This window comes from Musca vetustissima, unplaced genomic scaffold, assembly GCF_032173495.1.
Source record: "Musca vetustissima isolate MV318-11 ecotype Yass unplaced genomic scaffold, APGP_CSIRO_Mvet_v1 utg68095, whole genome shotgun sequence".
NCBI lineage: Eukaryota > Metazoa > Arthropoda > Insecta > Diptera > Muscidae > Musca > Musca vetustissima.
The window spans coordinates 15776-87864 of NW_026873531.1; the positions used below are offsets into that span (position 1 = coordinate 15776).

General features: G+C 32.3%; 1 protein-coding gene across 1 annotated transcript; it reads right to left on the minus strand.

Annotated features, from left to right (window-relative positions):
* Nucleotides 1-2010: 2010 nt before the first annotated feature.
* LOC133326031 (lachesin-like) lies at nucleotides 2011-32808 on the minus strand. Its single transcript, XM_061534710.1, has 4 exons — nucleotides 32681-32808; nucleotides 18854-19062; nucleotides 18257-18501; nucleotides 2011-2112 (listed from the first exon to the last, which is right to left on the minus strand). Exons 1-4 carry the CDS (start codon nucleotides 32806-32808, stop codon nucleotides 2011-2013), a joined length of 684 nt encoding a protein of 227 aa, XP_061390694.1.
* Between the last annotated feature and the right edge of the window lie 39281 nt (nucleotides 32809-72089).

A 72089-nucleotide genomic window follows, 5' to 3' on the forward strand; every position in this document is an offset into this window, starting at 1 on the left:
GTTTCGCCGTTGGTTAAGCGGCTCATCAGGCATATTGGGAATGTAAATGTTTTTTTTATTAATTTCTCTTTCGAGATGAGCTACATGATCGGAGTTGCAATGTTAGGCCGATTTTCTACCTCATGGGAACTAATAATATTAAATTACAGACAATTTGGCAAGAAAAAACCCTATCTAAAATCTTCAAAATATCGAAAATCAGGGGGTTCGATTATATGGGAGCTATACCTAAAAGAGGGTCGATATTTATAATTATTGGTGGGAAGATTTTGAACCTTCTGAGTACTCAAAATATAAAATTTTAACGAAATCGAGTGAAAAATGTGGCCAAGATCCTTAAAATACTGAAAATCGGAAGATACCCTTCTATGGGTTCTACCATGAAACTTGGGCCAATTTTAATAATTTTTGGTAGTAAGATTTTCTACCTTATGAGAACCAAAAATACATAATTGCAGAAAATTCGATTGAAAAACTTGTCCAAAAATCCTCAAATTATTGAGAATCAGAGGTATCGTAGTATGCGGACTAAAGCATAAAGTGGACCGATACTGATAATTTTTGATAGATAGATTTCCTATCCTTTCAAAATCCAGAATATCAAATTATAGCTACTTAGAGAGAGAAAAAAAAACGTGTTAAAAATTCTTAATGTACTGGAAAAATCGGAAATACTCTTACATGGGATCTACCCTGAAACATGGACCAAAATTTAAAAAATTGTATTGGAAAAAGATGCTACTCATATTTTTTTTGCTTTGAGAAATGTTGGCTCATTGAAAATCGAAAGTTCGGGTCCCTATGTATGGGAACTAAACCTAAAATTATACCACCATTAATAACTTCATTTTTTAATTTAGTCAGAAACCAAATTGCAGCCAAAACCTTAAGGTATCCCGAAATTGAGGTTCCGCTATATGGGAATTATATGTAAACGCAGACCGATATAACCCATATTCGATCTTGCATACTTCCAGGCTCAACATAATATAATTTTAAAAAGCCATTATACATTGGCTTGTAGACCCAAAGGCAGCTCTCATAGAACTTTTCTTTGAATCCAAAGGCTGTATTTTTTGAAACCCAATTTTTTGAACAACTTCCATGAAATTATCACCCCTTTTATTACACCCAAATTCCAATTTTTTTATAACCTCCATAAAATTAAAAATCAATTTATCCGCCTTGATTTAATAATTATTCTAAAAAAATTCAAATAAAAATTTGCATATTTTGAAAATCCCCTAAAAGGATAATACGCCCACTTTAGCTGCCATTGAAGCTTGAAAAGCCTGCCCATTATTTGGCTTCGATGAACAATTTACGAAAAAACAGCAACAACAACAAAAATAGGTCAAATAATAAGCGACCGCTAAGTGAAAAATAGCTGACAGGGCGGGGCCCAAACGACAGACAAAAGCAGCAGCAACCTTCGCGACAAGGCATATCAAGCTATTTGCATAATGAAATTTAAATATGTGTTTTCCGTTTTTCAAGTTATGAAACATGACATTAATGGCCAGAACGCACACAAATACACTCGCACACACACACACAGACGCACATCATAACACAGCAGCAAGGGTGGCTGGCAAAGTCAATATTTATGAGTATGACTTTGTAAAATAACAGAAAAACGAACAACAATCACAATAAAAGCCTGAGAATGAACACGAAGGCCAGGATATCAGCATGAAGTCGCGGAAGAAACGACAAATACATTAACAAAATGAAGAAGAAGAAGAAGAAACCTTGTATTGTGTACTTGTATCAAAGGTTGTGAACACACCGAACTTAATTTTTGCTTGACTCGAGGTTAAGCTATGCTCGTTCATTCGTTTGCTTTTCTGTGAGTGATTTTTTTTAGTTTTGTTTTTTTTCTGTCAACCATCCATTAATCCCTTGTAAGAGGAAAATTAAAAGAAAACTCGCAACATTGAAATGAAAAGAGTATTTTTTTGGTTTCTTCCGTTCCGTTTTTCTTTTCATCTTCCAAAAAAATATCGTATATTACAAAGAAAATATGAAATGATACTTACAATTCATGTCGAGTACAAATTTCTTGGTAAGAGCCGCCACCACATGGCCATTACTGGCTTGACAAGTGTAAACCTGTAACGAAAAGAAGAAACAAATTTTAGAAATTTTGAAATTATCTTTTTAATGATGCACAAATTAATTTGAAATTTTTCTAAATACAATTTTTGACGGTGTATATAGAAGGGAGGGGATAGGAATGGGTATAGAGTTGAGTTAATTTTTACTGAAAAGGAGGGAGTATATTTGTACCTTTGGAAAGCAAGGGACATTTTTTTAATTTGTCTCAAATAAGGTAGTAATATTTACGATAAATTCTATTGCATACTTTTAGGGTGATTATTATACCCTTTCGCCACACTGTGGTAGAGCATATTATGTCTTTGTGCATATGTTTGTAACAGGCAAATGTAATCGAGATAGACCCATTGTTCCATTGGAGAATATGCATAGAATCACTTTCTAAGTCGATTAACGCATGTCCGTCCGTCCGTCTGTCTGTCCGCCCGTCCATGTATTTTTGTGAACAAAGTACAGGTCGCATTTATGATCCGATTTGGATGAAATATGGCAGAGTTCACTTATTTGGCCCAAGGACGAACCCTATTGAAATTGAAGAAAATCGGTTCAAATTTAGATATAGCTCTTATGTATGGTTTCGTCCGATTTTATGTGAATGATACATCAAACTCCATATATTTGTCCGATTGGGACGAAATTTTGCACAGAGTACTGAATTAGGTCCAGACCGATGTCTGCGAAGTTTTGGTAAAATCGGTTCAGATTTAGGTAAAGCTCCCATATACAGTTTCATCCGATTTTATGTGAATGATGCACCAAACTCTTAATGTTTGTCCGATTGGGACAAAATTTTGCACAGAGTACTGAATTGGGTCCAGACTGATGTCAGCGAAGTTTTGTTAAAAACGGCCCAGATTAAGATATAGCTTCCGTATATATTATCGTCCGATTTAAGGTAAATGGGGCACTAAAGTCTCTATATACATTTCGATTTAGACGAAATTTGGCATAGAGTACTAAATTAGGTCCAGAATGATGTGTGCTAAGTTTCGTCAAAATCGGATCAGATTTAGATATAGCTCCCATACATAGTTTTGTCCGATTTTATGTAAATGGTCCGTATATATCATTCGATTTGCACGAAATTTGGCATAGGATACTGAAATGAGTCTACAATAATGTGTGCCAAGTTTCGTGAAAATCGGTTGAGATTTAGATATAGCTCCCATATATATTTTCCTCCGATTTTATGTAAATGGTCCATCAATGACCCTATATATCTTTCGATTTGCACGAAATTTGCCACAGCGTACTGAATTAGGTCCAGAATGATGTGTGTTAAATTTCATGAAAATCGGTTCAGATTTAGATATAGCTCCCGTATATATTTTCGTCCGATTTAAGGTAAATGGTGCACCAAAGTACCTATACATCTATCGTTTTGCACGAAATTTGTCATAGGGTACTAAATTAGGTCGAATATGATATGTGCTAAGTTTCCTGAAAATCCGTTCAGATTTAGATATAGCTCCCATATATAATTTCGACCGATTTTATATAAATGGTGCACCAAATTACCTATACATCTTTCGATTTGCACGAAATTTGGCATAGGGTACTAACTTAGGTCGAATATGATATGTGCTAAGTTTCCTGAAAATCCGTTCAAATTTAGATATAGCTCCCATATATAATTTCGACCGATTTTATATAAATGGTGCACCAAATTACCTATACATCTTTCGATTTGCACGAAATTTGGCATAGGGTACTAACTTAGGTCGAATATGATATGTGCTAAGTTTCCTGAAAATCCGTTCAGATTTAGATATAGCTCCGATATATAATTTCGACCGATTTTATATAAATGGTGCACCAAAGTCCCTATATATCTTTCGATTGTCACGAAATTTGGCATAGGGTAGTGAATTATGTACACAATGATGTATACGAAGTTTCGTGAAAATCGGTTGAGATATAGATTTAGCTCGTCCGATTTTATGTAGATGGTGCACCAAAGCCCATAAATGTCTTTCGATTTGCACGAAATTTTGCATAGAATACTGAATTGAGTCTAGGAAGGCGTGTGTCAAGTTCCGAGAAAATCGTGCCAGATTTAGGTATAGCTCCCATATATATTTTCTTCCGATTTAAGGTAAATGGTGCACCAAAGTCCATATATATATTTCGATTTGCAAGAATTTTGGTATAGCGTACTGAATTAAATCGATAATAATGTGTGCTAAGTTTCGTGAAAATTCAGTACAATCTATTGAAGTTACTATAATAATTTCGTGTGTCAAGTTTTCTTAAATTCGGTTCAGATTTACATATATCTGCTATATATACTTTCGTCCGATTTTAAGTAAATGGTGAACTAATAACCCATAGCTAGGCCGATTTGCACAACTTTGTGAAGCTAATATCTAAATCTGAACCTTGATGGCTGTTCAGATATAGATATAGCATAGCTTCAATATATAATTTCGATCTATTCTTGTTTATTGTACGCCAAATAATCAATCATTGATATTAAATTTTAAAAATTAAAGCATACCAAATAGTGAGTATAAAGTTTGCTTTAAATCTATTTACAAAATTTAGAATAGGTTGCAGAATGGCATGTTTTTATGATATTGCTATTATGTATACATACATAAAGATCATATATTTAACTTTGATAAATTTCATGTCAATGTTCCTTCGACGAAAGGCGACGTCTGTTAGGATACATATGTAGAATATACACAAAGTGCTGAAGGGTGTCATATAGTCGGTCCAGTCCGACTTTACTACTTTCTTTACTAGGTTAAAGTTAAAGCCTCTGTGGAATGCTTAAAAATATATATATTTTTTTTTTTCAATCAACTCCTTTATGGGATATCTAAAAAATATATATTTTTGAGAATCCACGCCTCTGTAGGATTAAATACTATTTCACAATTCAATACCACACCCATCGCCCAAACTCTGTTTCAATATGTCGCTGACTCCCACAGCCAAAACTACTTTTGTCTATTTACCATCATTATTAAAGCTTATTGCTATTTATACTTTCTCCCTAAACACACACAGACGTTATTTACACCCTCCCACTACCACAATCGAATCGGAAATGTCTACAAAAGTCAATATTCCTGTTACCAAACATGATGGTGATTATTATTGAAAGTGAATCAATGTTTTCATTTTGTTGACTTCTTTTTCATATTTTTTTCTATGATTTTTGTTTTCAATTTCTTCTCGTTGTTGTTGTCTTCTGACATTTGTCCCTCCATTAACTTTGAATGCTGTTGCTACTTTTGCTTCTACTCCTACTTCCACTTCTTCTGCTACTGTTGTTGTTGTTGCTATTGCCGTGTGTGAAAAGGAAGACCAATAAAAAAAGAGATTGGAATCCTGAAAGGACGTTGCTAGGTGATGGGACCCAATACTGAAACTAACACTTGGTGTTAGTTAAAAATATTTTTTCCAAAACTAAAACTAGGTGTAGATTTTTATAAAATATTTTTTATAATTTTTTTTTATTTTTTTATCTATATAAGCGTGGATATGTTTTAAAGGATCTAAAAAAGGCGTGTATTTTGTAAAAATATTTGTTAAGGACCTTAAAAAAAGCGTGAATTTTTATACCCTTCACCACACTGTGGTACAGGGTATTATGTCTTTGTGCATATGCTTGTAACAGGCAAAAGGAAAAGAGATAGACACATGGTTCCTTTTGAGAAAATGCATAGAATCACTTTCTAAGTCGATTTATGCATGTCCGTCCGTCTGCCCGTCTGTCTGTCTGTACATGTTAAATTGTAAACAAAGTACAGGTCGCATTTATGATTCGAATTGGATGAAATTTGGCATAGGTCACTTATTCGGCCCAAGGACGAACCCTATTGAAATTGGGAAAAATCGGTTCAGATTTAGATATAGCTCCATATATATATTTAACCGATTTAATGCAAACGGTCCCTATATATCTTTCGATTTGCACGAAATTTGGTACAGCCTAATCATTTAGGTCTATAATTATATCTACCAAGTTTCGTGAAAATCGGCCCACATTTTGATATAGCTCACGTATACAGTTTCGTCCGATTTCATGTAACTTGGTGCACCAAAGTTCCTATATATCTTTCGATTTGCACGAAATTTGGCATAACGTACTTAATTGAGCCCAGAATGATGTCTGCCAAGTTTCGAGAAAATCGGTCCAGATTTAGATATAGCTCCCATATATAGTTTCGCCCGATTTCATGTAAATGGTGCCCAACGTACCTATATATATTTCGATTTTCACGAAATTTGGCATAACGTACTTAATTTAGCCTAGAATGATGTCTGCCAAGTTTCGAAAAAATCGGTCCAGATTTAGATATAGCTCACATATATATTTTCGTCCGATTTCAAGTAATCGCCCCTATATATCTTTCGATTTGCACCAAATTTGGCATAACGTATTGAAGTGATGGCTGCCAAGTTTCGAGAAAATCGGTCCAGATTTAGATATAGCTCCCTTTTATTATAGATTGATTTTAAGTAATTGACGCACCAAGGAACCAATAGGCTGATAGGAACAAAACGTTCTGAAATTACTATAACCTAACCTGTGACATGTTTGTTTGAAATCGCTTAATATTTGGATAGAGCTTAAATATATATATATATATATATATATATTCGCCCCGATTTCAAGTAAATAGGGTATTTTTTTAGGTGATTTTTTTGAAAATATTGTTTTTCAGGGTTCAATGAAGGGCGTGGATTTTTTAAAAAAATATTTTTAATTTACCTCCTAAAAGCTACCAATCTTATTACGCCTTAAAGTATGCAACAAAAATATTCATTAAAATAAAATCCCTCTTTATCCCTATTGTGTTCGTCCTTTTCTTTTCTGTCTGCAAAATTAATTTATATTTGTTACCTCATGAATAGCATAGCCTTTATTATTTAGTTTCTCCTGTCTCCCCTGATTTATATCCCCCCTTTTGGCCCCAGGCCGCAAAAGGGCTCAGTTACTAATTTTTGTTTATTATTGAATATTGCAGATTTTTGTTTGTTATAGATTTCCGCCTGCTACTTTACAAATATTGACGATCATCCTCATCATGATAATAATGCTGCTGCTGATGAAGACAACCACAATTCTGACAGGCTGCCTCCCCGTCTGCCAGTCCTTCCCTCCATCTGTCTGTCTATCATTATCAATAGCTCTAAACGTTATGTCAATGTTATTGGCAAATTTACCATTGAACGAAGGGAATGAAGTATCAAATGAAGACTCCATGCCACAGGACTTGAGTATATCTTCCACAAAAGTCTTCCTTCTCAACATAATATATCTATGCAACCAAATACAAAAATATTATTGTAATGCCTTAAGAGGATGTGTACGTTTCCAATGTCTGTATGTACGCATCATCAGCCGATTGTTATTTAAGAAATTTTCTTTATATTTAGCCTTAGAGCTCTCTGTTTACGTATTGGTGGTTTGTCTATACAGTATTGGTGAATTCATTAAAAGAATGTAGGCGTATTTGCCAGTCAGTTGTATAAAAGGTTATCGGGTTGGGGGAAAAGAAATATGAACAAATCAAGCGTAAGGTAAATACAAATAAGGATTAAATGGGTGTTAATAAGATGTGGTAAGGATGCCCGTACCGCCACAAATAGCAGCATCATCGACATCACCACAACGACAAAAACCAAATGTCTTAAGTCTGTTTCTTACAAAAACGGCATCGAATGTAATCTAAAGATTAAATAAAAAGGTGGGATGGAGATTTCAAGGATATCATGTGATATATGTGTATGGCTTAAGTTCTGAGTATTTAATAGAAAATGAGAAAATTATTTTTGCTAGAAAAAATAGGAATATATTAATGTGGTATGGAAAGGCTTGCTTTTTCAGGGCTTCTATAAGCCGTAGATTTTTTAAAGAATATTTTTGAAAGACCTTATTAAAGCGTGGAGGTTTTAAAAAATGTTTTTAGGGACCTAGAATATTTTTTTCAGGGCCTCTAAAATTTTTTAATTTTTTTTTCAGAGCTTCAATAAGGCGTGGATTGTTTAAAGAATATTTTTAAGGACCTAAATAAGGCGTGGATTTTTTAAAGAATATTTTTTCAGGGATTCTATAAGGCGTGGATTTTTTAAAGAATATTTTTTTCAGGGATTCTATAAGGCGTGGATTTTTTAAAGAATATTTTTTCAGGGATTCTATAAGGCGTGGATTTTTTAAAGAATATTTTTTTCAGGGATTCTATAAGGCGTGGATTTTTTAAAGAATATTTTTTCAGGTATTCTTTAAGGCGTGGATTTTTTAAAGAATATTTTTTTCTGGGATTCTATAAGGCGTGGATTTTTTAAAGAATATTTTTTCAGGGATTCTATAAGGCGTGGATATTTTAAAGAATATTTTTTTCGGGGATTCTTTTGTTCTATTAAAAAAATATTTTTTAATCTGTGAAGTGTTGGTTCTTGGAAAAATATGTTTGTCAATAATCTAGCCTCTGTTGCTGCTTTATAAATTAAAAAAATGGTTTCTGCTGTTCAATAGAAAAAATATTTCTTTCAAATTTTATTTCAACTAAAAACTTCATATGTTCATATGTTAATTCATTTTTTTCATAGAAAACTAAAAAAATAACCCTACCTCGTTTTCCAGAACACTTTCTCTTATTATTCCCCCTTAAAAACCATTTCACTTATTATCACGAAATTAGTTCAATTATTAATTGGTCAATATCAATAAAAACTAATATTTTTATTTATTTATTTCCTAAAAAGCCCCCAAACATGTTCCTGCATTTCAATCATTACAAGCCTAAATACCATCCAAAAAGAAATCTAGGTGATTACACTACTATGCCCTTAAAACATGTGTTGGTTTTTGTTGTAATCCGTCGTGTTGTTACAACTTTAATACTTGTTGTTCTGTTGTTTGTTTGTTTTTGTTTTTTTCTTAGACTTTAAGAATTTTGTCTTTAATTTGTTGTAAGACGACGAACAGAATATTAAATAGTTTACGGATACACGTGACAGAAAATCATTTCGAAGACGAAAAAAATTTTTTCAAGTCTGGTTTTGACTTTATTTAAGGCAAAGGTGGAAATATGTTAACCAATTGAATTAGGCCCCAAAAAACTACCTCACACATACACACCGGCTCAACCTGAAGAAAATTCCACTGTTTGTCAATCATAACAACAAAAAAGTCATAATGAAAATTTGTCACATAACATAGCTTAGAGGGGGAAAAACATCTATGTTACATATCTAATAGGAAATTAATCCAGGGCAAAATGACCTCCTCCACCGGTTTGACATTAAGACCTACACAAGAAATCAAACACAAATAATAATACAAATTATGGTCTAAATACATGAACATGGGATGTGAGCATGACCATAATCATAAACATAACAACAACGACATGATTTTTGGGAGAGTTAAAAGATAGACATCAACTGGTCATTTAGAGTGTGGACTTCGGGTGAAATGTTACAAAAAAGGAGGAGACACACAACATGTTGACCACAACAGAAAAAGGTCTTAAATCAGGTGTTTAAATTAATTAAAAAACAAAACGACGGAGGAAATGCTAGACTTAGTGTGACCTACTCTGTATTAGGCATTAACTAGTTCTGTGTTAAGGCGACTCATATTTTGGTATCACCCCATAGTGGAAAGAACAGCTGTTGTGTGTTTGCTTTATTTTTTTCGATATTTCCCTGCTCCAGGGCCATAAAGGAAATCCTAAATTGTTGTTGAGCGAATACACGCACGTAGCTTTCGTAGGAAATAAAATGAAAACTAAAGCGTGACATTTAAACATTTTAATATGTTTTTTTTTTTTTGGATTATAATCGATAAAATAAGACAGATCAGGAGGGGGATGGGGAACTTAATGAAATGTCACCAAACATTTAAAAAGGTGACTTTAAGGTATGAGGAGTTGGAATATTAAATGTGGACTCAAAAATATTTTAAAGAAACCCTAAAAAATATAAAAAAACTCCAAGCCATATAGAAGCCCGGAAAAATATTATTTAAAAATTTAACGGCTTATAGAAGCCCGGAAACATATAAAAAAATCCACGCCTTAAAGAAGCCCAAATAAATATTTTTTAATGATATTTTTAAATAGTCCTCGCTTCGTAGGTATCTTGAAAAAATATTTTAAAAAATCCCCGTTTAAAATATTTTTAAACCAGTAAGGAAAGTAGTAAAGTCGGACAAGGCCGACTATATGATACCTTTCACCACTTCGGGTATATTCTACATATGTATCCTAACAGACGTCGCGCTTTTTGTTATATATCTATATCTGAACCGATTTCAGGGAAACTTAGCACACGTCATTCTCGACTTAATTCATTACGCTATGCCAAATTTCGTGCAAATCAAAGGATGTATAGGTACTTTGTTGCACCATTTACACAAAATCGGAAGGAAATATATAGGGGAGCTATATCTAAATCTGAACCGATTTTTCCCAATTTCAATATTGTTCGTCCCGGGGCCAAATAAGTAACCTGTGCCAAATTTCATCCAATTCGGATCATAAATGCGATTTGTACTTTGTTTATAATTTAACATGGACAGACAGACGGACGGACGGAGATGCATAAATCAACTTAGAAAGTGATTTTATGCATATTGTCAAAAGGAACCATGTGTCTATCTCGTTTCCTATTGCCTGTTACAAACACATGCACAAAGACATAATACCCCGTACCACAGTGTGGTATAATTATAAGGGGTATAATTATAAGCCTGCCTTGGATATAACAAACTAGTTCATTAAGGAAATATTTTTCGAGGTCTATATATGGGCGTGTATTTAAAAAAATATTTTTCGAGCCCTATATATTTGTTGATATTTACATGTAGGCATGGGTTTACAAAAATTGAAGCCCATATTTAGTTCGGGTTAACAAAATAAAAATTCGAAGCCAGAAGCCTTATGTACTGCTTTTGTTGTGAGATCCAAATTATAATCAATTTTCTGTTATTTTCATTTATTCTAAAAGTTCACTGCCTTCCATAAAAAAAAATATTCCACAATTTATGAAGTCAATAACCAATAAAATGAAACCAATCAAAGGGTATCATAATACCCATACACCTATTATGGTAACCCATTTTTATGACAATATTTTCTGTCATTTTTTCCTCTTATTGTTTTTATCTTTAAGCCAATTGATTTTTTGATTTTTTACTTTTTGTTTTGTTTGTTTACAAACTTCAATGGTTAACCCTCGTTAAAAAAAACTAATTTCATTCATGGCTTCCAAAGTGGGGACAAGAAAAAAGGTTGGCTGCTTTCTTTCTTCCAAAAAAGAAAAAAACTTCGACATTTTCCGATAAATTCAATTCTGCGCTGTGAGAACAGTTTTAATCCGCTTTTTGAATTTGGTAATTGGTATAATTCCCAACAACAATAGCAGCAGCATTAGCAACAACTACTACAAACTGCTACCATAATACTACAATGTGGTGCAGTAGCAGCAGCAGCAACAACAACAAATCACAAATGAACGACATTGGTATTACCAAACCATAGTCTCAAGTGGTATTACCAAAAACAATGCCAGCACTCGCACACAAACACACATACACCAACACCCGGAGCAAATGTTTGAAATATGTTTTTTTGGTGGGACAAGAGCATTAAAGAGATTATTGAAGCATGAAAGTTATTTTTTCTGATTTTCCTTTAGAGCTGCAGGGTTTTCAATCTTCTTTTGAAGAGTGGGCATTTAGATTTTGGGGTAAAGCGTTTTTTTTTTTTTTTGTAAAGAAGTTCTTATGTTAACGTAAGTGTCTGGCTGTGTGTGTGTACTTTGGCTTGTTACACTTGAAATTGAATTTCAAGTGCAGATCAATGGTCCAAACTTTATTTGAACTAAAAAAAACACAGCTCAAAGTTTTCAAACAACAACAACAAAAAATTGAAAACAAATCTTTAATGGAAACTTTGAAAACTTAAGAGGAAGTCTTCTTGTTATTGATTGGTGAGATTTTATTTTTCCTTGTTAGGGTCTTTGTTTGTGTGTGTGTGTGTGTTTTTTTGTGTTCGCCTGGGTTAGTGTAAGCTGTTTCCGCTTAATCAGCTTGTAATGGAAAAATGCAGCAAATGAAATTCAGTTTTCTTGGGATGTTTGGTTTTCTGCGGAAAGAAGATTTTAACAATGTTCGGGCAAAAATTAGGAAGAAGAATTAATATTAGGAAAAAATACAATTGAATGAAGAAAACTTACTGAAATGGAAAGGACTTTAAAATTGAATTAGGGTCATTTGATATGTTGAGCTTAAAAATTAAAAAATTGAAAACAAATTACAGAATTTTGAAAAAACAGGTAAAAGGAAACGAGATATTCCCATGGTTCCTTTTGAGAATATGCATAGAATTTGAGTCGATTTATGCATTTCGTCCGTCCGTCTGTCCATGTTAAATTGTAAACAAAGTACAGGTCGCATTTATGATTCGAATTGGATGAAATTTGGCACAGCTCATTTATTTGGCCCAAGGACGAACAATATTGAAATTGGGAAAAATCGCTTCAGATTTAGATATAGCTCCCCTATATATTTTCTTCCGATTTTGTGTAAATGGTGTACCAAAGTCCCTATGTATACTTCGATTTGCACGAAATTTGGCACCGCGTACTGAATTAAGTCTAGAACGATGTGCGTTAAATTCCGTGAAGATCGTTTCAGATTTAGATATAGCTCCCATATATATTTTCGTCCGATTTTATGTAAATAGTGCACGGAAGTCATGATATATCATTCGATTCACATGAAATATGGCACAACGTACAGGATTAAGTTAAGAACGGTGTGTGTTAAATTTCGTGAAAATCGGTTCAGATTTAGATATAGCTCCCATATAAATTTTCGTCCGATTTAAGGTAAATGGGACACCAGGGACTTTGGTATATCCTTCGATTTGGCCGAAATTTGGTATTGAGTACGATATATACCGTTATCGATGTGTGTTGGACTTCGTGAACATAGCTGCCATATATATTTTCTTCCGATTTTAGGTAAATAGTACACCAAATTCCCTATGTATCACTCGATTTGCACGAAATTTGGCATAGCGTACTGAGTTGCGTCTAGAATTATGATTGTAAATGGTACACCTAAGTCCCTACATATCTTTCGATTTGCACGAAATTTAGCATAGCGTAATGGATTAGGTCTAGTATGATGAGTGTTAAGTTTCCTGAAAATCGGTTCAGATTTAGATATAGCTCCCATATATATTTTCCTCTGATTTAAGGTAAATTGTGTACCAAGGTCCCTATATATCCTTCGATTTGCGCGAAATTTGGCATAACGTACTTAATTGAGCCTAGAATGATGTCTGCCAAGTTTCATTAAAATCGGTCCTGATTTAGATATAGCTCCCATATATAGTTTCGGCCGATTTCATGTAAATGGTACACCTAAGTTCCTACATATCTTTCGATTTGCACGAAATTTGACATAGCATAATGGATTAGGTCTAGTATGATGTGTGTTAAGTTTCCTGAAAATCGGTTCAGATTTAGATATAGCTCCCATATATATTTTCCTCTGATTTAATGTAAATGGTGCACCAAAGTCAATATATATCTTTCGATTTGCACGAAATTTGGCACAGCGTAATGAATTAGGTCCAGAATGATGTGAGCTAAGTTTCGTGGAAATCGGTTCAGATTTCGATATAGCTCCCATATATAGTTTCGTCCGATTTGAGGTAAATAGTGCACCAAATTTGGCACAGCATACTGAATTGAGTCTAGAAAGATATGCGCTAAGTTTCGTAAAAATCGGTTAAGATATAGATATATCTTCCATATATATTTTCGTCCGATTTAAACCCTACCCAAAGACCCTATATATCTTTCGATTTGCACGAAACTCTAGAATGATGGGTGTTAAGTTTCGTGAAAATCGGTTCAGATTTGATATAGCTCCCATATATATTTCTGCCCGATTTTACATAGATGGAGCACCAAACTCCTAGTGTTTGCCCCATTAACACGAAATTTTGCACAACGTATCAAATTGAAAATTGAATGGCGTTATTGCGTTTTGTTGAAATTGGTGCAGATGCAGTCATAGCTTCCATATGTATTTCGAACGGGTGTCTGATTGAAATTAAATTCTTAGCAGTACGACGTACCGAATAGCGTGTATCAATTTGCTTTAAATAGTTTTCCATAAATGTGTCCTATGGTACGCAGACGACTCTAAATCTGCCCGAATAAAATTAAATTTATCATAGGTTGCAGAAAGATATGATCATGTTCCTTCTATTGGCATGTAATTGTAAGGATACATATGTAGAATATACCCAAAGTGGTGAAGGGTATCATATAGTCGGCTCAGTCCGACTTTACAACTTTCCTTACTGGTTTGTTTATTATTTAAGCCCACCTTAAAAATGTTTTTTTAACACAAGCCTAAATGAAGACCTCAAAAAATATTTGTTTTAAAAAATCCAAGCCTATCTATAGGATTTAGAAAATTCATTTTCGTAGATCACCAAAAATTTGATTTTTTTTAATTTGTAAAGAAAATCAAAAAGCCTGGATTAAAAAAATATTACTTTCAAGATGTTGGATATTTTTACCAATATTTTTGTTGTTGTTCCTTTAATTCCATGTCAGACCATTACCAGATTTGTCAGCTTAATGTCCTTGGATTTATTTATGCGATATATTCTTTACAATATTTTTTTTCTTTTCCTAAACCACAATATCTCAAAAAATAACAGATTCCTTATGTTCAGTTTACACCCACCCACCCAATCTCTTGCTATCAATATGTTTAAGTCACACACATACACTCACATTAAAATAAGTACCAATTTTTAAATAAGATTTGGCACAAAAACCATTTACAGCAAATAGAACCTTGGGCAAATATTTCATCTTACCTTGATTTTATTGTTCGGTAGCAAAAATATATATATTTTTCATTTTTCATACTCAACACCCATATCGCCTTTCCCTCTTTCAAATCACAATCTTATCCTCCAGATTTTCAAAAAAAAAAAAAAAAAAAAAAATAAGAATAAGAATAATGCTTGAATGAAATTTTCAAACATTAGAAATTTTATGCTTCCTTTACCGCTTAGCATAACTAAATAGCTTTCTACTTCTGCTGTGTGGCATTGTCCTGATATTTACGGAACCACCATCATCAGTGACAGACGGTGTGTGCGAGCGGATGTGTGTGTGCTTATGTCTGTGACAAATGTCACTGCTATTTTTGCTCTACATATTTTTTTTATTTTTTTTCTCGTTTTGATATATCAACGTATTAAGTTTTACGGTTTTGTACCTTTTAAATCGTATTTTGTTCTAGTTCTTCGTATTCCATCTTGCTTCCTCTTACTCTTCCCTTTCAGACATATTTGAAATTGGCTGCAGAAAAGCTTCATTTTTTATACTGCCAATTTATAAATTTCCTATTTGAGATTTTTTTCTCTTTTTTGATGTAGGTTGAGGAAACGAAGAAAAGGAGGAATGAGAGGCAAAGTGGGGATTTATTTAAATGTTGGTCATTTATTTTCATACAAGGACAGTGTTTTGTCTTTGTTGCTTTCCAAAAGGACCCTTAAGTTGGATTTGCAGAATTGTATCAATAAAATGAAAGATATTTAGTAGAGACACCTAGGTATTAGAAGAAGAACACACAAAAATTAAGACAAAAATGTAACTGAGGTCTTCTAGAGATACAAATGCTCTTTAGGCTTTAAATTATATTATTTAACAATTTGGGAGAAGTAGAATTTTTTAGAAGATTGCCTATACGATTGTTATACCTTTCACCACACTATGGTACAGGGTATTATGTCTCTGTGCATATGTTTGCAACAGGCAAAAGGAAACGAGATAGACATATGGTTCCTTTTGACAATATGCATTGAATCATATTCTGAGTCGACTTATGCATGTCCGTTCGTCTGACAGATCACAGTACAGATCGCATTTATAATCCGATTTGGATGAAATTTGGTACAGCTCATTTGTTTGGCTCAAAGACGAACCCTATTGAAATTATTTAGATATAGCTGGCAAACATATTTTCGTCCGCCTTTGTGTGAATTTTGTACAAAAGTCCTCATATCCTTCGATTTGCAAAAAATTGGCACATCGTATGGAATTAAGTCTAGAGTGACGTGTGCAAAGTTTCGTGAAAATCGGTTCAGATTTAGATATAGCTCCCATATGTATTTTCGTCCGATTTCATGTAATTGGTGCACCAAAGTCCGTATATATCTTTCGATTTGCACCAAATTTGACACAGCGTAATGAAATAGGTCTAGAATGATGTGAGTTTAATTTCGTGAAAATCGGTTCAGATTTATATATAGCTCCCATATATAGTTTCATCCGATTTTAGGTAATTGGTGCGCCAAAATCTCTGAAAATCATTCGATTTACACGAAGTTTGCCATAGTGTACTGAATTTAGTCTAGTATGAAGTGTGCTAAGTTTTGTGAAAATCGGTTCAGATTTAGATATAGCTCCCATATATAGTTTCGTCCGATTTTATGTAAATGGTGCACCAAAGTCCCTATATATCTTTCGATTTGCAAGAATTTGGCACAGCGTACGCAATTAAGTATAGAAAGATGTGTGCAAAGTTTCGTGAAATTCGTTTCAGATTTAGATATAACTGCCATATATATTTTCCTTCGATTTTATGTAAAGTGTGCACTAAAGACCCAAAGTTTGTACGAGTGACATATAATTTTGTTGAAATCGGTTCAGATGTGCATATAGCACCCATTTGTATGTTCCTTGGTGTTTAGGTAAATGTTGCTCCGGTTGACACGAAACGTACCATAAAATCGATTTACAAAATTCCACACATAGTACGCAAGCGACTCTAAACCCGCCCGAATGAAATGAAATTTTGTCTGTTAGGAGACATATGTAGAATATACCCAAAGTAGTGAAGGGTATCATATAGTCGGCCCAGTCCGACTTTACTACTTTCCTTACTGGTTTAAATATATAAAAAAATGTTGAGGACGATATATAGGCGTGGCTTCCTAAAAATATTTTTTGAAGTCTATAAATAGGCGTGGAATGTAAGAAAACTTTTTGGATGTGCTTTAAGGGGTTAATTTATAAAATTTTTTTTGGAGTCTTATATACGTGTGTGAATTTATAAAAAAATAAATGGAAACCTCCTTCTTTTGGATATCCAAGTTACTAAAGGTTCTGAAAATAATATTTAAAAATCTAAATTCTTATTACTAATTCTTTGAAAACGGTGCTATTTTAAATATTTGTATTGAAATATTTTTGTTTCTTTTTTGGTCAGATCTTGAGGTACCTAAACTAGATTATTCCGCCTAGATTTTCTATCATGTTAGCGTCTCCATTTAAAATAAGTTTTTTTTATTCCCTTCATGATTACTATGTAATCCGCTTTTCCACTACAACCGAGAGCCATCAATTTTTCTTTTATACAAGTCAATGTCACTAAATATTCCATTCCGACGATGATGCAAAAAATACGGTTCAGCTTAAAAGGAAAAACCACAAATCCACTTAAATAGTTTCTGGATTCCCTTTAAAAAAAGATTCTAACTAAAAAATTCAATATAAGTTAACATAAAAGAAATTTATAAAAAAAATCGCAAGAAATAAAACAGAAATTCAAACCAAAGAATGAATGCAAAGAAAAATGGGAAAAATACCCAAAGTTCAATTGCAAACGAGAAGAAGATAAAAAAAAAGAAAATCCTTAGCTTTGCAGAATAGATGGGAAACATCGGCTACCGTATAAAAAATGGCTATTCATTATTTTTAAGAAATGTAGGTGAACGGCAAAAAACAACAACAACAAAAAAGTTCCCCACGAAAAAAAATAAAACAGTTTGGCCTTTAAGTATGCCTCCGGCAGTGATGATGATGTTGATATTCGTTGTTAGCATGGTTCGTTAAATAAGGATAACCAACAACAACAAAAAAAAACTTAGTGTCTCCCACAGACACGACTTATGGTTGCAGGACACATTACATAGAAGAGACACAGACACAAAACACAAAGCATCCCACAGCAAGTGACTGGGAGATAACTAACAAAAAAGCTAAGCGGATCTCCTCTCTTCCCTCCCTCTCTCGCTTGACCATGGTCGTTTATTTTGCTAAAGGACATCTCGAACTATGTACTACCACTTACCGTTAATAAATCTTTGCGTGAAATATTTTTCAACTGCAATGTATTGCGCACGGTGCCATCTGGCAGGACTTCATATGAATCATCGACCAAAGCATGTTCACGCCACCAGGAGACACGTGGTGGTGGCACACCGCCGCTTGATAAACATGTTATGTTCAGGCTTTCACCTTCCAAATAAGGGCCGGCTTTTTGGTCTCTGATGGCGGCTCCTTCATTATCCAATATTGTTAGATGGGTGGGTGGGACTGGAACACACAGAAAAACAAGAAGGAAAACATAAAATAAAAAACTTCGGCAGGCACTTTAAATTAAATTATGGGAAATTTATTTAAAGTCATTAAACAAAAACGAAAAAATTTCAAGGTATTCTAAAAATAAAATTTTAAATTTTCTCCACATAAAAATGTTTCCTCAATTTCCCCCTGCTGCCCCCTCATTGTTGACATTTTTTTCTTTTTTTTAACGCAACTTTAATTGAAACACCCACTGACTTATTGCCCATAAAATGAAATGTTGATATTAATAAAAAAACCAGAGGCAGCAGACATCACTCTGTGCTCCTCCCCTCCCCCCTCCCCCTCGGCATCATCTACTTACCCAATACGGTTACATTTATCCTCCAATTACGCGTCGGTGATTTATGAAAATCCACCCGACATTTATACAGACCGGCATCACTTGGCTGAATATTTTTAATCCTTAAAGCTGGCGGATTTGAGTCATAATAAAAGTGGGCTTTTTTATTGAAAACATTCTCGTCGGCCCATGGTATGCCTTGGTGTAGTGGTTTGCCACGGGCATCAAATCTATAATGAGAGGAAGAAGAAACATTTTATTAGTTATGGTGTTTAAGGAATGGAAAATGAATTTGTGGGGATAAAAAATTATAAAGTAAACCAGTAAGGAAAGTAGTAAAGTCGGACGGGGTCGACTATATGATACCCTTTACCACTTTGGGTATATTCAACAGCCGGGATCCTAACAGAAGTCGCATTTTTGAAGGACAATTAACATGAAATTAAACATTTCATTCACGAAATTTAAAACACACCGTTCTAGACTTAATTCAGTACGCTGTGCCGAATTTCGTGCAAATCGAAGGATACATTGGGACTATGGTGCATTATTTACCGAAAATCGGACGAAAGTAGGTATGGGAGCTATATCTAAATCAGAACCGATTTTCACGAAATTTAACACACATCGTTCTAGACTTAACACAGTACGCTATGCCAAATTTCGAAGGATATATAGGAACTTTGTTGCACTATTTACCTATAATCGGACGAAAATATATATGGGAGCTATATCTAAATCTGAACCGATTTTTACGAAATTTAACACACATAGTTCTAGACTTAATACAGTACGCTATGCCAAATTTCGAAGGATATATGGGGACTTTGGTACACTATTTATCTATAATCGGACGAAAATATATATGGGAGCTATATCTAAATTTAGTCAGATTTTCATGAAATTTAACACACATCGTTCTAGACTTAATTTAGTTTGCTGTGCCAAATTTCGTGCAAATCGAATGATATATAGGGACCTTGGTGCACTCTTTACCGAAAATCGGAAGAAAATATATATGGGAGCTATATCTAAATATGAACCAATTTTCACAAAATTTAACACCCATCGTTCTAGACTTAATTCCGAATGCTATGCCAAATTTCGTGGAAATCGAAGGATATATAGGGACTTTGGTGCATTATTTACCGAAAATCGGACGAAAATATATATGGGAGCTATATCTAAATATGAACCGATTTTCATGAAATTTGACACACATCGTTCTAGACTTAATTCAGTTTGCTGTGCCAAATTTCGTGCAGATCGAAGGACATATAGAGACATTGGTGCACTATTTACCTAAAATCGGACGAACATATATATGGGAGCTATATCTAAATCTGAACTGATTTTCACGAAATTTAACACACATTGTTCTAGACTTAATTCAGTTGGCTGTGCCAAATTTCGTGGAAATCGAAGGATATATAGGGACTTTGGTGCACTATTTACCTAACATCGGACGAAAATATATATGGGAGCTATATCGAAATATGAACCGATTTTCACGAAATTTAACACACATCGTTCTAGACTTAATTCAGTTTGCTGTGCCAAATTTCGTGCAAATCGAAGGATATATAGGGAATTTGGAGCACCATTTACATTAAATCGGACGAAGCTATATATTGGAGCTATATCTAAATCTAGCCCGATTTTCATGAAACTTGGCAGACATCACTCTAGGCTCAGTTCAGTACGTCGTGCTAGATTTCGTACAAATCGATTGATATATTGGGACTTTGGTGCACCATTTACATTAAATTGGACGAAACTATATATGGGAGCTATATGTAAATCTGAACCGATTTTCACGAAATATAACACACGTCTTTCTAGACCTAACACAGTACGCTATGCCAAATTTCGTGCAAATCGAAGGATATATAGGGACTTTGGTGCACTATTTACCTAAAATCGGACGAAAATATATATAGGAGCTATATCTAAATCTGAACTGATTTTCACGAAACTTGACAGACATCACTCTAGGCGAAATTCAGTACGTTATGCCAAATTTCGTGCAAATCGAAAGATATATAGGGACTTTCTTGCACCATTTTTATTAAATATATGGGAGCTATATCTAAATCTTCCCCGATTTTCATGAAATTTAGCAGACATCACTCTAGGCTCAATTCAGTACGTTATGCTAAATTTCGTGCAAATCGAAGGATATATAGGGACTTTGGTGCACCATTTTTATTAAATCGGATGAAACTATATATGGCAGCTATATCTAAATCTCGTGCAAATCGAAAGATGTGTAGGGACATGGTGCACCATTCGGACGAAACTATATATATGAGAGCTATATCTAAATCTCAACCGATTTTTCACAATTCCAATAGGGGTCGCCCTTGGGCCAAATAATTGAGCTGTGCCAAATTTCATTCAATTCGGATTATAAATGCGACCTGTACTTTGTTTACAATTTAACACTGACAGATGGACAGACGGACGGACAGACATTCATAAATCGACTCAGAAAGTAATTCTATGCATATTCTCAAAAGGAACTATGGGTTTATCTCGTTTCCTTTTGCCTGTTACAAACATATGCACAAAGGCATAATACCCTGTATCACAGGATGGTGAAGGGTATACATATTTATAAATCCTCGAATATACATAAACCTCAAACCTCATAATTTTTATACATACACGCCTATATAAAAACTTTAGAAAAATTATTATGGACAATATATTTGACTTCAATGTGAACATAACTCTTCCCTTGTAATGTCATAAAGTAGGCCGTTGGGATTTACACTTTACGATTTTCAAATTATAAATATACATCCGACTACACCCTGAGGAATAAATATACCCTTGGGATGGTCTTGGCCCTTTAAAAATTGCGTCATAAAATGAAAATCTTAAAATAACAAAAAAAGTGTGATGACAAAACAGCATTCCAAAGTATTACACAAAAATAAAAATTTTGTCAAGTGAAATATTTTGTGGTTTTATGTCCACAAGAAATATATAGTTTGTCCAAATAAAATCTACATCTGACTTCGGAAGATGTAGATTTTATTCGATACAATTTAATTGCTTTCCACAAAAAATTTGGTTTTCATTTCCTTAATTTTTCTTTCATTTCATTTTTCATAAAATGTCCATCAAATGCCATTGTAAATTCTCTACCAAACAGACACTAATTATGGTCCTTCGAAAAAGAAATATCTCTTTAAGCAAATACTTTGACATTATCCCATTTTGATTGCTATTTTATTAGAATTGGTATTAGCTGTCAATAACATGTTAATGGTGACAGTTAATGTCTTCGAAATTTCATCGAAGAAGTTTGAAAAAGGTCAGCACAGCAATTCCACTACCAAAAATAGAGATGCCATAAAAATTGAAGTTAAAAATTATGGCACCCCGAAGAATTTTACAAATGTTTGTGACTGCAAGAAGCATCAGGTATATTAAAATTATATCAGGTCTACCCACAATACCCACCTCCCCTCAGAACAAATAAAACTCAGCTGGTATTCTGTTTTTATTCGGCATAATTAACAAATTCCACTCACTCACAGAGACACACACATACACACCATTACAAGACACACCTCACCAATGAAAATAAAAGCCAAGAGACGCGCACACACACATACACTCCCCCATAATTTAAGGTCATTTGCTGTTGCTGATGACAATGATAATAGTTGTTGTTGTCATTGTGTTTGTTGCTAAGAAAAGTTTTTGTTGTTGTGCTGGGGGTTTCCTTGGGGAAAATTCATTTAAAATCAGAGCCATCATCATCGTCAGCATCAGAGGACAACAGGGGCGAGAACAACTCAAATTGATGCACAATTTTGTCAAAATAAACAACAACAACAAAAACTTATCTATGCTGGTGGAGAAATTTATCTATGCTGGTGGAGGACGAGGAAAGGTGGGGGAAATTCTATGCGTGCATATGACAACAAACATGTCAACAGGAGAAAAATAAGTTTGGAGGAAAACAACAACAACAAAAATACGAACATTTACGACAATGACAACGACCTGTCATTGAAATAAAAACGGCAAAGAAAATACTACGAAGGGTCCAAACATTGTATGCGTCCGCGCTAAGGCTAAGAGATTTTGATTATACACTGAGAAAGACCTCAAGTTTTTTTGAAGTGTGGATTTTTAAAAATTATTTTTTGAAGCCTACGATGAGGCCTATATTATGAGCCTATATTCAGGTGTGGATTTATAAAAAATAGTTGTTGAGCCTATATTCAGGTGTGGATTTATAAAAAATAATTTTTGAAGCCTATATTCAGGCGTGGATTTATAAAAAATAATTTTTGAAGCCTATATTCAGGCGTGGATTTATAAAAAATAATTGACTTCAAAAAAACGGCGAAGAAAATACTACGAATGTTCCAAACATTGTATGCGTCCGCACTAAGGCTAAGGAATTTTGATTATACACTGAGAAAAAAGTATCGAAAAAGGCCTCAAGATTTTTTGAAGTGTGGATTTTTAAAAATTATTTTTTGAAGCCCATGATGAGGCCTATATGATGAGCCTATATTCAGGCGAGGATTTAAAAAAAATAGTTGTTGAGCCTATATTCAGGTGTGGATTTATAAAAAATAATTTTTGAAGCCTATATTCAGGCGTGGATTTATAAAAATAATTTTTGAAGCCTATATTCAGGCGTGGATTTATAAAACATAGTTGTTGAGTCTTTATTCAGGTATGGATTTTAAAAAATAATTTTTGAAGCCTATATTCAGGCGTGGATTTATAAAAATATTTTTTGAAGCCTACATTCAGGCGTGGATTTGTAAAAAAATAATTTTTGAAGTCTATATTCAGGCGTGGATTTATAAAAAATAATTTTTGGAGACTTTATCAAGGCGTGGATTTATAAAAAATAATTTTTGGAGACTTTAGCAAAGCGTGGATTTATAAAAAATAATTTTTGGAGACTTTAGCAAGGCGTGGATTTATAAAAAATAATTGACTTCAAAAAAACGGCGAAGAAAATACTACGAATGTTCCAAACATTGTATGCGTCCGCACTAAGGCTAAGGGATTTTGATTATACACTGAGAAAAAAGAATCGGAAAAGGCCTCAAGATTTTTTGAAGTGTGGATTTTTAAAAATTATTTTTTGAAGCCATGATGAGGCCTATATGATGAGCCTATATTCAGGCGTGGATTTATAAAAAATAGTTGTTGAGCCTATATTCAGGTGTGGATTTATAAAAAATAATTTTTGAAGCCTATATTCAGGCGTGGATTTATAAAAATAATTTTTGAAGCCTATATTCAGGCGAGGATTTATAAAACATAGTTGTTGAGCCTTTATTCAGGTATGGATTTATAAAAAATAATTTTTGAAGCCTATATTCAGGCGTGGATTTATAAAAAATAATTTTTGAAGCCTATATTCAGGCGTGGATTTATAAAAATAAATTTTGAAGCCTATATTCAGGCGTGGATCTATAAAAATAATTTTTAAAGCCTATATTCAGGCGTGGTTTTATAAAAATTATTTTTTGAAGCCTATGATAAGGCGTGGATTTATAAAAACTATTTTTGAAGCCTATGTTATTTTTGAAGCCTCTGTTAAGGCGTGGATTTATAAAAAATCCATTTTTGAAGCCTATGTTAAGGCGTGTATTTATAAAAAATCTTTTTTTGAAGCCTCTGTTAAGGCGTGGATTTATAAAAAATTCATTTTTGAAGCCTATGTTAAGGCGTGGATTTATAAAAAATCCATTTTTGAAGCCTATGTTAAGGCGTGGATTTATAAAAAATCCATTTTTGAAGCCTATGTCAAGGCGTGGATTTATAAAAAATCCATTTTTGAAGCCTATGTTAAGGCGTGGATTATAAAAAATCCATTTTTGAAGCCTATGTTAAGGCGTGGATTTATAAAAAATCCATTTTTGAAGCCTATGTTAAGGTGTGGATTTATAAAAAATCCATTTTTGAAGCCTATGTTAAGGCGTGGATTTATAAAAAATCCATTTTTGAAGCCTACGTTAAGGCGTGGATTTATAAAAAATCCATTTTTGAAGCCTATGTTAAGGCGTGGATTTATAAAAAATCCATTTTTGAAGCCTATGTTAAGGCGTGGATTTATAAAAAATCCATTTTTGAAGCCTATGTTAAGGCGTGGATTTATAAAAAATCCATTTTTGAAGCCTATGTTAAGGCGTGGATTTATAAAAAATCCATTTTTGAAGCCTATGTTAAGGTGTGGATTTATAAAAAATCCATTTTTGAAGCCTATGTTAAGGCGTGGATTTATAAAAATCCATTTTTTTTTTTTTGAAGCCTCGTTTGGTTTTTTTGCTATTTTTTGTCAGTGTTTATTTGTGTCCTGCCACATTTCCTTCCTGTGCCCACAGGGCCTTTGACGCACTTTTGTACTTATTGACTGTTTTTTTGTCGGCATACATATTGTTGTATATATCTATCTATATGAGATGATGTGGTGAGATATAGTACGGCCACATTAAACACAGCTAAAATATCAGCACACCACACACGCAGATGTTGGGGGATATATTCTCTGACTTCTTTTGCTGTTGTTGTTTTTTGGTTTTTCCTGTGGATCCCCTCCAATATTGGGTGTTATTTTGGATGACAGCTAATAAAAGTAAATTAAACGTGTCACATTTTACGATTTTGGTTTTTTTCTCTCTCGCCTTCATTTTCATCTTCGTCTATTTTTTATGATGTGTTAAGTTTTCAGCACCTCCCATCACCACCATCACCACGACGAACAGCAACAAATTTTTCATTTGAGGGCTATTAAATAAAGTAATAGGTGTTCTATCTAGAAGAAGAAAAAAAGCGATCCCTAAAAAACCACGAAAAAAGCGAACGAATGTCAAAAATGTGACGTTGAAAAGCTCGTATTTTATTTTATAAGTCTATTTGAACTTTATGCCAAGTTTGTTGTTGTTGTTGTTTTTGGATTTTTGCCACATGGGTGTGAAAATGTTTGCTTGCTTTTTTGTTGCTTTTTTCATTTCGTTTTTTGTTGCTTTTATGTTGATGCATGTTAATGTCTTACAATATTCTTTCTGATTGGCCATCGTCTTATTTTATGATAATTGCTGGGGATTTTATGATCAGGTAAATGGCAAAAAAGCACAGAACCTACAGATGAGATGCCAAAGATATAGTCCAAGATCTATTGGATTTTTGGTTTAAGACAAATTGGATTTTTTTTTCTTCACCCACAAGTTGATTGAGAAGTCCAAATAGAAACGACAACAAAAATGTTGCAATTTTTTTTTTTATTTGAAGGAGGAATTTTTTGATCTTCCTATCTAATTTGATGAATTTATCTAGGTCAATGTAATTGACCATAAAAATTAAGAAGACAGTATTAATGGCTATATGCCATAGATTAAGACATATTTTTAGGGGCGGAGAATAATGCTTTCCGGTCATTAAAACATTGATGGGAATTTTTATTTTAAGACAATTTTGAAAATTAATTAAGAAATTAATCTGAAGAATTAAAAAAAGTTTCCGTCAAATTTTTAATGGCGAATATAAATGAATAATATCTGGATTGACATATTTTTTAATACCTGGATTTGATGATTTGTTTCAGAAGAAAAGCATATTTTTTCAAAATCATATTATAGAGGAAAATATAAAATTTTTTTCGGTAGAAATGAAAAATAATCGGAGTATTATTTTCCATGAAGTTTTCTTAAAAAATTCACAAAATTCACGTTTATAAAGAATTATCCTGACAGGATTTTCATTGACCAACAATTTTTTCTTCTAAAAAATAAATAATCTCCCAAAAAGTTCGAAAAATTATTGTATCATAATCCTCACTTGGCCTCCAGAGTCCTTGAAGTAAATATTTCCATTAACCTTGAAATAAATATATTTTTTCCATTTTCTCTTTTGATTCACAGAAAAAACAAGAAAATCCATCTCATTAGTAATGTATCCCCCCTACCTTCAGATCCCGCAGAAAATATCTCATAAATACACCATGCAAGATTAATAATTTCTAACAAGAATCATATTCATGTAATAAATCATCAACAAACAAAACGATGATCCCAAAACTCCCAGCTTTAGTACAAATCAACTCTGGTTAATTATGAGAATAATTTGTAACCCGAAAATCCCCACAACAAAAATAATGAATACAAATTACATGATGACCTCGAAATCCAAAAGGTACTGATTTAATCATACGATACATATTTATAAAGGACACAGGGACATATGTTGGCTGTTTTGTAGAAGATATATATGTAGGCATTATAAAAAATTAATAAACCAGTAAGGAAAGTAGTAAAGTCGGACGGGACCGACTATATGATACCCTTCACCACTTTGGATATATTCAACAGATGAATCGTAACAGATGTCGCATTTTTAAAGGACCAGCAAAATGAAATTGAATATATAAACATGTCATTCTGCAACCTATACCAATTTGTTCATTTGGTCAGATATTGAAGCTATATCTAAATCTGAACCGATTTCAACGATTTCAGGAAATTTAACACATCATACTAGACCTAATACATTACGCTGTACCAAATTTCGTGCAAACCGAAAGATATTAAGAGACTTTGGTACACCATTTACATTTAATAGGGCGAAAATATATATGGGAGCTATATCTAAATCTGAACCGATTTTCACGAAATTTAAAACACATCATTCTAGACCTAATTCATTACGCTGAGCAAAATTTCGTGCAAATCGAAATATATGTAGGGACTTTGTTACAACATTAACCCTAAATCGGACGAAAATATATATGGAAGCTATATCTAAATCTGAACCGATTTTCCGGAAACTTAACACATATTATTCTAGACCTAATGACGTATAGGGACATTTACATTAAATCGGTCGAAAATATATATGGGAGCTATATTTAAATCTGAACAGATTTTTACCAATCTCAGCACACATCATTCTGCATTTAATACAGAACGCTAATCCAAATTTCGTGCAAATCGAATGATATATAGGGGCTCTGGTACAACATATACCTTAAATCGGACGAACACACATCATTCTACATCTAATTCATTACGCTATGCCAAATTTCGTGCATATCGAAAGATATATAGGTACTTTGGTACACCATTTACCTTAAATCGGACGAAAATATATATGGGAGCTATATCGAAATCTAAACCGATTTTTCCCAATTTCAATAGGGTTTGTCATTGGACGATATAAGTGACTTATGCCAAATTTCATCCAATTCGGATCATAAATGCGATCTATGCAGACAGGCAGACGGACGGACATGCATAAATCGATTCAGAATGTGATTCTATGCATATTCTCAAAAGGAACAATGCGTCTATCTCGTTTCCTTTTGCCTGTTACAAAAATATGAACAAAGACATTATAGCCTGTACCACAGTGTTGTGAAGGGTATAAATATTTTGAAGTATATATTAAGACAGATTATAGCGTGGACTTATAAAAAATATTTTATGAAGCCTATATTAAAGAGTGGATTTTTATGAAATATTTTTTTGAGGCCTATATTAAGGCGTAGATTTTTAAGAAATATTTTTGGAGGCCTATATTAAGGCTTAGATTTGTAAGAAATATTTTGAGGGAAACAATTTTTTAAATATGTTAATATAGCTTTCCATTAAACGCAGATTTTTTAAATAGCTTCCCATAAGATGTAGATTTTTTAAATAATTTATCTAAAGCTTCCCATCAGGTATAGAGTTTTAAATAATTTTTCTATAACTTCCCATAAGGTGTAGATTTTTTAAATAATTCTTCTATATCTTCCCATAAATTTTGGAAAGAATTTTTAACAACAATTTTTATGTCTACATTTACAAGTTGGATTTTTAGAAATATTTTTACACGCATTTGCTGATGTTCAAATGCCCAATAAATAATTAATATCCTATTCATTGGTATCCCTTTTCCCCTTTCCCTGTACCACACCAGTTGCCACCATAAATTTAATTCATGACTTCTACGCGTTGTCAGGAAAATATAAAAGGCTTTTAACAATTCCGCTGGTGTACAATTACAAAAAGTTGACAAGGCTCAATAAAAACAGCCAGGAGGCAATGGTTAATGAAAAATTCAGTAAAATCAAGAATGTCCCCCTCCCAGTCCTTGCAAATTGGCAAGCCATAGAAAAATGTTGCACCCTTTTACCCTTTAAATTTTTTTGGAAAAATTGTTGGCATATCTAAGACAAGAATTCGGTATATAATTTACAAGTTCTATGGCCGCAGAAAACATTTCGTACAACGACATTTCTTTATTAACATTCATGCCATACCATACCTTTCATTCCTTTCGTTATTTCGTTTTTTTTGGCTGGTGGGATTCAAAGGCCGTAAAACAAAAGGCTACGAAGAAAAGCGTGTAAGAAATTTCCGTTCTTTCTCTGGCATTATAAAACATGATTCATATAGAGCCCCTAGAAGGGTATTCTACCATTTTTTCTTTTGTTCTTTGACAAAAAGGAATAAATTTACTGAAAAATGTCTAAACAAATTAGCGGGCATAAAGGCAGGCAAGGGGTAAGGTCACAAAAAAAACGGTTGTCTGGTTTTTTATGATAAGGGACAGGACAAAGAAGAAAAAAGTTCTGAAACCAAATGGAACGTGTGAATTTGTTGGGAACAGAGTTCATGGAAAAATTAAGCAATTTTCAACTGAGATTTTCTGGACGTGAGGAAATGTTCGAAAGAAATGTTGAAAATTTGAAAGAAAAGAAGGCTTCTTAAAACAAATAAAGAAAAAAAATATTTCCAATAAAAAAACCGAACCTAATTTATGGTATCACAAAATATTCTTGCCAGAGAGTGAAGATTACAGATTTTGATTATGTTATACATAATGCCATAACAGTTATGTCATAAAAAAATCAATTTATTTGCCTACAAATAGGCGTGGAATTAAAAATATTTTTAGAAGCCTACAAATAGGCGTGGATTTTATAGAAGCCTAAAAATATTTTTAGAAGCCTACAAATAGGCGTGGATTTATTACAAATATTTTTAGAAGCCTACAAATAGGCGTGGATTTATTAAAAATATTTTTAGAAGCCTACAAATAGGCGTGGATTTATTAAAAATATTTTTAGAAGCCTACAAATAGGCGTGGATTTATTAAAAATATTTTTAGAAGCCTACAAATAGGCGTGGATTTATTAAAAATATTTTTAGAAGCCTACAAATAGGCGTGGATTTATTAAAAATATTTTTAGAAGCCTACAAATAGGCGTGGATTTATTAAAAATATTTTTAGAAGCCTACAAATAGGCGTGGATTTATTAAAAATATTTTTAGAAGCCTACAAATAGGCGTGGATTTATTAAAAATATTTTTAGAAGCCTACAAATAGGCGTGGATTTATTAAAAATATTTTTAGAAGCCTACAAATAGGCGTGGATTTATTAAAAATATTTTTAGAAGCCTAACAAAAGACGTAGATTTATTAAAATATTTTTAGAAGCCTACAAATAGGCGTGGATTTATTAAAAATATTTTTAGAAGCCTACAAATAGGCGTGGATTTATTAAAAATATTTTTAGAAGCCTACAAATAGGCGTGGATTTATTAAAAATATTTTTAGAAGCCTACAAATAGGCGTGGATTTATTAAAAATATTTTTAGAAGCCTACAAATAGGCGTGGATTTATTAAAAATATTTTTAGAAGCCTACAAATAGGCGTGGATTTTTAAATTTTTTGTTGCCTACAAATAGACTTGGATTTGTTAAAAATATTTTTAGAAGCCTACAAATAGGCGTGGATTTATTAAAAATATTTTTAGAAGCCTACAAATAGGCGTGGATTTATTAAAAATATTTTTAGAAGCCTACAAATAGGCGTGGATTTATTAAAAATATTTTTAGAAGCCTACAAATAGGCGTGGATTTATTAAAAATATTTTTAGAAGCCTACAAATAGGCGTGGATTTATTAAAAATATTTTAGAAGCCTACAATTAGGCGTGGATTTATTAAAAATATTTTTAGAAGCCTACAAATAGGCTTGGATTTTTTAAAAATATTTTTAGAAGCCTACAAATAGGCGTGGATATATTAAAAATATTTTTAGAAGCCTACAAATAGGCGTGGATTTATTAAAAATATTTTTAGAAGCCTACAAATAGGCGTGGATTTATTAAAAATATTTTTTTAGAAGACTACAAATAGGCGTGGATTTATTAAAAATATTTTTAGAAGCCTACAAATAGGCGTGGATATATTAAAAATATTTTTAGAAGCCTACAAATAGGCGTGGATTTATTAAAAATATTTTTAGAAGCCTACAAATAGGCGTGGATTTATTAAAAATATTTTTAGAAGCCTACAAATAGGCGTGGATTTATTAAAAATATTTTTAGAAGCCTACAAATAGGCGTGGATTTATTAAAAATATTTTTAGAAGCCTACAAATAGGCGTGGATTTATTAAAAATATTTTTAGAAGCCTACAAATAGGCGTGGATTTATTAAAAATATTTTTAGAAGCCTACAAATAGGCGTGGATTTATTAAAAATATTTTTAGAAGCCTACAAATAGGCGTGGATTTATTAAAAATATTTTTAGAAGCCTACAAATAGGCGTGGATTTATTACAAATATTTTTAGAAGCCTACAAATAGGCGTGGATTTATTAAAAATATTTTTAGAAGCCTGCAAATAGCCGTGGATTTATAAAGCAATATTTTTAGAAGCCTATATCAAGGCGTAGATTTATAAAGCAATATTTTTTGAAGCCTATATCAAGGCGTAGATTTATAAAGCAATATTTTTAAGGCGTAGATTTTTCAAATAATTTTTCTACAGCTTCCCATAAGGCGTAGATTTTTCAAATAATTTTTCTACAGCTTCCCATAAGGCGTAGATTTTTCAAATAATTTTTCTACAGCTTCCCATAAGGCGTAGATTTTTCAAATAATTTTTCTACAGCTTCCCATAAGGCGTAGATTTTTCAAATAATTTTTAAAATAATACAGCTTCCCATAAGGCGTAGATTTTTAAAATAATTTTTCTTTAGCTTCCCATAAGGCGTAGATTTTTAAAATAATTTTTCTTTAGCTTCCCATAAGGCGTAGATTTTTAAAATAATTTTTCTTTAGCTTCCCCTTACTTCTAATTCCTGTAGTGTAACAAAAATCCCTATTGTCCTTTTGTATCCTTTGCAATGGACTAACAAAATGTAGTTAAATAAACCTGCCGAGAATATTAAGTAATTCCTTTGATGTTTACCTTGGCCAGCTAACAAATTTACTTACTCTCCCTTTCTCTCCATGGTCGTACCCATTGTCTCCTAACAAATAGTACTGCAGCATGTCCTGCCTCCTTTGTTGAAAACGCCAATTAACCAAATTTCAATTGAATTTTCATTTTACTCAGAAAAAAAATCGAAATAAATAACAAAACACCTCATTGTTACTATGTTTTCACAAAAGCAGATGAAGACGAAAAATCTCTTTTGGAATTCTTAAAAAGGCTTTCGTAGCAAATAATAAAAAACGAAATGATCAAAAATTCCTTAAACGAAAAACTAATTATCCGATTTGCATAACACTATTGAGCATGGTCCATGGAATTCAATGTATTTTCTTTTCAATTGTTAAGCTTCTGGCTTGAAATGTTATTTTCGGAAAATACTAACAATGGGGAAGTTTTATTCATGGCAAACACTTTGCATAGTTGTGGGAAAGAGAGCAGGTAGGGAGGAGGAGGTGGAGAGAAAAGAGCTACAATAAAAATTCTTTACAATTATTTGCATTTTGAGTCAGCATTTTTATGCAGCCAGCCCGAACCACCCATCCACACCTGTGAAAATAATAAAAATTTTCTTTTGTTCACAGGTTTTTATTTACCGGCAATGAAGGATGTCGGGGGTGGGCAGGAGCTTGGGTGGGCTAGCCAAAATTTTAACACATTTTCTATTGAACTTTGTCACCTCATAATACTGGGCGACATCATCAGCATGATGTTGCCATGTCATAGCAGCATGTTTGATAAGACAGGACAAAATTTAGTCTAAGGTAAAACAGCCCCACCTCTTGAGCAGATTTTCTGTATCTCTCAACTAACCAGGGAAAGATATATAACCATAACGATACCCAGGAGATATCATAGCCTCAACTTAGATAGATTTTAAACAAATTTTCGTTTTCAAATGGTCAACAACAATCTGACGAAGTTGTAGCCCTACCGTTTAGGTCATGATGTATTTGTAATACAGAGTCTGGCTGGCTGACTAACTGTCTGCTTGCCTCTAAGACACCCAAACCGAAGAAAACAGACTGTTTAGCATTTGTTATAGTTCTCATTACATTTCACCACCTCTGTTGGAAAATGTAAAGTATTTTTTTTAATCTTCCTTGTAAGCGTGTAGGAAGGGGACTGGAATGTTTGTTTGCCCGTGTCTGTGTTGTCCCCTCCCCTAGCTGGAGTATTTGCTTTTGTGTTATAGGTAATCCCAAGGTATGAGAAAAAAATCGAATACAGTTGTTCATTATTGATGTTTTTGTTGTTGTTGTAGTTTTTGATGTTGTTGTAACATTGTTTATTTAACATAAACAACAACATGTGACAACAATAGAATTTTTAATCGAGTTTTTTATTTAGAAGCGCGTGTCATTTTCTTGGTTGTTGTAACAGACAGCTTCTATTTGAGATGCTGGATTTTTTGAAAAGGCTGGCTGACTGAATGTTTTCTCATGGCTGATGTTAAGATGACTAAATTCAATCAATTGACAGGAAAAAAGAGGCACAGTGGAAAGGGAAGAAAAAAACCCGAAATAAGTATAAGCCTATCTTAAAGCGTCGATTTATTATTATTTTTGAGGCATATTTGAGGCATGTATATATTTAAAATAATTTTTGAGACCAAGTATTTAGGCTTCGATGCATTAAAAATATCTTTTGAGGCCTAATTTAATACATAGATGTATTAAAAATATTTATTTAGACCTATTTTTTGACTTCGATACATTAAAAAATATTATTTGAGGCCAGTTTTAAGGTGTGGATATAATAGAAATTATTTCTTAGGCATTTTTTAGGCGTCAATGTATTAAACCAGTTTTTAAAAGCCTAAAGTATTTTATAAAATATTTTTAGAAGCCTATTTTAGCCGTTTTTATGATATTTTTAAAACCGCTTTGGGTGTATTCAACAGGACCATTAACATGAAATTGGATGAGCTAAAATGAACAAAAATGAGGAGTTAGGTGCACCATTTGCTTTAAATCGGGTAAAAATACATATGAAAGCTATATCCAAATTCGAACGGATTTCATCCTTCAAGGTTACAGTACGTTTTGAGCATATCGGCCATATTTTGGGTCCTTGGTGCATTATTTACGCCAAATCGGACAAAAATAAATATGGGAGCTTAACTAACTTCAGGACGTTGCCTAAAGGCCATATTGTGGGTCTTTGGTTTATTATTGACATAATATATATATATATATATATATATATGGACTTATATCAGATTTCAAAGAAACTTTCCCCACGTTAGGTTATACTGAAAAGCGGAAGATACTATATATGGGACCTATTTCCAAATTTGAAATGATTTCAGCGAAACTTTCCACACCGTAGGTTATACTAACTTCAGAGCGTTTTGCAAAATTTCATCATCAACTGAAAATCGGACAAAACTATATATGGGAGCTATATCAAAATCTGAACCGATTGCAATAAAACATGACACAAGTTATGTTACAATAACTTCAGAACGTTCTGCAAAATGTTGTGCCAATCGGCCATATTTTTGAGCATTTACTGAAAATCGGACGAAAATCGGCTACCAGTAAACGTGGATCTACATACATGAATTAGTGCATGGATATTTGGTAACCAAAGAGAACTCTCTGTGCCAAATTACAGCCAATTTGGTCGTAAAATGTGACAAAAAATACCTTTAATCGGGCCAAAAATTTAAGGCATGTTACAAATATATGCACAAAGACATTGATACCCTATTTGTAGTGTGGTGAAGGGTATATAAATACCCTTTGAGGCCTATTTTAAGTCGTGAAAATAATAATAAATATTTCTGTGGCATATTTTAAGGGGTTGATATACTAAAAAAAAAAATTAAAAAATAATTTAAATATATATATTTTGAGACTTTTAGTTTAAGGTTTGGAAAAAAAAAAAATTATTTTAGACCTAAATATTTTTAAAAAAATATTTTTGAGGCCTATTTTAAGGCATGGTTATATCATAAAGTATTTCATGAGGCCTAATTTAAGACGTAGATTTATTTTAAATATTTTTTCTGTACCTATTTTAAGGCGTATGTATTCTTTTTACTTCATTTTTTGTATTTCATTGTTATTGAATCGAATTTATTTTGTCATTGACGAAATTTATGAAATACAAATAAGAAAAATAAACGAAGGTAACAACAATAAGGACAAAAACGCATGAAATGAAATTGTCAAAAAAATATATTTGTATGTATGGATGTATGTACGTAACCTTGACAGCACAATATGTTTCCTTAATAAGAATTCAGTTTATTTCATTTTTTTTTTATTTTGGCTGTCAAATTTGTCTTATTTGTTTGACATAATAGGTTCCACTTTGTTATTGAATTTTTCTTTTGTGATGGAAAAGAAAATGAAGGAACATAAAGTGAAATTGTTAAAGAGTTATTACACACATTTCTTGTCATAATATTGTGTTATCAAATATGTGTTCATATGTATGTAGAATTGAATTTGGAGGGAGAAAATTGAAATTTGAGCACTCGAAAAAAGGAAAAAATATTTTCTTATAAAGCATATTTTTTAAATTCACAATATTTAGTGTCTACTTAAAGGCGTTGTTTTCTATAAATATTGTAACAGACGAGGATATTTAATAAATAGGTCTATATTTAGGCTTAGATTTAAAAAAAAATATTTTTGAGGCCTACGTAGACTACATTTTTGTAGTACATTTACAGAAAGAATATTTTTGATGCCTATATTTAGGCGTAGATTTATAAAATAATATTTTTGAGGTCTATATTTAGGCGCAGATTTATAAAAGAATATTTTTGAGGTCTATATTTAGGCGTAGAATAAAGAAGAATATTTTTAATTTAGGCGTGGATTTGTAAAAGAATATTTTTGGGGTCTACATTTAGGCGTAGATTTATAAAAGAATATTTTTAAGGAGGTATATTTAGGCGCAGATTTATAAAATAATATTTTTGGGGTCTATATTTAGGCGTGGATTTATAAAAAGAATATTATTCAGGTCTATATTTAGGCGTAGATTTATAAAAGAATATTTTTGAGGTCTATATTTAGGCGTAGATTTATAAAAGAATATTTTTGAGGTCTATATTTAGGCGTAGATTTATAAAAGAATATTTTTGAGGTCTATATTTAGGCGTAGATTTATAAAAGAATATTTTTGGGGTCTATATTTAGGCGTAGATTTATAAAAGAATATTTTTGGGGTCTATATTTAGGCGTAGATTTATAAAAGAATATTTTGAGGTCTATATTTAGGCGTAGAATAAAGAAGAATATTTTTAATTTAGGCGTGGATTTATAAAAGAATATTTTTGAAGGTCTATATTTAGGCGTAGATTTATAAAAAATATTTTTGAGGTCTACATTTAGGCGTAGATTTATAAAAGAATATTTTTGAGGTCTATATTTAGGCGTAGATTTATAAAAGAATATTTTTGAGGTCTATATTTAGGCGTAGATTTATAAAAGAATATTTTTGAAGTCTACATTTAGGTGTAGATTTCTAGAAGAATATTTGTGATGCCTATATTTAAAAGAAGGCGTAGATTTATATTTTATAGAAATATATATTTCTGAATGTAGATTTATTACATAAAAATATTTTTGAAACCTATATTTAGGCATAGATTTATAAAAAATATTTGTAAGGCCTGTATTTAGGCATAGACTTATAAAAAATATTTTAGACCTATTTTCAGGCATAAATTTATAAAATAATATTTGTAAGGTCTGTATCTATGCCTCGATTTATATAAAAGTACCTTTGAGGCCTATTTTAGGGCATAAATTTATTAAATAAATTTCTAATGCCTATATTTAGACATAGATATGTAAAAAAAATTTTTAGGCCCATATTAAGGCATAGATATATAGGAAATGTTTTTGAGGCCTATATTTAGGCGTTAAATTCTTAAAAGATATATTTAAGGCCCATATTTAGTAATGAATTTTTAGTGAATATTTTTAGAACATATATATCGTGAATTTTAATAAACATTGTTTTTATTATAAATTCATAAACATTTTTTTTGTTTATAAAAAAATGAAAAATTTTTGATCATCCACCTTTGCCCCCAAAAGTATGCTTTGTGGTTCCCATTTCCCTTTTAATTTATTTGAGGTTATATTGTGAACTCATATAAAACATGATTACAATTTGTTATCTGAACAATTAACAAAATGGCATTTTGGCAAACAGATCATGGCTAGCCAGGTCAAAATGATATACAACTTAATTTGAGACACCAGACAACCGCAATTTGAACCTAAAAGTGTGCCACAATGATTTATTGGTTATGGGCTAACGGTCACCTACACGACCGACCTGAGGGGGAGAAAATTTGTTTTCAGAAAACATTACAAAAGTAATAAAGATAAAAAATATATTTTCTTAAAAAAATGGAATACAATTTAGATATTTGGAACGTGATTTTAGACATAAGGTCTGGCAGCTCTCGAAGGGGAAAAAACTCAGAAACAATAAAAAATGATTGATGACATTTCTTTTAATTGTTTTTCGTTTTTATATTTCCATTTTTTGAAGTCTAGGGCCCAAAAACATACCACAGGAAATTATTTTTTACACGGCAGGTTATTTTTTGGGCCTTCACTTTTTCGTTGTCTACAATTAGTATTGGGTCATAAAATTTAGAACACACCACCGCCACCACCACTGGGGGGTCTCTCTACGGTATTGAGTTTTGTCATTAAGATGCCCCTATATTAGATGTCGTTTCAAATTTTCAAAACAATAATAAAAACCAGTAAGGAAAGTAGTAAAGTCGGACGGGGCCGACTATATGATACCCTTCACCACTATGGGTATATTAAACAGGACTACTAGCATGAACTTGAATGAAATAAAATATGTGATATTTATCTAAATGTTAATCTACGTATATCTATCCATAAAGTATGTAAATCGACTTCAAACAAATATAAATGGGTCATCCGTTGGGCTATGTCTGTACTTCTAGAAAACGCAACTACATAATTCTATGCTCAATTTTGTACGTTGTGCAAAATTTGATGTCAAACTGACTAACATGAGGAGTTTGATGCCCAATTTACTTGAAATCGGGCGAAAATATATATGGAAGCTCTATCCAAATATTAAGCGATTTCAAACAAACTTGTGACAGAAGGTTAGACTAATTTCAGAACGTTTTGTTCCTATTGGTTCTTGGTGCGTCAATTACTTAAAATCAATCTATAATAAAAAGGAGCTATATCTAAATCTGGACCGATTTTCACGAAACAACGCAGACATCACTCTAGGCTCAATTCAGTACGTTATGCCAAATTTTGTGCAAAACGAAAGATATATAGGGACTTTGGTGCAACATTTACATGAAATCGGACGAAACTATATGTGGGAGCTATATAGAAATCTGGACCGATTTTCACGAAACTTGGCAGACATCATTCTAGACTCAATTCAGTACGTTATGCCAAATTTCGGGCAAATCGAAGGATATATATGGACTTTGGTGCACCATTTACATGAAATCGGACGAAACTATATATGGGAGCTATATGTAAATCTTGACCTATTTTCACGAAACTTGGCAGACATCATTCTAGGCCTAAATGATTAGGCTGTACCAAATTTCGTGCAAATCAAAAGATATATAGGGACTTTGGGCACCATTTACATGAAATCGGACGAAACTATATATGGAAGATATATCTAAATCAGGACCGATTTTCATGAAACTTGGCAGACATCATTCTGGGCTCAATTAAGTACGTTATGCCACATTTCGTGCACCTCGAAGGATATATAGGGACTTTGGTGCACCATTTACATGTAATCGGACGAAACTATATATGGGACCTATATCTAAATCTGGACCGATTTTCTCGAAACTTGGCAGACATCATTCTGGGCTCAATTAAGTACGTTATGCCAAATTTCGTGCAAATCGAAGGATATATATGGACTTTGGTGCACCATTTACATGTAATCGGACGAAGCTATATATGGGAGCTATATCTAAATCTGGACCGATTTTCTCGAAACTTGGCAGACATCATTCTAGGCTCAATTCAGTACGTTATACCAAATTTCGTGGAAATCGAAAGATATATAAGAACATTAGGGCACCATTTACATGAAATCAGACGAAACTATATATGGGAGCTATATCTAAATCTGGACCGATTTTCTCGAAACTTGGCAGACATCATTCTGGGCTCAATTAAGTACGTTATGCCAAATTTCGTGCAAATCGAAGGATATATAGGGGCTTTGGTGCACCATTTACATGTAATCGGACGAAGCTATATATGGGAGCTATATCTAAATCTGGACCGATTTTCTCGAAACTTGGCAGACATCACTCTAGGCTGAATTCAGTACGTTATGCCAAATTTCGTGCAAATCAAAAGATATATAGGGACTTTGGGGCACCATTTACATGAAATCGGACGAAACTATATATGGGAGCTATATCTAAATCTGGACCGATTTTCACGAAACTTGGCAGACATCACTCTAGGCTGAATTCAGTACGTTATGCCAAATTTCGTACAAATCAAAAGATATATAGGGACTTAGGGGCACCATTTACATGAAATCGGACGAAACTATATATGGGAGCTATATCTAAATCTGGACCGATTTTCACGAAAATTGGCAGACATCATTATAGGCCTAAATGATTAGCCTGTACCAAATTTCGTGCAGATCGAAAGATATATAGGGACCGTTTACATTAAATCGGTTAAATATATATATGGGAGCTATATCTAAATCTGAACCGATTTTTCCCAATTTCAATAGGGTTCGTCCTTGGGCCGAATAAGTGACCTATGCCAAATTTCATCCAATTCGGATCATAAATGCGACCTGTACTTTGTTTACAATTTAACATGGACAGACAGACGGACAGACGGACAGACGGACAGACGGACGGACGGACGCATAAATCGACTTAGAAAGTGATTCTATGCATATTCTCAAAAGGAACCATGGGTCTATCTCAATTATTTTTGCCTGTTACAAACATATGCACAAAGACATAATACCCTGTACCACAGCGTGGTGAAGGGTATAAAGAGGAAATGAAGATTACAAAATTTTCTCGAATCATTAGGTGTTTCCTTTAGATCTGGCCCTGGGATATTCAAATATTCAAATAAATTTCGGGGTTGAAGTGAATAGGTGTTTATTTGAATACCAAAAACTCATTAATAATAACAATTAATTAAACTAATGAAGAGCAAACAAGAAGAACACTGCCACACAGAGAGACTGGAGGAAAAAAGGGAAGGAACACCTTCCATCCCGCCAGCTAAATATTGAGAGCCAGACGAGGAGTGTTTTGGAATTTTTAATGTACCACAAATATCTTTATAAGTGGCATGGGGGCAAATATTATTTGGGGTGTGTGTGTGTGTTGCTAGGCCTCGGTAGAATAAGGCGCCCTTTTTCTGTTGGACACAGCCTCTTCTGGTCAATACCAACATCATTACATTGGGCCACAACCACAAAATATAACACAGACATAGCATAAGGCCTAGCCACAATTACTGGAAATCATTGCTGTAATAAAGTGTTTTTCATAATATTTATTATGCCAGATGAGTGGTGGTCATGCCTTTTTGGCAAAGAAGGTGGAGGAAGGGAGGGTATCTCCCAACAAAAAACATTTACATAAAAATGCGGGTGTAAATAATAATTGTATTTGATCGAAGTGGCTGGTCTGACCTGGTCTTTAATATAATAACCAAGTGAAAATGAAATTGAAATAATAAATAAACCCTTAAATAATTCATCTGAAGATTTTCGAAATAAATCAAAATTCCGTGAATAAATTTTCGTGGAAAAAATTGAGTTGGAAAAGTTTTTTTATTTTTCTTCATGAGAAAATTTGTTTAAAGCAATTGAAGAGGTGTTCGAAATTAAATCGATTTGTTGGAATAATAAATATACAAATTTTAGTGATGTAATAAATTTCTGAGAATTATAAGAAACAAATTGAAATAATTATTAGAGATAATTTTTATTGAAGCATTGAAGGAAGGGTATTAATGTAAAGATGCTGGAGAGCCATAGTGTTTCTATTGATGAGTTTAAGAGTCAGGGATACGAGCACAGCGTCGAAGGGTCTGATAGCGCACCTGCGTATAGGAAATCTTTATAGACGAGCTGAAAGTCCATGGGATCTTTGCATATGAGGTAGGAACAGATGCTCATAGCCAAGGGTCTAAAAGGTGGGATTTTATAAAAAAAACTTAAGGTCCATAGAGTCATGGGATGTGTTTATAGAAGAGGTTTAAAGATGGTCCCAGAAGAGCCAGGGTGTTTACATAAGCGAATTGATGTTCTAGAAATTCTTCACAGAAAATTTCCATATCTATATTTGGGCGTAGATTTAGATTTAAAAAAATATTTATGAGGCCTATATTTAGGCGTAGATTTATAAAAGAATATTTTTGGGGCCTATTGCGTCGATGCATAGAAAAAATATATAGAAATTTTTGAGGCTTATATTTAGAAGTACATTTATAACAAAAAAAATTTTGGGGCCATATTTAGACATAGGCTTATAAAAAATATTTTTGAGGCCTATATTTAGAAGGAGATTTTTAAAGAAATAAATATTTTTTAAATATTTTAAATAGTTAAATATATTTAAATATTTATAAAATAACTGATGGTCCATAGAGTCATTATAAGCGAACCGAAAGGATAGGATGTGTTTATAGAAGAGGTTTATAGAAGAGGTACCAGAAGAGCCAGGGAGTGTACATAAGCGAACGGAGGTTCTAGAAATTCTTCACAAAAATTTTAATAAATAATTTTTATTTTTTAATTTTCATATCTCAATATTGGAAAGGATATTTGAATATCACATTGCATCTATATTGTCTGGTAATGTTCAGGGACTAAAGCTAAAATTTTATGTAGAATATTTTGTCCATTGAACCCATCTAGTTAATATCGCGTATTGCGGGAAATATAGGCCTCGAAATGAAAATGTTCACATGACAATTAGAAAAAAAATATGTTTATGTATTTAAAATGACATATCGAAATTGTGGGCGATATTTTTGTGGTAAATTTTAAGTATTCCGATTTCGGGTGTTCGGTGACTTATAGTGGAATTTTGTGTAGAATATTTTTTTCATTCACAACACCCCGCTAATATTAAGTATTGATGAAGATTTTGGCCTTTTTTCGAAGAAACCCTTTAGAAAAATTTTAGTAAGAATTTTATATTTTTAATTTTTTTATAATTCGATTTTGGAGTGGGTATTTGAGTGGTATATTTTAAAAATGGAGAACACTATTGGTCCGTGACTTACAGTGAAGTTATGTGTAGATTATTTTTTTCATTAACACCGTCCCGCTAATATAAAGAATTGAGGGAGATATTGGAATTTCTTCGAAGAAACCCCTTAGACAAATTTTCGTAATAATTTTATATTTTAATTTTTTTACAGGTTAAATTTGAAGGGGGTATTTGAGTGGTATAACAACACAAATTTATCTTGGTCCATGACTTATAGTCAAATTTTGTGTAGAATATTTTCCCCATTAACACCATTTCGCTAATATACAGTATTGATCGAGATATTGACCTTACTTCGATGATATACCTTAAAAATTGTAAATAATAATTTTAAAATTTTTAATTTTTTATAGATCGGAGTTGGAGGGGTATTTGAGTGGTGTTTTTTGAAAAATAGAGGATTATATTGGTCAATCATTTATAGTAAAATTTTGTGTAGAATATTTTTTCCATTCACAACATCCCGGTAATATGAAACATTGAGGGAGATATGAGCTCTTCTTCGAAGAAACCCCTTACAAATGTTTAGGAAATATTTTTGTATTTTCAATTCCTTAGAGATTGAAGTTGGATGGGGGTATTCGAGTGATATATATTAATAATAAAGGTTTCTGTGGGTCCATGACTTATAGTAAAATTTTGTGTAGAACATTTTTTTCATTGGCACCGCCCCGCTAAAATCACAAATTCTACGAAATATGGGTCTATGTTAGGAGAGAGTCAAATAAAATGCTTTAAAATAATTTGTATTTTTTTGCATCCACATTGGAAGTGATATTTCAATATTAAAGCTTATATATACCGATTTTCGATGTTCAGTGACATATAGTTAAATCTTATGTAGAATATTTCTTCAATTAACACCATCCCGCTAATATGAAATATTCAAGGAGATATTGTCAGTAATTCGAAGAAGCTCCTTAGAAAAGTTAAAGAAATATATTTGTATTTTTAATTCCCTTCAGATTAAAGCTGAAGGGTATATTTGAGATGTATATCTTAAAAATATTAAATTCTCTTGGTCCATGACTCATAGCCAAATTTTGTGTAGAATATTTCTCTTATTAATACCGAGTCACAAAAATTGAATATTGAGGTGGATATTGGCCTTTCTTCGAAGGAACTTCATGAAAAATTTTAACAAATAATTTGGTATTTTGAATATCTGTAATTTGGAGGATATATTATAATGGTATATATTAAAATTACAAATTTAGTTTGTTCCGGGAATTATACCAAAATTTAGTGTAGAATATCTTTCTCATTGACACCGAGTCACAAAAATTAAGTATTGATTTCGATATTAACCCCAATTCGAAGGAACCCCATAAAAATTGTTTACATTAAATTTTATATTTCTTATTTTCTATGTATTAAATTTGGAGGAGGCATTCGAAGGGTATATAGTCAAACTACAAATTTCTCTTGTTCGGGAACTCATAATGAAATTTTGCGTAGAATAATTTTCCCATTATCATCAACCCGGGAAAATGTAGTACAGAGGGAGATATGGGCCTTATTTCGATTGAACCCTTATGAAAAACTCCAGTAATTATTTAATTTAAAGAAATTTGTATATTGAAATTGTCAGCGACATTTTGGGGTTATATAGTATAGCTACTGATTTTTCTTGTTCAGAGACCTATAGCAGAATCAAGCATAGAATATTTCTTTCCTTGACATTATCCTGCTTAAATGACTTATAGAGGTAGATATGGGTCCCAACTCGAAAAAGTTGAACAATTTCCTCATATAAGATTCTTTATTACTAAATTCCTATAAATCGACGTTAAGAGTCAATTTTTCGGGATATAGAGTAAACCTACAGATAATTTTTGTTTGGAGGATTATAGTAGAATTTAGTGGAGAACATTTCTGCAGTTGACACTAGGCCACAAAAATGAGTTATAGTACGACAAATGTGCCCATCTTGAAATATGGTGTAGAATCCATATCTAAATTAATCATCATATTCAGAAGGGGTATATTTCCAATTTGAAAGCTATATTTTAGCGATAATTACTGGGTCTAAAAATTTCTTTTCTTCAGTGACTTGTAGTCAAATTTTGTGTAGATTATTTATGTCATTGACAACATCCGGCTCAAATAACGTTTTGGTTTAACATTGCCCTGACGATACCATATTACCAATTGTACTTTGTCGGCCATCATGGTACCGGGCATTAAATCACAGGGCAATGCTACCTCTAGGCCAACGGCTGTTTGTACCTCAGAGAGGGGACCTGGAAAGGGAAGAAGAAAAAAATAAAAATGTAATTTAATAAAAAAGCAAAGTTAATAAAAACCCCCAAATGAGTTATATTACAAATAATAATAAAAATTAGAAACTCAAAAAAATGCTACAAAATTCCCTCACATTTAACAATAAATAACTAGTAATGGGTAAAATAATTTTTAAATAATTAGCCATTAAATTAAAAAAGACATTACATACACAATAATTGTTTTCTATTGGAGAGTCATTAAATTACCATATGTACCACAACTATTATAAAAATAAGGTGTAATTAAATTCTGCCCTTAGGTAATAATTTAACCAAAATTAATATCTCAATAATGCTACCGAATTCCACAGTAGCAGGCCCTTAAAAAATAAAAGAATACCGCAACGCCTAAAAGAGTTCAAAAAATTACCAAGCACCCTTTAGCCAAAAAACAACAACATTAAAATTTTACAATTTTTACGACTTTGACGTGACTGAGAAAATCCATCAGAGGTAATTACCTTAACTAATTCAGTCTTACAGATTTTTTTTATGTATAGAGACTTGTAGTAAAATTTAGATATGTTTTTGGTTTAATATTATTAATTTAAAAAATTGTTTTTTATGTCTTTTATCCAAAGTTGATTAGGTCGTTTAGCTGACATTGACCCATTCAATTAGAAAAATTAATGGCAAAAGCCGACTTTGACAACCAGGCAACCAAGTAATCAATCACAATTATTTAACGCTTGGTGATGACCTTAGAGTCGCGTAAAATATATTTTTGCTCACTAATACATTTACAATGACAATTTTCTTGAGAGGTTTATACATCATTTTAATTAAATTAATGGAAAATATAAATTTAATGAAATAAAGAAAAATTATTAAATAAAAAAAATAAATTATTATAAAATATAAAATATTAGGATAAAATTAATAATTTTGATTTACAGACTAAAAAATCCATAGAATATTTTCTTCACCAAGGCACCAAGTCGTCATAATAAGGGGTTTTGCTTCAATTTGGCGCCCAATCAAAATGAGCAGCAATCAACATCGCAATTATACAATAAATATTGAGGCATTTCTTCTCCAAATTCAAACTCAATTTTATGGGTTATATATTAATTTTAAAATTTTCTCGTATTCGGCGACCTACAGTAAAATTTAGTGCTGAACATATTTTCCATTGTAATCAACCCACTAAAATCATTCGATGAGCTGCAATTTGGCGCCCAATCGAAATAGGCTGTATGATAAACCCAGAAAGTATAAATCATTTTACATCGAAATGTAAGTCAAATTTGTTGAGTAAATATTATTTGTACAGACTTCCCTTGTTCGACGACTTATACTAAGATTTCGTGTAGAACATAGTCCTCATTGACATCAACCCTCTATAATAGATAATTGAGCTGCAATTTGAAGCCCAATCGAATATGGTTAAAAATAAACCTGGAAAAATCAATAAGTGATTGCTCATTTTTCATTTAAATTGGAAGCCAATTTTTTAAAATAAATATAAGCTCTACAAGCATCTCATGGTCGACGACTTATAATTAAATTTAGTGCTGAACATATTTTCCATTGACATCGAACCGCTAAACTCATTCCATCAGCTGTAATTTGGCGCCCAATCGAACATGATACAAAATAAGCACAGAAACTATAATAATTTCTACATGCAAATGAAGGTCAAATTTCTGGGGTAAATATTACGTTTACAGATTTTCCGTCTTCGGCGACTTTTGCTACAATTTAGTGTAGAACATAGTTCTCATTGCCATCAACCCGTTATAATAATTAATTCAGCCGTAATTTGAAGCCCAATCGAATATGATTAAAAATAACCCCAAATAAAATCAAAAAATTGTTATGCATTTTTCATTCAAATTGGAGGCCATGTTTTTCAAATAAATATTAATTTTACAAACATATCACGGTGGATGAGTTACAGTGAAATTTAGTGTAGAATATTTTTTCTATTGACATCAATCCGCTAAAATTTGCCTTTAAGGTGCTATCGGCGCCTAATGGGAAAAGAATTAATAGGCCTAGGGAAAACCTAAGAACCCTCATACTCTTTACCTTCACATTGAAAGACAGCATTTTGGGCTAAATATTATTTTTCATGACTTCTTTTTTTTAGTGACTGATAGTGAAATTTTGTGTAGAATATTTTTCCTATTGACACCAACCCCTTCAAAATCATCCGTTAACGTGCAATGTGGCGCCCAATGAAAAAAGGATGCATAATAAGCCTAGGAAAAGTCTAAGGACTATGATTCTTTTTACCTTTAACTTGGAAGACAACATTTCGGGGTAAATATTATTCTGCACGAATTCTTTTGTTCGGCGACTCATAGTGAAATTTTGTGTTGAACATTTTTTCAATTGACATCAATCTTCAAAATGATGCATCATAAGCCAAACAAAAAGGCAATGCGCAGTGAGCTATTTTATCTACACATTGGAAGCCTAATTGGGAGGGTAACCATCATTCTGACATACTTTTCATATTCGACGACCTACAGTAGAATTTTGTATAGAATATTTCTTTCATTGACCTCAACTCGATAAAATCAATCATTGAGATGAAATTTGGCACCCAATTGAAATGGTTACAAAATAAACCTAAACAAAATCAATAGAGCGTGACCGTTTTTACTTTCACTTTGGAAGGCAAATTTTCAGGGTATATACAACTAAAACGGACTTATGTCGTTCCACAACATATATATATATATATAAATTTTGTATAGAGTATATTTTCTATTGACACCGATCCGATACGATAATTCATTGACATGTTATTTAGCCACAAATAAAAAATGGTCGGAAAAAGTCCAAAAATCGTATTTATTTTTATATGCAAATTGTAAGCTCTGTTTTAGTGGCATCTGTTATTTATACAATTTTCTTTTGTTCAGCGACTTATAGTGAAATTTAGTGTATAATATATTTTCCATTGACACAAACTCTCTAAAGTCAATGTGTATGCTAAAAATTGGCGCCCAATGGAGACTGGGAAATAAAAACTATGTATTCAAGAATTAGACAAGTTAGATAAATATTTGTATATATCAAACCCTCACATTCTCCATTGCCGCATCCAAAGTTCAATTTACTAATTGATATTGTCATCTACATAAAAAAAATATTATCCAAATTCACACATTATTTACAACTCATTATGTGCCTAATAGCTAACAATTTATCGATCGACATCATTAATCAATCACACATAGACGACGATTTGGCAAAGTGTCAAAAGGAATTTTGCCAAAAATTAAATGTTTTGCTCATGAATTTGTTAACAAAAATCTTCTTCAAGTTTTAGTGATTTTTTCACAAAGCCATTAAAGGAATTTTTATTCGAACCGAACAAAAAACCCGACAACATTAAGGAGGAGTTTCAATTCAATTAGCAACATCATCAGCATCATTTTTATGTCACAACAACAACAAAAGATACCTTGGAGTTGAATTTTTTTCTTAGGAAACAACATTTATTTTTTGGTTATATATTTTTTTGTTCAATCATTTAATGTATGTTGCACAGAGAGCTCCTTCATCGTCATCATCATCATCTTACATCCCAACAACATTAATCTGTCTGATTCCCTGATGATTGATTGGCCCTCCCTCAAACATGTTTGGTAAAAACATTTTATGCTATGACAACCCAAACGTCTTGTTTTTTATTCAATTTTCAAAGGCTTTTACCAAGAAAACCATTTAATTCGGGAGAAAAATATTGTCATCTTTTTTTTGGAAAAAGAGAGGGAGAGCAAATGATAGAGGGAGGGTTACTCATTTTAACGACCTCATCATCGTCATCTTTGGCATCATCGTTTTATCATTGATGCTAACCAAGGGCAAATGACAAAAAGTGTTATGTATAAGTATGACATACTTGCATGGACACACACACGTCAATTCAGGTAAAAAGCAAAGTGAAGATGATGATGAGTATTTAATTCATGTTGGTGACATTTTATTTAACATTGTGTAGTAGATTGAAAAGGTATTTTGGAAAATGTAGGAGTAGCTGACAAGTCGTCATTGTGAAGTTTTTTTTCATTGAATTAAAGTTCCTTTGAACTTTGTTGCTATTTTTGGTAAGAATTTCCTAGAAAAGCTTGGCGATGATGACGCTGTCTATAGCAGACGTCATACGCCTACATTTTATTAATTTTTATTTTCCTTGTAGAGATAACTGTTACAGAACACCTTTTTTTGTGACAAAATAAAAATTAAACACACACCTGCCTTACATATTAATTCGGAATTCCTGGATCTACACCTTTTTCAACATAAATATTTACATTTAATGTTTCTAAATTCAGTTATGATTTCAGTTACAAAATGTGATGTTTATTTTTAGCTACATAATGCGGAACGTGTTGTTCCCAACACCCATTACTTTTAGAGAATAAAAAAAAAACTAACGAGATCTAAAGTCTTTGTTGCATGCTAAATACCGAATTAAATGATCATGGTGGCGTCAAGTCTACGTCACAGTCAATGTTAACACCCAAACCCATCCCAAAACATTTTTTTTTTTTTTTGGTTGACACGCACAAGACAAGCCACCAATAACCACCAATTTGGATGAACTTTATTTTTCACAAGAAACGTAGCAGAAGATATGACAACAAAGAAAAATAAAAAGAGTTGATTATTTAAATTGAGTGGAAAGGTCATAAATGTCATGATGAATGTGACAATAAAAATGCTAAATGAAAAAATGTATGTTGTTCATGAAGACAGACAGCATGCATAGTATCGAAGAAAAGTTATTCAAAATCATAATCATAAATCATCAATCAACAATTGATTTTGAAAATCATTTATGTAGATGATGATTATTTACTGTTAAAAAAAATTATTGAAAATTTTGTATGGAAGAAAATATTTTTTGTTTTTTCAATCATTTATTTAAATTTTTTTAAATCGAATAAATTTAGTTAACTGGAGAATTGAAAACGTGTTAACGGGAATATGTAAATATTTTTTTTTTGTGGGAATTTTAACAAAAATATAGCTATATCTAAATCTGAACCGATTTTCACGAAACTTAGCACACGTCATTCTAGCCTTAATTTAGTACGCTATGACAAATTTCGTGCAAATCGAAAGATATATAGGGACTTTGGTACACCATTTACCTAAAATCGGGCGGAACTATATATTGGAGCTATATCTAAATCTGGACCGATTTTCAGGAAACTTAGCACACGCCATTCTAGACCCGATTCAGTACCCTATGCCAAATTTCGTGCAAATCGAAATATATAGAGGGACTTTGGTGCCCCATTTATCTTAAATCGTACGAATATATATATATATATATATATATATATGGGAGCTATATCTAAATTTGAACCTATTATCACGAAACTTAGCACACATCATTCTAGGCTTAATTAAGTACACTATGTCACATTTCAGGCAAATCGAAATATATATAAGGATTTTTGTGCACCATATATCTAAATCAGAACCGATTTTCAGGAAACTTAACACACATCACTCTAGACCTAATTCAGTTCGCTATGCCAATATTTTTGGGAATCGAAGGATTTATAGGGACCTTGGAGCACCATTTACCTAAAATCGGACGAAAATATATATGGGAGCTATATCTAAATCTGAACCGATTTTCAGGAAACTTAACACACATCATTTTAGACCTAATTCTGAACGCTATCCCAAATTTCGCGCAAATCGATAGATATATGGGGACTTCGGAACACCATTTACATAAAATCGGACGAAAATATATATGGGAGCTATATCTAAATCTGAACCGATTTTCACGAAACTTAGCACACATCATTCTGGACCTAATTTAGTACCCAAAGTCAAATTTCGTGCAAATCGAAATATATTTAGGGACTTTGGTGAACCATTTACATAAAATCGCACGAAAATATATATGTGAGCTATATCAAAATCTGAAACGATTTTTCCCAATTTCAATAAGCTTCGTCCTTGGACCAAATAGATGTGCTGTGCCAAATTTTACAATTTAACACCAACTGACGCAAAAACGGACGCACGGATATGCATAAACCGACTCAGAAAGTGATTCTATGCATATTCTCAATAGAAACCATATGTCTATCTCATTTCCTTTTGCATGTTACCAACATATGTACAAAGACATAATACCCTGTACCACAGTGTGGTGAAGGGTATAAAATGGGAGTTATATGGGGACTACCTGTAAAAGGAGGGAAATATTAATAATTTTTGGGTGGGAGATTTGTTACAATATACGTCTACAAAATACCAAATTACAGCGAATTCGAAAAACGCTCCCAAGAACCCTAAAATTCCGAAAATTGGGTACACATATATGGGGGCTACCCAGAAAAAGGCCTATATTTATTTGTAGTGGAGAGATTTGCAACCCAATAATAATTCAAAGTACTAAATTACAGCGAAATCGGTCGAAAACTTCGATCAAAAACCCCCCTAAAATACTGAATATTGGGGTGTACCCCTATATGGGAGCTATGCCTAAACATGAACCGATATAGTCCATCTTCGAACTTGACCTGACTTCAGCCAAAAGACGACTCTATGCTGATCAAGAATATATAAATTTTATAGAGTCGGAAAAAAACTAAATTATAAATATCAACATAACTCCCCAACTGCCAAACATGATCCTGATGGCAGCTTAATTGCTGGCATGTCATTGCATTGGTTTCTTCGTTTTGTCATTCTTTGTTGTTGTTCCAAGAATTGCTAAAATTACTCCAGTATCTTGCAACTATTAATTATTATTTTTTTTAATTCTTAGTTTTTTCCTACTAGATATTTTCATTTAATCTATAGCCTAGTGGAGTGAAGTTTTTCAATCATGCGTCACATGGGGACTAACAAGTGGCATGTAAAGATGGTCATCGTACGACTGCCACCTGCTAGCTATTATTTCTTTTTCTGATGATCTCCTGTTGAGGTGGTACTGGGGTACAGGTTTCCTAGTTTTTTTTTCTTCTTTATATTTTTTGCTTGCCTGCCATTCAAATGAAATGTTTATCTTTATGGCGCTTAATAAATTTAAAAGCCTCATGATAGTCCATCATGGTATTACTATTTATATATATTTTTTTTATAACACAAATCCTGTTTTATTTTGTTTTAGTTTTTTTTTATTATTATTTGTGATTATCGTTTGCGAATTAAATTTTTCAATTAACTATGGTCGGTTTAATGTTTACTTTTGAAGCATTTTTTTGTACTGTTTTATTAATGATTAATATTTTGTGATTGTGATTTTAATCTGCACACGTAAAACCCATGTTTCTACATATGCGGACTGTAATTAATAAAATAAATATAGTGTTTAATGTTTATCTATTATTTTTTTATTTTCCAAATTTATCAGAATTGTTAATCTGTGTGTGTGAAAGAGATATACGGGAGCTGATGTTGAAATGGAAATATTTTTTTTATAAAATAAAAATAATCTGTAAATAGAATATTTGTTATTTTTAATATTTAAAATTTTATAAATTTAAAATTTTTATTATATGATTTTTTTTTTAATTTTTAATCCGTATTTTTTATACCCGATAATAGAATATTTGTTATATTTAATATTTAAAATTTTAAAAATTTAAAATTTTTATTTTATATTTTTTTTTAATAATTAACCAAAAATATTCCTCATTCTTAAGAATTTTAAATTTTTTTTTTTTTTTTTAATAAATTTCCCTTTAAAATCCCATTAAAAAAATATTTTTGCCTGGCGCCCAACATAATTAATTTTATTGCAGGTTTTTTTCATTGTTTCCTTTTGCCATAAACCTGATTTTCTTTATAATTTTTCTTTAGAAAAATTCCAAAGGAATTGAAATTTTGTTGCATCTAAGAAGTATGGTGTCATAAATTTTACTAAGTATAAAGTCATAACTATTATTATTAGTTTCTTCTTTAGCCAGAAAAGGCAATAAGCTAGACAATATTTTCTCATTATAATGCCATTGTAACAATAGAAGGCAACATAAACTAATGTCAAACCCAACCAACCAAACACCCAACCAACCAACCAACCACCATCCACCCACCCAACCATACATTTAGTTATGTGGCGCCTCACATAATGCATAAATTTATTACTCATATTCAGGCTGCTATTAAAATGCAATATTAATAAATCTTCTCTTCTCTTTTGCTACGAATCATAAAAATTTAAACTTAAATAAAGAAGTATTTTTATTACTTCCTTCCGTTAATAACAACAATAAGTTGGGATTGTTTGTTTAATTTTGCCAAAGCTTAGCCATTCGTGGTTTATTTGACGACCAACGAACTCCTTTGCAACATCGAACAACAATCACGTTCATTGTCACTTTTGGCAAACAATTACAGGGTGTCACACAACTGAGTGGTCATGCCAACACACCAGTCAATCATACACACACTCTCCACACACACACTCTCCACACACCCTCATCATGTGTGCATCTTTCAAATGACCAAAACAAATAGCCAACAACAACAACAAATTGTTATTAAATTGAAAAACTAAACACTCACAACTCATTCTTAGGAGAAATAAGAAAAAAAATAACAAAAACAATAAAGAGCCTGAGAGAATAGTTATTGTTTAGAAGAAATGGTTGGGAGTCCGAAAACAAAAACAACAACAACATCCACGACTAACGTTAATAGAAAATGTCAACAATGTTGAAATAAATTGAAGACGTGGTTAGAAAATGGAAAGAGAAAAACAATAGAGAAAAAACAACACATCCAATTAAATCAAAACTAAAGACGTTTTGAGACTTCCTGTTTGCAAAAGGAAGAAAAAAAAAAAAGAAAAACTGCAGCTAATGAAAATAATACCCTGTACCACAGTGTGGTGAAGGGTATAAATAGACAAAATGCAACCACAAACTTAACCCATTAGGAACAAAAAAATAAATCTTTTTGTAGCTGAATATCGGCTGAGAATATTGGAAATAAAATTTTGGGATTTTGGAAACTTCAAAATGCAATATTCAGCAATTCAGCTAGCTGAATAAGCATTTAATGGTGTAACAAATACAAATTTCTCATTTTTTTATTTCTAAATTGCTATTTTGCAATATTCAGCTAGCTGCATTGGCATTAGGTGATGAAAATATTATATCTTACCCTTTTCACCCAAAGAAAATTGTCATATTCTGCAATTCAGCTAGCTGAATAAAACTGTATTAAATATATAAATAAAAAATAGCCATCAAATGAAATCTTTCATCATTTTTGTGCAATTCAGCTAGCTGAATTAGAACAAAATATTAATGAAATCAACATTAATCCTTTATTTTTTGAAAAATATTAAAAATCATATCAATTCAGCTAGCTGAATTTGTCGAAATTTCAATTTATATGCCTTATTTGTCACTTTCGTCCAGTTTTAATTAATTTTCACACAATTCAGCCAGCTGAATTAAAACTAAATAATATCTAAATATCTATTATAGCCCATTTTAAAAACACTTCAGCTAGCTGAATACGTGCAAACAAAGTTTTCATTTCATTTTAGTCAGCTGAATTCACGTAAAACCTTGTTTACAATAAATTTAAATGGCTGAATTAAGCTATAACCAACTATTAACATAATTAAGCTAGCTGAATAAAATTAAAATTAATTTTAAAAAAATTCAGCTAGCTGAATTAACTTTACACCGTTTTTAAACGTAATTCAGCAAGCTGAAATGAATAAGAACACAGTTGAAGTACTACTTTTTAACACAATTCAGCTAGCTGAATTATTGTCAAACTAATTTTTAAAACAATTCAGCTAGCTGAATTAATCAACATCGCCATTAAACATCTTTCTTTTGAGAAAAAAATAAATTTCTTGTTATTCAGCCAGCTGAATTGTTATATAATATATTTTTTATAAAAATTTTATATTTCTTTTGTACGAATATTACAATTTCTTCTTATTCAGCTAGCTGAATTTGTAAAAAAAAATCAACATAAATTAATGTGCTATAAATTTCAATTTTCTCCCGCTTAAGATTTACAATATGTATGTACAAATTCAGCCTACATGTGTAACAGATATTAATTACCAGCCAACAAATTGCCTAGCAATTAAGCTCATTTAAATAAAGTTTTTGGTGTGTTTGTGCAAGCTGTGCCTTGTCTTGTTATTTATTAATAATTTATAACTGCTCAACGAACGAACGACCGACCTCAAAAAAAGGTTAATGCAATTTCTTTATACAAAGACGTGCACACACACGAACGCACAAAGAAAATTGAAGAAAAGTTCCTTTACAATGAAATTAAACATGTTTCAATTGGCTGCGTTCGTTCGTTCGTTTTTATTTCTTCGTTTCATATAATAAAAACCACAAGCACGTGAATGACCACAAAATGCTATTGCATTTAAACACACACACGTATGCACACACTCACTCTTTTCTCATACAAAATACATAATAACAACAATGGTCAGTAGAGGAAATCTGAGACACATGGCTGTGTCGTTTCTCTTCGGCTCGGACAAAATGAGACGGCACGTAATAAGGGGAATAAACACATTTTTAATTAAAATCAATAGTATCAATTTAATTTCGTTACTAATAATAACATTCAACATGATCGTTCGTTCGTTTGCTTGCTTGCACTCCCTCTCTCTCTCCTTCTCTGTAAATCTCTTAAGTGGCCATGCACTACTACAACAACTACTGCTACTACTCCAAAGGGAGGGCCAACGTCGTCAACATCATGTGCCATTCGTTTAGGCAAAAAACGACAACAATACTCGTACATTGTTGGGGAAGTACGAATGTTAACGATGGCGCTGTTGAAGTTTTGTTGTTGTTGTTGCTTCTTTTTAATAGTCATTTCTAGTTAATAGTTGGCTGCATTGCAGTAGTAAAGTACGTGCTAAAGTATGCTTTTGGTCACGTTCAAATCACCAATAACTTTTTGTTGTTGTTGCTGTAAGCCATCACAACAACACCATTCAGTCAATCCAACAAATCAAAGAAATTCTATATTGCTCTTTATACATTGTTGTTGTTGTTATAGTTGTTGCTGTTCGTGTTGTCATTGCTTGTCTACAACAGTCATACAGCAGCAGCAAGCACCCTCTGTGACAGTGCCAATATGAAAGTTTATTGTAATTGTCAGTTTGTTGTATTACTACAGTGCATGAGAGAGAGAGGATGATAGAGAGGGACGAGTGGCGAGAATGGAAATAAGAGCCAGCCGTTGAAAAGTTTAAGTGTCATATTGGACAAATCTATGAAAATATCTGTAAAGAACACTTTATACTTCTCTGCTACTACTGCTAAAATATAGTTTTTTTAGTATTATTATTGGAGGAGCAAGTGAAGTTCGATGTGGATGAGACACTAACACACAGACATATGTCAAATGGTAAAGCCAAGAGGACAAACATTCAAACATTGCAAACATTTTGTAGTTGTTTTTTTTTTTTCGAAAGAGAACATTGTAATTGAAGTATGGTAACATTTGCCATACTATGTACCGCACATATGCAAGCCTTCATAGACATACATATGTGAGTGTGTGTGTGCATGGCGTCAGCCAAAGCAATAATCATTTGGCATGTTTTGTTGCTGGAGAAGTGCGTGCAATTTTTGTTGAATATTTTTTGCGATTTAAGATTCGTATTTCATTTCTTTTTTATTTTATTGCTAACAAAATAGCATATTTGGTGTTGATTTTTATGGGTTTTGAAATTGTGAGTCTTCTTCTTTTCTTAACACACATAAAAATAGTAACATTTTATGTGCGCTTTAATACAACTTCTGGTGTTTGAACATACGTTTGTAGGATAATTCTGCTTGGCTGAATAATATATTTATTTAGAATAGGGTTTATATTTTTATAGATTATGTGACATATAAATATATTCAGCGGAATTGGGTAAAAAAAAATAACAAAGTAGTGTATTGATTTTATATGGAATTCTAAAAATTTTAACAATATTCAGCTAGCTGAATTTAGTTAAAATTTCATAATTAATAAAAATTTTAAGGATTTAATAGATTTTTTTTTAATTCAGCTAACTGAATCGAGGTTAGAATGTAAAAATTAAATCAAAATGTCATTAAACATTATATTGGAAGGATATTCTAATGGTTTCTGGTGTTTATAGTAATATTCAGCTAGCTGAATTGCACAAAAATCGTATTGTTTATATCAAATGGAACACATAGTTGAATATTTTATAGTTGCAGGTCCATTCAGCTAGCTGAATTGAGGAAAACAATGCAAATTTTTATTTAAAACATCATTATAAGTATTTTCAATTGGAATTCTATTCGATTTTAACATTTAAAAAATATATTTAATGGAAATTTGAGATAAGTTTGGGGATTTATTTAATTTGCTGAGACATTCAGTTAGCTGAATTGAGATTATGATGCCAAAAATAAATTAAAAATTCATTAAAAATAAATTAAAAGGTGATTCTTTTGGATTCTATTATTTTTTAATGATATTCAGCTAGCTGAATTGCATAAAAAACGTATTTCTGATATAAAATGTAACAAATATTTAAAGAGTTTATAGTTACAGGCATATTATAGTTAAAGCATTAAATTTTTATTTCAAAAATTACCATAAATATTTTCAGCTAGCTGATTTTGTTATATAAAAATCAAATATTGGAGTGTTTCAGAAGATTTTTAGTTGTTAGTCGTATTTAGCCAGCTGAATTTCTAATTTAGAACTGAACCAGCATTAGATTTTTGCAATGATATTCAGCTACCTAAATAACCAAAAATCATATCACTATTGTGCAATTTTATATAATTCACCCAGCTGAATAATAATTAAATATTTTTCTTCAATTCACAAAGCTGAATTACCAAAATAATTATTATAATTTAATATAAAGTCAATAAAGGCCTGAAAATCAAAAATTTCTTAAATTCAGCAGGCTGAATTACAGTAAATCTTCGGGTATTTTATTTAAAATTTATTTTACATTAATTCAGCTGGCTTATTTAGACAAAATGAATAAAACTATAAGGAAACCCAGTTTTTTCTATACATTTAAATTTAATTCGGCTAGCTGAATAGGATTTAAAATATGCATTTTCAGCCAACTGAACAGGATTTTCTATACATTTTACTGTAATTCAGCTAGCTGAATTGATTTTAAAATATGTTCTAATGTAATTCAGCCAGCTGAATTTAATTAAAAATGCGTTTTTCTCTATATTTAATTTATTTATTAAAATCAATTCAGCTAGCTGAATATGATTTTCAGAGCATTTTTCTTGAATCAGTTAGCTGAATTGGTTTTAAATTATGTTTTAATATAATTCAGCTAACTGAAATTGAATAAAATTATTTTTTCTCTAATTCTAATCCAGTTAAATTTAATCCAGCTAGCTGAATAAGATTTTCAATGCACTTAAGTCTAATTCAGCTTGCTAAATTTGTTTTAATATGGGTTTAATTTTTATTAAAAATGTTGTTATATTAGCTAGCTGAATAACAATAAAAATTGATTTTAATTTAATTGAGACAGCTGAATTGAATAAAAAATTAATTTTACTATAATTCAGCTAGCTGAATTTGAATAAAAATCGATTTTTCTCAAATTCAGCTAACTGAATTGAATTAAAAATATATATTTCACTACATAAAAATATTTTTTTTGTATTCATCGGTTTATTTTCTAATCTCTTTGGTTTCATCCGTAAAAAAGCTATATGCTCTGCATTAATTCTCAGCTGAGTCAGGTTGTTCCCCGCAGGCTCCTCAGGACGGGACTGTGCAATTTAAAGTAACGCTTGTTAGTGAATGCAGAAAACTCGTTTTCCATAAACGCCTCGAAGGCATTGCACTACCGTTTTTTTTTTTTTTTTGCTTCAACAAAGTTAAAAATCTTTGGCAAAGAGTCTTGCAAGACAAAAAACGATAACAACAACAACAACAACAACGAAACGCTTCTGACAAGTGTTATTCAGGCATGCAACATATAAATTGTGCACGCATTTAAAGGTTCATCTAAGAGAGAGACGACACACTTCATTGACATCAAATGAAGACGGATGGACGAAGCAACGAAGACGAGGACGACGAAGTTGAGAAGGAGAAAAAAGGAAGACAAATGAAAAGTAGAAGCATAAAAAATAGCCCTAGAGGGGAAAACGAAAAAGAGTGAAGTGGACTTTAGAAGTTGCTGTTTCCTCCGGCTTCTTGTATTTCATCCCAGTTCCTTACAGATCGCAACGTTGTTGCAACCAAATAATTATTTGCTGCAGCCGTATTAATTTTTTTTATCTTGCAAGCCTCATCGTCATCATCCAATAAACAAGAGTTTACTTCAAATTAAATCTTAAAGGACAGTCATCGGCGGTCGTACGTACGTCTGTATGGATGGATGTATAATTGTATGTTCGTACGAACGTAATATAAGGCCTTAGATAACAAGCAGGAGGAGTAGTCAGCCATGCAACCCCATACATACGATGGACATGGTATCCACCATCGGGTAGCCAACCTAAGCCAAGACTAACTCCAGGGCAATGTTTGCTACTCATTTACCGAATAAAAACAAAAAAAAAACAACAACAATAATAAGAAGAAGAGGAGGACAAAAATGTAAACAGCCTGCCGTCAAGATGATGATGAACTTTAATGATAGCCAAGGTAGTAGGGTTGTCGATATGAGGAAAAATTTCCAATTTTAGAATTTTTTTTTATAAATAGAAAATTCGAATTTTTCCGATGCCGAATATTTCCAATAAAAATGTTTGATTGAATCCAATTTTTTAAACTTTAAAAGAAATATTGGCATTACCCTCTAAGGAATTCAGACCACCAACTCAAGCCTAGCCGTCATAAGGAGACCATGTAGATTAGAAATATAAGTCATGACATTGACTTCCCAATTAAACTTCTCAAATTCAGATCTCAAAAATTCAGACCACCAACTCAAGCCTAGCCGTCATAAAGAGACCATGTAGATTAGAAATATAAGTTATGACATTGACTTCCCAATTAAACTTCTCAAATTCAGATCTCAAAAATTCCCTCATAATCCCCTCAGCCTCTTAACGATATCCCTATTTAATTCCAGATGTTGTTTTTTTGCCCTGAAATCATCGAGGTTCATCTCATTGTGTATCATGGTGACAACAAACAGCTTGACTGCAGATTTTTTTTCGCCACGCTCGTTCACTGGCTGGCTTTGTTTTTTAGGGTGGCACTTGAGAAGGCAAACATAAGAAGACGAAGAAGTAAAAAAAGAACAAAGTTCGGCAGCAATTTTTTTCTTCATCGTCATCTTCAGTTTTTTATTCTTCTTCAACTCCTTATGGGTCTTCATATCTCTTTTGTAAGTTCCCTAACACTTCACTTCGCTAGTGTGAAGTTCTTTATTTTACACACATACACACCATAGGGTCTTCAAAACAAGTGGAACTTGTAAGGCGAAGTACAAAAAAATACGAACACGAAGTGACAATCCCCCCTTATCGAAGTGTGTAATATAGTACGATGAGGGTTTCTGAAAAAATTGTTAACTTGTAAGGTTCACTTCTTCAATTGCAAGAAGTCAATGAGTTACTTGAATTGGTAGGCAGTAGTCATCGGACTGCCTACCATTATCCCCCTCAGGAGGCAGCTGGTAGCCAAGCAAATGAATTGATGTTGGATAAGGCGAAACCTGAATGAATAGCTACTATATGAATGAAGATGGCTTAAATGAATAGGAAGAATGTCAAACTGAATGGTTAGTAATCCTGAATGGCAATAGAATGCAACAAAAACAGGGTTAAGTATAATGTTTTGAAGGCATAACAAACAAACAAACAAATCAGCAGGAGAATCAACAACCAAAGGACAAAAAAAAATAAATAATGTCGAAGAAAGGGTGCAACTGAGATTAATATTGATGGGTGCTTAGAAACAGGAAACTGTAAATGAATTGTGTGTTTTTAGGTATCTTTTTTACTATTTTTTTTCTCATTCATAAGAATTTTTAATTTGTAACCTCTGAATGACAGTAATCAAAGAAGTAAACAAGTTCTTTTTGGTCTGCCTCTCCGTCATCATCTATCAAGCTTAGCTGGCTAGTGAAGAACAACAGAGATTTAAATCGTGGAATTAGTTCAGAGAATGGTAGCAGACTAGCTTTAGGCGCCAGGATTTACATATGTTAAAAATAGATAAATTAGCTGGCAATGACTTGACTATTCTCAGGGTGTACATAGATTGATCCGAATGGAGATTAATCTGAAATACATGAATAAATATACATATGTGCTATCAGAAGATCTACAACTGACAGTTTGCCGTGATGACTAAATTATACATTTCTTCATTAAATTTGACGAACTGAAAAAATCATAGGTTTTCATTATTTTCGAGAAAAAAATAATAATATTCAAATATCTGATGCATACTTTTAGGGGATAAGTTTATTTTTTAATTATGTTATTGGGAAATCAAAAATTATTTATTAATATTATAACAAGGTATTTTATAAATGTTCATAAATAATTATGCAGAAATTTTAGAACTCAACAAATATTGTATTCCCTAGTATCAAGATATAAATGTGTGATGCCTACTTTTAGGCAATGTCAGGAATTTGCTAATTTACCACTATGCTATTTACATCTAAGAACATATTTAGAAACACACATTCATTTTTCAGAACTAAATAATTAGCTTATCACTATTTTTTAGTTGCAAAATAAATATTTAAATGTGTGATGCATACTTTTAGGATCTGGAATTAGTTCATTTAGAATTTTAGAAAATATTCATAAACACAAATGTATTTTTGGAAGAATCAAATGTCACTGTATTTTTTCTTCCAAAACTGAAATCATAGTTTTCAAGTAACAGATATTTTTCAGTGTGCAATGCATACTTTCAGGGAGCATATTAAAATAGTTTATAAATATTTTTAAATTTATATTTCTTAATATAATTAATATATGGCAAGGAAAACGTTAAAAAAAGCAATTTCGGGAAAAAATTCTCATATTTTTTTTTTTTTTTTTTTTTTGTTTTAAATAATATTTTTAAATGTCTGATGCATACTTTTAGGAAATTTACTAAGCTATTTTTAATGGAAACTATGATAAAATATTTTATTAGAAATTTTTACTCGCATGAATTCCTATATATTAGATTGGGGAAAACAAATCCATTATGAAAATGACGATATAATCGGAGAAATGATCGAAGTTGACCGGCATGTGAGCAGTCGTAACATCGCCCATTAAACGGGTTTAAACCATTTCCACAAAGCTGGATTCAAAAAGAAGTTCGATGTTTGCGTGCCGCACCAATTAGCAATTAGCCTTGACCAAACGGAATACGATAGACCCATTTTTAAACGGATGGTGAGTGGAGATGAGAAATGAATCACATACGATTATAACCTGTGCGAAAAACGGTGGCCAAATCAGGACTAACGGCCAGGAAGTTTCTTATATGAATTTGGTGGGACTGGGAGGGGATTCTTTATTATGAGTGGCTTCCATATGGCCAAAGGCAAAATTCTGATCACTGCTGTCAACAACTGGACGGTTTAAAGATAGCAATTGACGAGAAACGGAAAGAATTGGCCAACAGAAGATGTGTCGTGTTCCACCAGGACAACGCCAGGCCACACACATCTACAGTGACTCGCCAGAAAGTTCGAAAGCTTGGTTCGGAAATTTTAATGCATCCGCCATACTGTGCGGATTATCATCCTTTTCTTGCATTGCAAAAATTATTTAATCATACAAAATTTGTATCAAGTGAGGGTTGTAAAAATCTACTACTAGAGTTTTTTTGCAAATAGAGAGCAGGACTTCTATGAGAATGTATGATTTGGCGACGGGGCCGACTATATGCTACCCTTCACCACTTTGTGTATATTCTACATATGTATCCTAACAGACGTCGCCTTTTCGAAAGAATATTAATTTAAGTACGTTGTGTCAATCATTCTCGACCTAATTAAGTACCCTATGCAAAATCTCGTGAAAATCGAAAGATATATAGAGTCTTTGGTACACCATACACTTAAAATCGGACGAAAATCTATATGGGAGCTATATCTAAATCTGAATCGATTTTCACGAAACTTAACACACATCATTCCAGACTTAATTCAGAACACTATGCCAAATTTCGTGCAAATCGAAAGATATACACCGACTTTGGTACCCCATTTACCTTAAATCGGAAGAAAATATATTTGGGAGCTATATCAAAATCTGAACTGATTTTTACGAAACTTGGCGCACATCATTCTGCACCTAATTCAGTACCCTGTACCAAAATTCGTGGTAATCGTAAGATATATAGCGACATTGATGCCAAATTTACCTAAAATTGGATGAAAGTATATATGGGAGCTATAGCTAAATCTGAACCAAATTTCACGAAACTTAGCACACATCATTCTGCAACTAATTCAGTACTCTATGCCAAATTTCGTGGAAATCGAAAGATTTGGTGCCCATTTACCTTAAATCGGGCAGAAATATATTTGGGAGTTATATCTAAATCTCATCCGATTTTCTTCAATTTCAATAGGACGAACCGTCCTTGGGCCAAATAAGTGGCTTGTGCCAAATTTCATCCAAATCGGATCATAAATGCCACCTGTGCTTTGTTTACAATTGAACATCTACAGACGAACGGACGTACGGACATGCATAAATTGACTCAGAAACTGATTCTATGCATATTCTCAAAAGAAACCATGTGTCTATCGCGTTTCCTTTTGTCTGTTACAAACATAGGCACGAAGACATGATACCCTGTACTACAGTGTGTTGTGTGTAAATATGTAGTTTGAAAGAAAAACATTCTAATGGAAATTTTTGTAGACAAAAACAACAACAATTAAAAGAAAAAATCCTATTTTACAATTTTCAGTTCGGAATTTCCCTACATTCACAAAACGTATCGTAGGCATTTCATTAAGTCAATCAATGGAAATCTATAAGTGTATAGCCAAATAGGGGATATAACAGATGAAGTCAAACTAAATGTATATACACTAAATGTATGCATGTATGTATGTATATGTATAGATATGTATATATATATACTGGTGTTGGCAACATTTCTGCCTCAAATGGTAGTGATGATGAAGTTAATATCATTTTTGTTGTTCTTAATGTTTGTGGAAGTATGTGCTGCACTTTAATTAATTGGAATTGCTACAAACACACACACACACACACCCAGATACATTTAATATTCAACTACAATTTGCAAACACTCAACAAGTGGCAAATAATGCCCAAAGATACAAATACACACAATTAATTTCCTGCATTCGAAAGCAGATAGAGGTGGTGTTGCAGAAGATGTTGTATGACAGGCTGCCAGACGCACAACTCCTAGTTGGCTGGATGGATGGATGCAGACATGTATGCAAATGCATCTTTAGATACTAGACATAAGGAGTTTAGTTAACCCATTAAGGACCGTTGGCAACATAAGATGCCAGCTGACTTCTCTTGCATTATTTTTATACTCTGAGAAATATGTGGGAAGGGAAAATAGAAAAACAATTGCAACTCAAGTTCCCGGCCAAGACCTCCAGTTTACCCTCGTGCATTCTCAAAGTTGGTGATCATAGTGTAATACCACTAAGAACCAAATTTTAGCCCGAAATTCCAACAAAAAGCTATAGGGCATTAATGGGTTAAACTCCTGCAACTTGTATGCATGTTGGAGCAATACTCAAATTCTAAGTGACAAGTGAATGACGAAAGACACCCCTAGTTAAATTTACATGGTGTAGAACAACTCTTGGTGTATAAAATGTAAACACTAATTTTATTTTCCCTGTTGACATTAAAAAAATAATAGATACAATAAAATTTAAATATTTTGTTTTTTAATGCGTCATTGCCAATGGTGACACCTTAGGAGACCCAGGGGCCCATACGAGATAACAAATTGTGATCATAAAAAATATTAAATGGATTTTTTTATTTTGTTTTACATTTCAATATGAACCCACACACGAAGATAATAAAAAACTGGATACCCGAAACTAATACCCCAAACAGACCATTAAAATGATATATTATCTGTTGTCATCATTTGGAAAACGTTACCAAAATTTGAAAATAAAACGCTTAGGCTTTGAAAACTGTTAATAAAAAAGCTTTTAAGTAATATTGCACCTACATTTTATTATGGGTCAAAACCTATGATAAGATCATAAAGAAATGATATATGTTATTGAGTTTTTTTTTTTTGTTTTGTGGTGATATCTTAATATATATTTTTTTCGATAAGGTGTTACTTTATGATGGATGTCATAAAGAGAAGGGAGTGAGCTTCTTTTGAGGTGGGCGATTTGGGGTTTTGTATTACAAGATTATAAAGAAATTCAATTTTATCAATAAAACTTAAAAGTGTTTTATCAAATCAACAGATACTTAGGAGGTTCACATATTGGGTTCTTTGGGTTGGGTTGGGGTAACCAATTTCCGCTATGACCCTCGGTCACACTAAAATGCAAAACTACATATATTTTATTTTCAACTTAAAATTGATTTATTATCTCCTTTCGCACAAATTCGATCAATAACAGATTTCTATAGATGTCAAGCTATTGATTTGTGGCAAAATAAAAATATCAAAATAAATTAAAATAAAAAATAAATAAAAAACTACCACAATAAGTGTTAATATTGTCAAGCTATTATAATACAATTAAGTAAAATAAATCACATAAGTGGTCCCACTCATCATCAATAAGAGGTGAGCCAATGTTTATTGATTAATTTCAATATTTTCTAATGGCAAGACACACAAAGATAAATCTTTGGAGATGTGTGTGTACGTTTTAAGTGGGTTGTCACGATTTATGGGATTTGGCAATCATCAGGTGAGGGAATAAAATTAGCTAAGATAATTTCAACAACCCCAGGAGGACAGATTTTTAAATTTTTGATAAAAAAATATATTTTGAAAAAAATAATAAATTTTGTTAAAAAAAATTTTCCAAAAATTGAAATTTTGTAAGATCACGCAGCTCATCTCGAAAGAGAAATTAATAAAAAAAAAAATCAGCTTGAGTCCGGCTAGGATTTGAACCCTGGTTCCCATGGCATCTGTTGATGTCCGGCGCCTTAGCGTTCAAAGCCACCTCCTTGTCTTCCTAAGGTTGCACAATATGCAGTTGCATACCATTGCAGAAAAAAATATTGTAGTCTGTATGGAAAAAAGTCCGTCACTACAAGAAAAATTTGCTCTGAAAAGGAATGTTCTGGTGTGATGCCAAATGTCCGAACCTTGACACGGTTGAATTTAATTCGTAGATGCAATTTCGCAACAATAGTCGACATAAATACAACTTATCAAGTAATGACATTTGTAAGCCACATTGCTCAATATGCCTGATGAGCCGCTTAACCAACTGCGAAACGCGTCGCATAGTGGTGGGAATGTAGTATCTCTCTGGCTTACCTTTTCATTGCAACTCCGATCATGTAGCTCATCTCGAAAGAGAAATTAATAAAAAAAAACATTTACATGAAAGATCTTCGCCCTAAAAAGGCATAAAAAACAAAACTCAGAAAAAATATTGTTATAGAAAAACCAGTAAGGAAAGTTCAAAAGTTGGACGGGGCCGACCACATGATACCCTTCATCACTTTAGGTACATGAAATATTATCAATATCCTTTATACAGAATATACATAGTATCTTTGGAGGACCATTGAAATGGAATTGGAAAAAATTATCTGCGTACATAGATATTTGAACTAAAGTAAATACCAATCTAAAACTTATGAAAAATTAAATGTCAATCATCCAGCAAAGTGTGTATAAGATTTATATATAAATGGACGTATTTGAGCAACCGTGACATCCATCATTTGGTATGCTACAACAGAGTGGGCTATCAAAAATTTATCTCAACACAAAATCAAATACACGCTATTATTGGCTCGATTTGGTACGTTCTGCACTAATTCGTCCTAAGCGGACAAACTTTAGTTATTTTGTACATCACTCGGATAAATTGGACAAATATTGGCAGTATGTTGCTCCACTTACATAAAATCTGACGACACTAGATGGGACATATATCTAAATCCGAACCGATTTCAACAAAACTTCGCATACATCAATCCAGAACTAATTCAGTCCGCTGTGCAAAATTTCGTCTCAATCGGACAAATATTGGAAAATATATAAAATCGGAGGAAACTATATATAGGAACCATATCTAAATCTGAACCGATTTTCACGAAACTTAACACACATCATTCTAGACCTAATTTAGTGCGCTGTGCCAAATTTCGTGCAAATCGAATGATTTTCAGGGACTTTGTTGCACCATTTACCTAAAATCGGGCGAAACTATATATGGGAGCTATATTTAAATCTGAACCGATTTTCAGGAAATTTAACACACATCATTCTCGAACTAATTTCGTATCATATGCCAAATTTCGTGCAAATCTAATGATATGTAGGGACTTTGGTGTACAATTTACATAAAATCGGACGAAAATATATATCTGGGAACTATATCTAAATCTGAACCGGTTTTCCCGAAACTCACCACTCATCATTCTAGACCTAATTCAATACGCTCTGCCAAATTTCGTACAAATCTAAGGATATAAAGAGACTTTGGTGCACTATTTACCTAAAATCGGACGAAAATATATATACACACATCATTCTAGACTTAATTCAGTACGCTATGCCAAATTTCGTGCAAATCGAAAGATATTTTGGGACTTTGGTGCATCATTAACCTTAAATCGGACGAAAATATATATGGAAGCTATATCTAAATCTGAACCGATTTTCAAAACGATTTCGAAATTTAACACACATCGTTCTTGACTTAATTCAGTTCGCTTTGCCAAATTTGGTAAAAACCGAAGGATATAAAGGGACTTTGGTGCACTATTTACCTAAAATCGGACGAACATATATATAGGAGCTATATCTAAATCTGTACTGATTTACTCAAAACTTAACACACACCATTCTAGACCTAATTCAGTACGCTATGCTAAATTTCGTACAAATCGAAGCATAGAAAGGGACTTTGGTGCACTGTTTATCTAAAATCGGACGAATATATATATATGGAAGCTATATTTAATTTTGAACCGATTTCTACGAAATTTAACACACATCGTTCTAGACTTAATTCAGTACGCTATGCCAAATTTCGTACAAATCGAAGGATATATAGGGACTTTCGTGCACTATTTACTTAAAATGGGACGAAGAAACTGATTTTCCCACTTTCAATAGGGTTCGTCCTTGGGCCAAATAATTGAGTTGTGCCAAATTTCATCAAAATCGACCTGTACTTTGTTTACATTTTAACATGGACAGACAGACGGACGGACATGCATAAATCACTTAAAAAGTGATTCTATTCATATTCGCAAAAGGATTCCCTTTGCCTGTTACAAACATATGCACAAAGACATAATACCCTGTACCACAGCGTGGTGAAGGGCATACAAATTCAGGGTTTCCTATAAGTATTAAAAATTTGCTGTCACATAAAGCAACAATTTAATTTGTTTCCCGATATGATCCCTGTTTGGCTCGCCTATATTTATAATTGCAAAATCTTGAAAAATATTTCTTTCCAAATATTGTTTTTTTGTTTAATTTTTGAAAACTATTTCTCAATCTAATTTGTTCGCTTACATCTAGTGAGTACTCAAAAGTCATTCATTAAATTTCCTATTACACTTGGATTCTTTGGGAATTTTAGATTAGAAAAAGTTCCCCAAAAAATATTTTTCTTCCTCTTTTTTTTATTTTTTCTCGTTTTGGGATTTTTTTAAATGGAATGTTTGCTGACATCCTATTCCCATTACCATTTTTATAACAATTGAATATTTGACCTCATTTTCAATATTGGCAAATTGAAAACACCACACTACACCTCATAAATTACTTCAAAACGTTATAATCAAAACATTTTCACACAATTTCTAATTGCAGATGATATGGCGGGATCGAATGCATTTCTTCTTCTCGTTTATGAAATAGAAATATGGAATATATTTGTGAATATTTTTTATGCATTTGACCCACATAAATTCCCCGAAATGCCGAAAACCAATCAAAAACCATAGACAATGGCCAGCTGTTTACGGAATGGAATCACTGGTACTTGGGCAATAATCTCTTGGAACACACGAGAACGAGACAAAATATTCATTGATTTTCTTTTGTATCCAATAAAGAATCTTTTTTGCTTCATCTACACTTATTGACGTATGTCATGATTATTTTTTCTTTTTAAATTTCTTCTTCTCCCATATTTTGTTTTCCGCTCCCATCAATTACATTTTCCACATCCAACATCAATTAGTTGGTAAATTGAATTGAACGAACATGGATTGTCCATTGCAGTGTTTATTTATTTTTTTCTTCATTCCGAAATGCAAAGGGGTTACCAAGGGCGAGAGAGAGGGAAGGGGAAATTGAGAGGGCAAGAGATCAACAATTATAAATTTAGATACGAATGAACAATCTGATCTGCATATAGCAACAACAACAATTTGTTGTATATATTTTTTATGGTTTCAGATTTTCTTATCGCTTTGATCTTTTTTTGGTTTTGGGGGAGACACCATATTGGTGTTATGGGAGATGGAAAAGGAAGAGAGGTGTTGCGGAGGGGGGTAGATCATTTTAATGATGCCGCCAAACATTTGTCCATTTACAAATGCCATTTGATGATGATTGATGTATCATCATTGCTATGGTGTTTTTGTTGTTTTTGGTTTTATACGATGTTAAAAAAAATATATATATTGAAATGTAGAATTTTGTATTTTTTGGGGAAATGTAGTTGAGGGATTTATTTATGAAGTCGAAAATGCCATGAAACATCTGTCATAGTTTGCTTCTAATACGGTACATCCATATGTACTTCAAAACATTTGTCATGGTATTGTGAAATTTTCAATATCAAGATTTCAAAACAAATAAATGTTTGGATGAAAAATTAAATATATGGATGAAAATATTTTGAGGAAATAGAAAAAAATGTTTTTTCTGAATTTGAGAAAGATCACATAATAAAACAATAGAAAAATGTGAAAAAATATTTTTTTTCTAAAAAGGCTGAATTTAAAACAGACCAAATAATATTCTTCATAGAAAAATATAAAATTTTTTAAAGAAGACATGGCTGTCTTCAAATTTTTATGCAAATTATTACAATTTGATTTTATAAATAATATCTAGGCCCAATTGTCTGCCGATCCATTAAAAAATAGTATTTAAAAGTCGACATCTAATGGTCGGCTGATACCTAAATTCTCGTTCCAATATCCATACCCAATGGTCTGTTGTCACTAATAAATCATTTTTTTCAGATGTTCGAATATATCCGATTATAGGCTCAGGAAGGTCAATTATTTTTATTCCTTTAATACTGAATTTGAAACAGACAAAATAATTAAGAAATAGAAAAGATGGATTTTTTTTGAAGAAGACATGGCTGTAGTCACATTCTGCTGACCAATGTTATAACTCAATTTTCTATTTAATATCTAGGCACAATTGTGGGCCGATCCATTAAAAAATATTTCCTAGGAATCGACCTCTAACTGTCGGATGATCCCTAAGTGCTCGTTTAAAAATATCGATGCCTAATGATCTGCTAATCCTTAATAAAAACATGGTTTTCAGATCCACACCTAATATTCTAAAGGCCATGGAAATTGCTTTAATGTTCGGATACATCCGAAAATGGTCTCAGGGATGTCATTTATTTTTATTCCTTTAATCCTGAATTTGAAACAGACAAAATAATTAAGAAGTAGACAAATATGGTGTTTTTTGAAGAAGACGTAGCTGTATTCAAATTCTGCTGACCAATGTAATAACTCAATTCTTTCGTTAATATTTTGGCTTAATTTTTTGCCGATCCATTTCTTAAGAATCGACGTCTAACTGTCGGATGATCCCCAAATGTTCGTTAAAAGTTATCCATACCTAATGATCCTCTGATCCTTAATAAAAACCCCTAATGGTCTAATGGAAATATCTTTAATGTTCGGATATGTTCGATTATGGCTTCACGTAAGTGATTTCTTTATTTCTAAAAATTCCTAAAAAAATTATCATAAAATATTTAATATTTTTCCATTAAATCTCCTTCAAAGAAATAATGCCGCTGAAAACATGATTTAATATGCAAAAGAGAAGGCCTCCCCTCGACAAAAAATTAAACTTGTTGTCACTCGTTTTGCTCTTAAAACCCCCCGAACCCTTCTTACCCTTTCTACTTCACTTTATTACACATCTATTTATGCTGGTTAAAAACTGGATTTTCATTTACTACCAGAAAAAGTAGCATCTCTCCCTCTCTCGAAGCCTTTTAACATTTGTCCAACCTCCGATTGGCAGCATAAAACCAAATTTCAAATAAAATATACCGGCTATCCCCTTACTCCCCAGTAAATCACACGCACCCGCCCTATCTTCCATTCATTCATTCATTCATTGAAAATCCCTTTATTTACAAAATGGAAAAAAGGTACCTTAATTTAATAATGCTCCAATTATTTTGCCGGTTTTGTGTTGTTGTTGCTTTAAGTACTGTGTTACAACAACAACAAAATGTGAAGCAACAAAAAATCTGAACGTGGTAATCATAAAAAATAAAACCCGAAGTGCATTCAGTGCCAAAGCGGCTCTTTTAATAGTCCATAGAGCAACAGCAGTGAGCAGCAACGACAACTACACAAAGAGAGTGGAGAATATAAAAGGGCCCCCAAATAGGCACAGACAAGTTAAATTACACAGTCACACATATACATACACTCATACCCATACACAGCTTGTCAAGCTGTTAAATCCATTCATTACAGAAATCACAGGGAAATGATGTTTTCAGATTTTGTTTTATTTCTTTTTTTCCATTTTTTTTTTTTATTTTTTGTTGTTAATACAAAGTGAGTGAGAGAAATTGTGATCCTTTTTATGCCACTGACTTAGTTAAGCGATATACCGGCCGCCTGCCCCGCATTCTTTACAACACGAAGTGTGTCTATAAAATGAAAACAAATTCCACGGAAAAAGCACAGCAATGAAATTGCCGCAGTACAGACGTCAATGAGGGTCAAAACAGATTTTTTGGCCCGTGATGAATAGGTTATGGAGGTTAAAACAAAAGAGCATATAAAACATCACACACACACACACTCATACACAAAGAATTAACTTGCTTAAATGAGATAAAATATAATATTTTACCGATTTAGTATATGATGTGCTATAAAAATTTAATATTTTGATTTTAAAAATCATTTAAATTTATACAAAAGCGAAATCGTATTAAAATGTTACTATAATATTTAAGGTTATGATTTCAAATAAATTGAAAAACAAATTTTTCAATAATTGCACCTGCCCCTACCTTCTCAATGTTTTTAATAATAAGGAAATTCTGAAGAGATATAGAAACTTGTGAAGAATTATAAAATGTCTTCACTAGACTTAAGACCC

Coding starts and splice junctions, on each gene's coding strand:
- LOC133326031 (XM_061534710.1), bottom strand. CDS start 32,808: ATGACATGGCAACATCATGCTGATGATGTCGCCCAGTATTATGAGGTG. Junction 19,063..32,680: donor CCCGACATCCTTCATTGCCG/GTAAATAAAAAC, acceptor CTCTCATTATAG/ATTTGATGCCCGTGGCAAAC. Junction 18,502..18,853: donor GATAAATGTAACCGTATTGG/GTAAGTAGATGA, acceptor TGTGTGTTCCAG/TCCCACCCACCCATCTAACA.